We start from the raw sequence: 72,089 nt of genomic DNA on the forward strand, positions 1-72,089 counted from the left end.
AAGCTCTCGACCCGCTCCACTACAGCCCCGTTGAAATGAATGGGGGCGTGGTCGGCCCTCCTTTTCCTGTCGTCGACTATCAGCTCCTTTTGTCTTGCTCACGTTGAGGGAGAGGTTGTCCTGGCACCACACTGTCAGGTCTCTGACCTCCTCACTATAGGCTGTCTCATCGTTGTCGGTGATCAGGCCTCCCATTGTGGGGTCGTCAGCAAACTTAATGATGGTGTTAGGAGTCATGCTTGGCCACGCCGTCATGGGTGAACAGGGAGTACAGGAGGGGACTAAACACGCACCCCTGAGGGGCTCACGTATTGAAGATCAGCGTGGCAGATGTGTTGCTACCTACCCTCATCACCTGGGGGGTGGCCCGTCAGGAAGTCCAGGATCCAGTTGCAGAGGGAGGTGTTTAGTCCCATGATCCTTAGCTTAGTGATGAGCTTTGTGGACACTATGGTGTTGAAAGCTGAGCTGTAGTCAATGAATAGCATTCTCACATAGGTGTTTATTTTGTCCAGGAGGGAAAGGTGTGCAGTGTGATTGAGTCATCTGTGGATCGGTTGGGGCGGTATGCGAATTGGAGTGGGTCTAGGGTTTCCGGGATGGTGGTGTTGATGTGAGCCATGACCAGCCTTTCAAAACACTTAATGGCTACCGACGTGAGTGCTACAGGGTGGTAGTCATTTAGGCAGGTTACCTTCGTTTTCTTGGGCACAGGGACTATGGTGGTTTCCATGACACATGTAGGTACTATAGACTCGGTCAAAGAGAGGTTGAAAATGTCAGTGAAGACACTTGCCAGTTGTGCAAGGATCCTACATCATCACAGCCAGCTACATCATTCCATACAGAGGACTGACTAAACATTTCACCAATTTCTCTACCATGTACAATGGAAAGCTGTTCAAAAACATGAAAGAAGAAGTTGGCAAGTGCCTGACTGTTTCTGAGCAGAAGAAGCCATACCAGATGGGTCATTAGATGGTCTGGCGGGGATGTGGACATACTCGGTATTCATATCCCGAAAGAAAGAAATGATCTCACAACAATACCTTTTAATAGAAAGTTAGCAAAAATATATAAGATCTTGCTACTATGAAAAGGAAAATACCTGTCTATTTGTGGAAAAATCACCCTGATTAACTTAGTCATATCCCAGTTTAACTATTTGCTTATGGTCTTGCCTTAGACTTCACACTAAAGACTTCAGTCATACAAAAGTTATAATCAGAACTGGTTCTCGAGCAGATTAGTAAGAATGTCTCACCTCATCCATGTTCAAGAATGGCCTTTTCCCCTATATTCTGATTACAACCTCTCACTTTCAGTTATTTTAAAATGAAATGATCTCCAAAATATCACTATTTTTAAAACAAGCCATAGGAAGTTGGTTGCAATTTCAGTTTAGTCCACCAGAAAAGACAGAACAAATAATACAACAAAACTTGTGGTTAAACTCAAATATACTAAACGATAAAAAAAAAACAGATATATAAAATAGATATATAATATTTTTTAAATGATATCATAAATAGGACTGGTGGAGTTGTCACACATGCAGCTAACAAAAGTATATGGAAATTTCTGCTCTACCCAAAATTACAACCACTAATTGCAGCATTACAACAAAAATGGTGGAAGGGGGGAAAAGTAAGAAACTGCATTAAAGACCAAAATTGGTTAAAGAAAATTGTGAACGACACCAGATTCAAAACTTTGAATTTTAAATAATACAAAATTCTTGCAACCAATAGAATGTTCTATATATGGGAAATACAACAAACCCCTCTCTGCATATTTAGCTGTGAAGAGACAATCATTAGATCATTTGTTTCTTGTTTTTGGTCACAGGTCCAGGAATGGCTGAAGAATGGCAACATTTACCTGGAGCTAACTCTGCAGACAGCACTACTGGGTGATTTGAAAAGTCATAGTCAATTGAGCAATAATATAATAATACTTTAAGCAATTTTTAAAAATTTTTTACAATCTGTAGCAACTATGAGAATATAAAGGTCAAGAACTTTTGTGAAACAGCACAGTTAAAAATATGTGGTGAATAGAAATCAAACTGGATGGTCTTCAGAGATAGATGGGAGAGGTTTAGGGTAACTGAAGGATAGGATTAAAAACAAACTAAATATAACTATTGTAAAATACATTGTGTCCGTAAAATGTATATAGTATGTATAAGCTGGAAGTAGAAGCCTGAGTGTTGGTGTGCATTAGTGGAAAACATTTTTTTTATACATACAGTGCCTTCGGAAAGTATTCAGGTTTTTAGAAATTTTTGCAAATTATAGAAAATAAAAAGAAATACCTTATTTACATAAGTATTCAGACCCTTTGATATGAGACTTGAAATTGACCTCAGGTGCATCCTGTTTCCATTGATCATCCTTGAGATGTTTCTACAACTTGATTGGAGTCCACCTGTGGTAAATTCAATTGATTGGACATGATTTGGAAAGGCACAAACCTGTCTATATAAGGTGCCACAGTTGACAGTTCATGTAAGAGCAAAAACCAAGCCATGAGGTCGAAGGAATTGTCCGTAGAGCTAACAGACAGGATTGTGTCGAGGCACAGATCTGGGGAAGGGTGACATTATTTTTGCAGCATTGAAGGTCCCCAAGAACACAGTAGCCTCCATCATTCTTAAACGATACAGAACGGCGACCATCTCTGCAGCACTCCACCAAGCAGGCCTTTATGTTAGAGTGGCCAGACGGAAGCAACTCCTCAGTAAAAGGCTCATGACAGCCAGCTTGGAGTTTGCCAAAAGGCACATAAAGACTCTCAGACCATGAGAAATAAGGTCCTCTGGTCTGATGAAACCAGGATTGAACTCTTTGGCCTGAATGCCTAGTGTCACATCTGGAGGAAACCTGGCACCATCCCTACGGTGAAGCATGGTGGTGGCAGCATCATGCTGTGGGGATGTTTTTCAGCGGCAGGGACTGGGAGACAAGTCAGTATCGAGGCAAAGATGAACGGAGCAAAGCTCAGAGAGATCCTTGATGAAAACCTGCTAGAGAGTGCTCAGGACCTCAGGCTGGGATGAAGGTTCCCCTTCCAACAGGACAACGACCCTAAGCACACAGCCAAGACAACGCAGTAGTGGCTGTGAGAGCAAAATTACAAGATTATGTGACTTCGCAGTAGTGGCTTCGGGACAAGTTTCTGGTCTCTGAATGTCCTTGAGGCCGAGCCAGAGGCCGGACTTAAACACGATTGGACATCTCTGGAGAGACCTGAAAATAGCTGTGCAGCGATGCTCCCCAACCAACCTGACAGAGAGAATCTGCAGAGAAGAATGGGAGAAACTCCCTAACTACAAGTGTGCCAAGCTTGAGGCGTCATACCCAAGAAGACTCAATGCTGTAATCGCTGCCAAAGGTGCTTCAACAAAGTAATGAGTAAAGGGTCTGAATACTTATGTAAATGTAGTATTTCAGTTAAAAATTTTTTTATTGTTAATAAATTAGAAACAATTTCTAAAAACCTGTTTTTGCTTTGTCATTATGGGGTATTGTGATGTCATTATGGGGTATTGTGTGTAGATTGATGGGAAAAAACGATTTAATCAATTTTAGAATAAGGCTGTAACGTAACAAAATGTGGAAAAAGTCGAGGGGTCTGAATACTTCTGAAAGCACTGTATATAGCCTAATTATTTTTCCCTCAGGAAGCTCCGGAAAACAGTGGTTGTAGTACACTGCTGCCACCACCAGGCCTGAAGTGCATTTTGACTTTGTTTGTTAGCTAGCTGTGTTAGCTAGCTGTGTTAGCTAGCTGAACGGCTAAAGACGTAGCAGCTAGCTAACTGGCTACAAATCAACCTATTGTGTGTAATGAATATTCATATTGGACTGTAGCAGCTAGCTAACTGGCTACTGATCAACCTATTGTGTGTATTGAACATTCATATTGGACTGTAACAGCTAGCTAACTGGCTACTGATCAACCTATTGTGTGTATTGAACATTCATATTGGACTGTAACAGCTAGCTAACTGGCTACTGATCAACCTATTGTGTGTATTGAACATTCATATTGGACTGTAGCAGGTAGCTAACTGGCTACTGATCAACCTATTGTGTGTATTGAACATTCATATTGGACTGTACCAGCTAGCTAACTGGCTACTGATCAACCTATTGTGTGTATTGAACATTCATATTGGACTGTAGCAGCTAGCTAACTGGCTACTGATCAACCTATTGTGTGTATTGAACATTCATATTGGACAGCCTTACCTATAGAGTAGCACCACTACCCATCAGCCCATTCTCTTCTTGACGTCAAAGCTGCCGTGTATTGTTGATGTAGGAGTTTATGATAAATAATAATTCAAATTTTGAAAATAGAAGTGTATAATTTTATTTTAATTTTAATAAACTTTAAGATACTATGCAGATACTCCTTCAGTTACCCTATGTCACTACATTTACATTTACATTTAAGTCATTTAGCAGACGCTCTTATCCAGAGCGACTTACAAATTGGTGCATTCACCTTATGATATCCAGTGGAACAACCACTTTACAATAATGCATCTAAATCTTTTAAGGGGGGGGTTAGAAGGATTACTTTATCCTATCCCAGGTATTCCTTAAAGAGGTGGGGTTTCAGGTGTCTCCGGAAGGTGGTGATTGACTCCGCTGTCCTGGCGTCGTGAGGGAGCTTGTTCCACCATTGGGGTGCCAGAGCAGCAAACAGTTTTGACTGGGCTGAGCGGGAACTGTGCTTCCTCAGAGGTAGGGGGGCCAGCAGGCCAGAGGTGGATGAACGCAGTGCCCTTGTTTGGGTGTAGGGCCTGATCAGAGCCTGAAGGTATGGAGGTGCCGTTCCCTTCACAGCTCCGTAGGCAAGCACCATGGTCTTATAGCGGATGCGAGCTTCAACTGGAAGCCAGTGGAGAGAGCGGAGGAGCGGGGTGACGTGAGAGAACTTGGGAAGGTTGAACACCAGACGGGCTGCGGCGTTCTGGATAAGTTGTAGGGGTTTAATGGCACAGGCAGGGAGCCCAGCCAACAGCGAGTCAGACGTCAGACGGGAGATGACAAGTGCCTGGATTAGGACCTGCGCCGCTTCCTGTGTGAGGCAGGGTCGTACTCTGCGAATGTTGTAGAGCATGAACCTACAGGATCGGGTCACCGCCTTGATGTTAGTGGAGAACGACAGGGTGTTGTCCAGGATCACGCCAAGGTTCTTAGCACTCTGGGAGGAGGACACAAGGGAGTTGTCAACCGTGATGGCGAGATCATGGAACGGGCAGTCCTTCCCCGGGAGGAAGAGCAGCTCCGTCTTGCCGAGGTTCAGCTTGAGGTGGTGATCCGTCATCCACACTCACTATGCAGATGTAGGAGCTGAATAGGAATATACATTATCAATACTAAGCATACTGAGCCACAATATGTAAAATGTGACCACACTATTAATTTAAAGCACGCACTAAGATGTCACCATACTATTCCTTTAAAGCCCCTCTGTCAGATATAAATCATCAGAGTGGGAAACCAACTGAAATGTAAACAATGGAGCAAATGGATCACTATCAGAGGGGTGTATTATGACATCAGATAGAACTACTCAGACATTCCAAATATCACTTGATTATCAGAGGGGTGTATTATGACATCAGATAGAACTACTCAGACATTCCAAATATCACTTGATTATCAGAGGGGTGTATTATGACATCAGATAGAACTACTCAGACATTCCAAATATCACTTGATTATCAGAGGGGTTATTATGACATCAGATAGAACGACTCAGACATTCCAAATCAAGCTTCATCCAAATCATGAAGGTGGATATTGATCCAACCATTTCAAAAGTAATGACCAGGCTGATGGAAACAGGATATGCCTTTCCAATTTTATAAATGCCGACAGACGATTTGTTAGTTCGATTGACATGGTGGGATCGTTTTGTATCAGCAAAAATGTATTATGTGAGAAATGGCGGTACAAACGCCTTTATGCACAAATAGTTATATAACAACCATCATATTGAAGTTAACTTGGAGTCACGCGATGATATGTTATTGGGAAACCATGCAGTTTATTAGGCTACAGATGAAATAAGTTATGAACTTCACAGGGTGGTGAAAGTGCATGTGATGAGATTGATGCTCCTTTCCAATACATTTTGAGGGTCTTATTCTGGTGAAATGATGAATGATGCTTGGTTGCCATTTGACAAATGAAATAATATCTCTCTAATCCATAATAATCTCATCACGTAGGTAGCCTAGCCGCAGAGCACATTTGCTATTAAACAGTTTTTGTTTGGTCGCCAGGTGTACGGTGTTTCCTCCGACACATTGGTACGGCTGGCTTCTGGGTTGGATGTGCATTGTGTCAAGAAGCAGTGTGGCTCGGTTGGGTCGTGTTTCGGAGGACGCATGGCTCTCGACCTCCGCCTCTCCCGAGTCTGTACGGGAGTTGCAGCGATGAGACAAGACTGTAACTACCAATTGGATACCACGAAATTGGGGAGAATTTTAAAAAAAATCATCAGTAGAGTTGAAAATGTGATGGAAACCCATTTAACTTGTATTTCTCATTCTGTACATGGGAATTTAACAGCAAGATAATTGGAAATCACAAGGCTTGTAAATGGCCCCAGGAAAGTGGAACAAGGAACTCTTCATTGAGACAATGATAAACAGCAATCTGTGGGAGAGTTGTGTTGGATATTATAAAATAAGAATCTGCTGGAGTCCAAGTCAAACCAAGATTCTTTATTTCTGAGCTCAGAGAGAATAACAGCGCAGAGGAGACAGTCTGAATTCCTGAAGCATTGGGTGATGAGCACATATCTTTATGGTTTCCTGTTCCTGGGAGGGACTTTATTCATACAAGGACACAGGTGCAAATTGGTTTGCAACACAGGATGATACTCCCAAGAACAGGAGATTATAATAGGACAGTTTCACAAGGTTAGTCACATACTCAGTTATGTGGACACATATGCTTAAAATATTCGATTACAGAGTCTGTGAACATTTTCATTTCAATAATCACAATTAACATTTTGCATTACAGAGTCAGTAAACATTTTAATTTCATTAAATCATCAGTGGGCCAACAATGGGAATGTTGGAGCAAATGCATCACATCCAAGTATCACTTGATTATCTGTAGTGCTGGAGGAATGACACATGCATATAAACAAACACAGGCAGAGTTTAAAAAGGACCATTTAAACACATGGAATCTGATCTACTCTATATTCAAACTGACATACTCCATATTCAATTCTTAATTTCTAATAAAAGCACACAAATATATGTTTGAGTACACTTTGTAATAAGAAGTAAACACATTCTCAGTCAACAATATAAGACAACGGGAACACTGTGTCTGTTCTCTGATGAATTTTAAGTCAATGTGATGTGAAATATCAATGTACACACTAGGAGAAGTAATTAAGTCAATGTGATGTGAAATATCAATTTACACACTAGAAGTAATTCTTCTCTCCTGTGTGGACTCTCACATGACATTTAAGTGACTGTGATGAGTAATATGTCTTCCCACAGTCTGAACATTTGTAAGGCTTCTCCCCTGTGTGCAGTCTCATGTGTTCTTTCAGCATTCCTGACCCCTTAAAACTCTTTCCACACTGGGAGAAGCGGTAAGGCTTCTCCCCGTGTGTATTCGCTCATGAGCTTTCAAGTGTCCTAACTGGCTAAAACGCTTTCCACAATGGAAGCATTGGTAAGGCTTCTCCCCTGTGTGTATTCGTCCATGAGCTTTCAGGTGTACTAAGTGGGCAAAACGCTTTCCACACTGGGAGCAGTGGTAAGGCTTCTCCCCTGTGTGTATTCGCTCATGGGCTTTCAGGTGTCCTAACTGGCTAAATCGCTTTCCACAATGGGAGCAGTAGTAAGGCTTCTCCCCTGTGTGCAGTCTCATGTGTTGTTTCAGCATTCCTGACCGGTTAAAACACTTTCCACACTGGGAGCAGTGGTAAGGCTTCTCCCCTGTGTGTATTCGCTCATGAACTTTCAGGCTTCCCATCTGGCTAAAACTCGTTCCACACTGGGAGCAATGGTATGGCTTCTCCCCTGTGTGTATCCTCTCATGTCTTTTCAGGCTTTCTAACTGGTTAAAACTCTTTCCACACTGGCAGCAGAGGTGTCTTATTGCTGGTTTGGATGTCTTTGGTTCCTTCAAGTTTGGTTTTCCTCCTGCCAAAAACAGTGTTTATTTAAAGAGACCAGAATGAAATCTCCACAAAACTGCCTTGCTATGAGGTTTAATCCAAATCAGATCCCTCAATAACCTGAGGCCAGTTTTCAAACATTTCATAATTTTAAACAATCTTCGTATGATTTAAAAAATAAAATTGTAGAGCATCCAGGTAATTACTGATATGTTTACATTACTTATTCATTCCGTTTTATAAGTCAGAACACAATACAGTTCTACGACACTCAAGACACAGACATCGCTGGATTCCTATCAAGCAGGTGGTTCTAAATATACAACCTTTATAGCTGTATGATACAGAATGTGACCTACACACTTCCTTAAACCCTAAAATAAGTAAAGAAGTCATTTTGTGTGAAAGTCCAAAACTTAGAGACAGACACAAAGCACATCTACCCAGATCTCCCCGTTGTCGATTTGGGTAGATGTTCCAAAAAATATAAATACAACATGTAAAGTCTTGGTCCCATGTTTCATGAGCTGAAATAAAAAATCCCAGAATTCTTCACTTACGCACAAAATTTGGTGCACAAGTTTGTTTACATCCCTGTTAATTGAACATTTCTCCTTTGCCAAGATAATCCATCCACTTGACAGGTGTGGCATATCAAGAAGCCGATGAAACAGCATGATCATTACATCTTGTGCTGGGGAGAATAAAAGGCCACTCTAAAATGTGCAGTTTTGTCACACAACACCACAGATGTCTCAAGTTTTGAGGGAGCATGCAAATGGCATGCTGACTGCAGGTATATCCACTGGAGCTGTTGCCAGAAAATGGAATGTTAATTTCTCTACCATAAGCCGCCTCCAACATCGTTTTAGAGAATTTGGCAGTACATCCAACCTTGCTCACAACCACAGACCACATATAACAACGCCAGCCCAGGAGATCCACATCGTCTGAGACCAGCCACCTGGAAAGATGATGAAACTGAGGAGTATTTCTCTCTGTAATCAAGGTCTTTTGTGAGGAAAACTCATTCTCATTTGCTGGGCCTGGCTCCCCAGTGGGTGGGTGGGCTTATGCCCTCCCAAACCCACCCATGGCTGTGCCCCTGCCCAGTCATGTGAAGTACATAGATTAGGGCCTAATTTATTTACATTGACTGATTTCCTTATATGAACTGTAAATCGTTGAAATTGTTGCGTTTATATTTTTGTTCTGTATATGATCGAGGCCCTTGTGTTTTTTGGGACCTGCAATGCCGCAGAAATGTTTTGGTACACTTCCCCCAATCTGTGCTGTCACTCAATCCTCTCTCAAGGACAATTCCTTCGACCTCAGGGCTTGGTTTTTGCTCTGACATGTCGACTGTGGGACCTTATTCAAATCATGTCCAATCAATTCAATTTACCACAGGTGGAATCCAGTCAAGTTGTAGAAACAACATCTCAAGGATGATCAATGGAAACAGGATGCACCTCAGCTCAATTTTTCATTCACATGTCATGAATTCACTATGACATCATATTTGTATATATTTTGGCAGCAGAGTGAGGCCCGCATCCAGCAACGTCACGAGTCACGTTTTTGCAGCCGTTTCAGTACAACACTACAGGGAGAGAGAGGGGGGAGAGGTTAAACTCCACTGGACTAGTTTCATAGTATGGAATCACTTAGGAGTTCTGGATGTTGGGTAAACTTCTCCTTTAAAGCATCATTGACAAATAATGAATTGAAGTTGGACATTTGTAGACTAGAGGTTAAGAATGTTGGGCTAGTAACCGAAAGGTCGCTGGTTCGAATCCGCAAGGTGGAAAAAGCTGCCGTTCTACTCGAGCAAGGCAGTTAACCCCCAACAACTGCTCCCCGGGCGCCGATGACGTGGACGTCGATTAAGGCAGCCCCCTCACCACTCTGATTCAGAGGGGTTGGGTTCAATGCGGAAGGTACATTCCAGTTGAATGCATTCAGTTGTGACTGACTAGGTCTCCCCTTTCCATCCCAGTCCTCCTTTAAGACTCCATAATGTTTCATCATTAGATACTACAGTCCTCCTTTAAGACTCCATAATGTTTCATCATTAGATGCTACAATCCTCCTTTAAGACTCCATAATGTTTCATCACTAGATGCTACAGTCCTCCAACAATGGGTGTCATATGAATCTTTACCACATGCTCTGTAATAGGAGTAGTATTTTTCCTTGACTACCCTGTACCGGTACCCCCTGTATACAGCCTCCACATTGACTCTGTACCGGTAATACCTGTATACAGCCTCCACATTGACTCAGTACCGGTAATACCTGTATACAGCCTCCACATTGACTCAGTACCGGTAATACCTGTATACAGCCTCCACATTGACTCTGTACCGGTAATACCTGTATACAGCCTCCACATTGACTCTGTACCGGTAATACCTGTATACAGCCTTGCTACTGTTATTTTACTGCTGCTCTTTAATTATTCTTTACTTATCTATTTTTTTCTTAAAACTGCAGTGTTGGTTAAGGGCTTGTAAGTAAGCATTTCACAGTAAGGTCTACACCTGTTCTATTCAGCATTTCACAGTAAGGTTGTATTCATCGCATGTGACAAATAAAATAACATTTGATTTGTATTTTGATTTCGTTCAAACATTTCTTACAATTTATGAATATTGACAAATATAGAGATTTTGTATATATTGTTTAACATAATATACTGTAATGCCAAGTCTAAACAGGATCATCCCTCTGAGGTCTGCCATATAGCTCATATACTCTCTGATGCCAAGTCTAGACAGGATCATCCCTCTGAGGTCTGCCATGGAGCTCATATAATCTCTGATGCCAAGTCTAGACAGGATCATCCCTCAGAGGTCCCCACTCTACTCACCGTATGTGTAGTGATGTCCAGTCAGTAGAACCTCATGAAGGTATATCACCACAACATGCTGCATTACAGATCTCTTGAACAGAGATGCCTTTGAACAATGCCTATGTTGTAACCATACCTCTGGTGGATTGAGCCATCAAGCCCTCCGGAGGTGTCAGATCCTTGCTACTATAGAAACTCATGAAGGTTTGGGGGTGGAACTCATTATACGGATGTAATGGCTTAAGTAAAGCAGTTTTAAACGAGAGAAATGTAATTTTTATTCTTTCCAGCGGCTCCAGCAGTGGAAATGGCCTGAAGCACAATAGAAAATTCCCAAAATGGGACTAGCTGTTTGGGTGCTGGGCGTAGGTGACCCTTCATAAAACAACAGATCAGGGGGTGTTCCTCCACTGTATTGTTGTTGAAGGCCTAAATGGCCGCTGTTGGGGAAAAATCCAGCTCTTTTGTAATTTTCCAGTACCCATGTTGGAGAGTCTCCAGTCATCTGGTGATTTTCCAGTACCTATACTATTTCCTTTGGAAGTAGGAAGAAGAAGCAATATAAGGTTTAACATTAGACATGTGTAAGCAGAATGAAGGTGGAAACCATGTGGATGTACAGGAATGGTCCAACATAGAGTTAGAACTACTAGACATGAAGAAACAGAACTAAGAGGTATATATGTGAATAAGCTGAGCCTACAAAGACCAGACTGTTTGGGGCCACATAGAATCTAGTCAAGGTTACTAGACAGGCACAAGGGTTAATCATTTCCAAGTGACACAGACCTGAACTGGTGTGGGACAATGACTATGCATTTTTACCAACCAATACAGGGGCCAAAAGCTATGTATATGTATTGGGAAGACATGGTTGTATTAATTGGAAATGTACTTATACTGGGAACATATATGTCATAAATGTATTATTTTTTATAGTGAACCTGTGGTTGCGCCACCAATATAATCTAAACTGAGTCAGATGTTGGCGTAAACAAGCCAGAATTAAAACAGAAAGATAATGGTGGCGCACGGCCAAGGGGATTTAATCATTTACATAGAAAGGAGGGAACGTGTCTAGTGGAAATGTATAAATACTGATGTTTTGAACAAGACAAGTCAATCGTTCCATGGAATTGCTCGGCTTCTGTTACTTTTGTAATAAAGTCTATTTGAATTCACAAGCTCCGGTATCTGAGAAATATTGGATTCAATATTTCCACGACACAAATACACCTTTATAGTTGAAAAGGCTTTCCCTCGTCAGAAAGCAGAGTAGCTCTGAAAGAGAAACAAAGGGACTGATGTTTCTGATCTCACCATCTGTTAAATACACACCACTTATTGTGCTATAGTGAGTGTGTGGCTCTAGCACTCTGAATAGAGTTAATTGTCAAGGAAAGCGGTCACGTGTGTTGAGGAGCAGAGGATCACTAGTTTGAGTCCAGTATGGGGACAGTGGAGGAAACTAAACTGTTAGCAGCACACTGGCATCAGTTACACATGAAATCAATAAAGTTAGTCATTTCCAAATGAAACCATGTTCTGTAAGGTCTATATGTTGGAGTTCAGGCTTTATTTGACCTGTTAAAGTAGGAAATTAAATGAATTTTGTCCATTACAGAGACAGAGGCCAAGACCAAAAAAATAAGCCTGTTGTAAAATATATATTTGCCATTTTTAACAAGTTCTGTAGATCAGATGTTAATGAAGTAATACAGACCACATTGAAGTGTCTGGAGTTTTGTCTGCCTCTTCTAGAGTCTTGTAAAGATAGGGGTGTTGACTGAGACAGGCAATGTAACATACATCATTTGCTACCTGCCAACTTTAAGGTTTCTATTTTTTAATTACCGTTTATATTTTTCGTTTTTCCCCCCTCGCTCGACTTTTTTCATTCAACTTTTTCACTCCGGACGCTTTATCTGGACGTGGTTCTGAGGACCTCCACCAGCCGAAGCTAAGTAGTAACATTAACATTATGCCTTCTAATTACAGTCGCTGTACTCATAATATACAGGAGATCGATCGCCTTATGGTGAGGAGAGCTGTGCTGCAAGCCCAGCTTCAGACGGAGCCGTTAGGCAAGGGTCATTTCAGTGTAGGAAAGGATGAAACAGCGTCTGTGCCACCAGTAAGTACAGATAGTAACGTTAGTATAAATCCCCTCGCACGGTGCCCGCAGCCGGACAACTTTCTCATGGCTTCTGGAGGGAAATGCTGTAGGAATGCTCAACCGGTGTCGCTCATTCAGCCGATAGAAACTTTCAACCGGTTCTCCCCATTAAGCAGCGAGTCGGAGGCCGAGCCTTCTCTGGTCTCAACTCCTCCCGTTACGGGGTCTGAGACGCCGAAGCCTCCCACCGTTAGCTCTGACAAATTGAAAACCCTAGTCATTGGTGACTCCATTACCTGCAGTATTAGACTTAAAATGAATCATCCAGTGATCATACACTGTTTACCAGGGGGCAGGGCTACCGACGTTAAGGCTAATCTGAAGATGGTGCTGGCTAAAGCTAAAACTGGCGAGTGTAGAGAGTATAGGGATATTGTTATCCACATCGGCACCAACGATGTTAGGATGAAACAGTCAGAGGTCACCAAGCGCAACATAGCTTCAGCGTGTAAATCAGCTAGAAAGATATCGTCATCAAGTAATTGTCTCAGGCCCCCTCCCAGTTAGGGCGAGTGATGAGCTCTACAGCAGAGTCTCACAACTCAATCGCTGGTTGAAAACTGTTTTCTGCCCCTCCCAAAAGATAGAATTTGTAGATAATTGGCCCGCTTTCTGGGACTCACCCACAAACAGGACCAAGCCTGGCCTGTTGAGGAGTGACGGACTCCATCCTAGCTGGAGGGGTGCTCTCATCTTATCTACGAACATCGACAGGGCTCTAACTCCTCTAGCTCCACAATGAGATAGGGTGCAGGCCAGGAAGCAGGCTGTTAGCCAGCCTGCCAGCTTAGTGGAGTCTGCCACTAGCACAGTCAGTGTAGTCAGCTCAGCTATCCCTATTGAGAACGTGTCTGTGCCTCGACCTAGGTTGGGGAAAACTAAACATGGCGGTGTTCGCCTCAGCAATCTCACTAGTATAAAGACCTCCTCCATTCCTGCCATTATTGAAAGAGATTGTGATACCTCACATCTCAAAATAGGGCTACTTATTGTTAGATCCCTCACTTCCAAGGCAGTTATAGTCAATGAACTAATCCCTGATCATAATCTTGATGTGATTGGCCTGACTGAAACATGGCTTAAGCCTGATGAATTTGCTGTGTTAAATGGGGCCTCACCTGGTTACACTAGTGACCATATCCCCCATGCATCCTGCAAAGGCGGAGGTGTTGCTAACATTTATGAAAGCATATTTCAATTTACAAAAAAAATAGTTTTTTGTCTTTTGAGCTTCTAGTAATGAAATCTATGCAGCCGACTCAATCACTTTTTATAGCTACTGTTTACAGGCCTCCTGGGCCATATACAGTGTTCCTCACTGAGTTCCCTGAATTCCTAATCGGACATTGTAGTCATGGCAGATAATATTCACATTTTTGGTGACTTTAACATTCACATGGAAAAGTCCACAGACCCACTCCAAAAGGCTTTTGGAGCCATCATCGACTCAGTGGGTTTTGTCAAACATGTCTCTGGACCTACTCACTGCCACAGTCATACTCTGGACCTAGTTTTGTCCTGTGGAATAAATGTTGTGGATCTTAATGTTTTTCCTCATAATCCTGGACTATCGGACCACCATTTTATTACGTTTGCAATCACAACAAATAATCTGCTCAGACCCCAACCAAGGATCATCAAAAGTCGTGCAATAAATTCTCAGACAACCCAAAGACTGCTAGATGCCCTTCTAGACTCCCTCCGCCTACCCAAGGACGTCAGAGTACAAAAATCAGTTAACCACCTAACTGAGGAACTCAATTTAACCTTGCGCAATACTCTAGATGCAGTTGCACCCCTAAAAACTAAAAACATCTATCATAAGAAACTAGCTCCCTGGTATACAGAAAATACACGAGCTTTGAAGCAAGCTTCCAGAAAATTGTAATGGAAATGGCGCCACACCAAACTGGAAGTCTTCTCCAACTAGCTTGGAAAGACAGTACCGTGCAGGATCGAAGAGCCCTCACTGCTGCTCGATCATCCTATTTTTCCAACTTAAATTTAGGAAAATAAGAACAATCCAAAATGTATTTTTGATACTGTCGCAAAGCTAACTAAAAAGCAGCATTCCCCAAGAGAGGGTGGCTTTCACCTCAGCAGTGATAAATTAATGAACTTCTTCGAGGAAAAGATCATGATCATTAGAAAGCAAATTACGGACTCCTCTTTAAATCTGAGTATTCCTCTAAAGCTCAGTTGTCCTGAGTCTGCACAACTCTGCCAGGACCTAGGATCAAGGGAGACACTAAAGTGTTTTAGTACTATATCTCTTGACACATTGATTAAAATAATCATGGCCTCTAAACCTTCAAGCTGCATACTGGACCATATTCCAACTACTGAAAGAGCTGCTTCCTGTGCTTGGCCATCCTATGTTGAACATAATAAACGGCTCTCTATCCACCGGATGTGTACCAAACTCACTAAAAGTGGCAGTAATAAAGCCTCTCTTGAAAAAGCCAAACCCTGACGCAGAAGAAATGTAAAACTATCGACCTATATCGGATCTCCCACTCCTCTCAAAATGTTTTGAAAAAGCTGTTGCACAGCAACTCACTGCCTTCCTGTAGACAAACAATGTATACGAAATGCTTCAGTCTGGTTTTAGACCCCATCATAGCACTGAGACTGCACTTGTGAAGGTGGTAAATGACCTTTTAATGGCGTCAGACCGAGGCTCTGCATCTGTCCTCGTGCTCCTAGACCTTAGTGCTGCTTTTGATACCATCGATCACCACATTTTTTTTGAGAGATTGGAAACCCAAATTGGTCTAAGCGGACAAGTTCTGGCCTGGTTTAGATCTTATCTGTCGGAAAGATATCAGTTTGTCTCTGTGGATGGTTTGTCCTCTGACAAATCAACTGTAAATTCTGGTGATCCGTTCCGTTTAAGGACCACTATTGTTTTCTCTATATATTTTACCTCTTGGTGATGTCATTCGGAAACATAATGTTAAATTTCACTGCAATGCGGATGACACACAGCTGTACATTTCGATGAAACATGGTGAAGCCCCAAAATTGCCCTCCCTGGAAGCCTGTGTTTCAAACATAAGGAAGTGGATGGCTGCAAATGTTCTACTTTTAAACTCGGACAAAACAGAGATGCTTGTTCTAGGTCCCAAGAAACAAAGAGATCTTCTGTTGAATCTGACAATTAATCTTGATGGTTGTACAGTCGTCTCAAGTAAAACTGTGAAGAACCTCGGCGTTACTCTAGACCCTGATCTCTCTTTTGACGAACATATCAAGACTGTTTCAAGGACAGCTTTTTTCCATCTACGTAACATTGCAAAAATCAGAAGCTTTCTGTCCAAAAATGATGCAGAAAAATGAATCCATGCTTTTGTCACTTCTAGGTTAGACTACTACAATGCTCTACTTTCCGGCTACCCGGATAAAGCACCAAATAAACTTCAGTTAGTGCAAAACACGGCTGCTAGAATCTTGACTAGAACCAAAACCTTTGATCATATTACTCCAGTGCTAACCTCTCTACACTGGCTTCCTGTTAAGGCAAGGTCTGACTTCAAGGTTTTACTGCTAACCGACAAAGCATTACATGGGCTTGCTCCTACCTATCTTTTCGATTTGGTCCTGCCGTACATACCTACACGTACGCTACGGTCACAAAACGCAGGCCTCCTTACTGTCCCTAAAATTTCAAAACAAACAGCTGGAGGCAGGGCTTTCTCCTATAGAGCTCCATTTTTATGGAATCGTCTGCCTACCCATGTGAGAGACGCAGACTCGGTCTCAACTTTTAAGTCTTTATTGAAGACTCATCTCTTCAGTAGGTCATATGATTGAGTGTAGTCTGGCCCAGGAGTGTGAAGGTGAACGGAAAGGCACTGGAGCAACGAACCGCTCTTGCTGTCTCTGCCTGGCCGGTTCCCCTCTCTCCACTTGGATTCTCTGCCTCTATCCCTATTACAGGGACTGAGTCACTGGCTTACTGGTGCTCTTCCATGCCGTCCCTAGGAGGGGTGCGTCACTTGAGTGGGTTGAGTCACTGACATGATCTTCCTGTCCGGGTTGGCGCCCCCCCTTGGGTTGTGCCGTGGCGGGGATCTTTGTGGGCTATACTCTGCCTTGTCTCAGGATGGTAAGTTGGTGGTTGGAGATATCCCTCTAGCGGTGTGGGGGCTGTGCTTTGGCAAAGTGGTTGGGGTTATATCCTGCCTGTTTGGACCTGTCAGGGGGTATCGTCGGATGGGGCCACAGTGTCTCCCGATCCCTCCCGTCTCAGCCTCCAGTATTTATGCTGCGGTAGTTTGTGTCGGGGGGCTAGGGTCAGTCTGTTATATCTGGAGTATTTCTCCTGTCTTATCCGATGTCCTGTGTGAATTTATGGTCTCTCTAATTCTCTCTTTCTCTCGGAGGACCTGAGCCCTAGGACCATGCCTCAGGACTACCTGGCCTGATGACTCCTTGCTGTCCCCCAGTCCACCTGGCTGTGCTGCTGCTCCAGTGTCAACTGTTCTGCCTGCGGCTATGGAACCCTGACCTGTTCACCGGACGTGCTACCTGTCCCAGACCTGCTGTTTTCAACTCTCTAGAGACAGCAGGAGCGGTAGAGATACATTTAAGTACATTTCAGATACTCTGAATGATCGGCAATGAAAAGCCAACTGCCATTTACTCCTGAAGTGCTGACCTGTTGCACCCTCGACAACCACTGTGATTATTATTATTTGACCCTGCTGGTCATCTATGAACATTTGAACATCTTGGCCATGTTCTGTTATAATCTCCACCCAGCACAGCCAGAAGAGGACTGGCCACCCCTCATAGCCTGGTTCCTCTCTAGGTTTCTTCCTAGGTTCTGGCCTTTCTAGGGAGTTTTTCCTAGCCACCGTGCTTCTACACCTGCATTGCTTGCGGTTTGGGGTTTTAGGCTGGGTTTCTGTACAGTCGTGGCCAAAAATGTTGAGAATGACACAAATATTAATTTCCACAAAGTTTGCTGCTTCAGTGTCTTTGGATATTTTTGTCAGATGTTACTATGGAAAACTGAAGCATAATTACAAGCATTTCATAAGTGTCAAAGGCTTTTATTGACAATTACATGAAGTTGATGCAAAGAGTCAATATTTGCATTGTTGACCCTTTTTCAAAACCTACGCAATCCACCCTGGCATGCTGTCAATTAACTTCTGGGCCTCATCCTGACTGATGGCAGCCCATTCTTGCATAATCAATGCTTGGAGTTTGTCAGAATTTGTGGGTTTTCGTTTGTCCACCCGCCTCTTGAGGATTGACCACAAGTTCTCAATGGGATTAAGGTCTGGGGAGATTCCTGGCCATGGACCCAAAATATCGATGTTTTGTTCCCCGAGCCACTTAGTTATCACTTTTGCCTTATGGCAAGGTGCTCCATCATGCTGGGAAAGGCATTGTTCGTCACCAAACTGTTCCTGGATGGTTGGGAGAAGTTGCTCTCGGAGGATCTGTTGGTACCATTCTTTATTCATGGCTGTGTTCTTAGGCAAAACTGTAAGTGAGCCCACTCCCTTGGCCGAGAAGTAACCCCACACATGAATGGTCTTGGGATGCTTTACTGTTGGCATGACACAGGACTGATGGTAGCGCTCACCTTGTCTACTCCGGACAAACTTTTTTCCGGATGCTGTCGTGGAAAATTGTCTTAAGAACATAATACTCTTACAAGAACTTGTGAATTCAATATAGACTTTAATACAGAGTAACAAAGCCGAGCCCTTCCATGGAAGGACCCTATTACACACGTAACAGAGCCAAGCCCTTCCATGGAAAAGACTAAATTCTCATATTACAGAGTCCTATCTTTATAGGATTCTGTCTTTGCATAACGTATAGAGTCCCCTCCCTCTATATGAAAATAGCTTCCCTTGACCGTTCTTTACCATTATCTCTCCATATCAGTTGTTGCTTGTTAACGCCCACATCTGACAGCTGTATAGGTTATAATGCTAGCAGGGCCTCCTCATGTGGTACAAAAAAGAATGCATGCACTGCATGCTCATCCTTTCCTCTGTGCCCCTTTGTCTGGCTATCTTGAGTATTTGGGGCCCTTCTGCATAACTCAAGTCTGGTTGTCAGGTCGCTATGCCTCCCACCGTGGCCTGTTGCTCTATCAGAACCAGATGTCATCTTCTCCTCCCATAGCCAATGTATTTATGTTCTTTCTCCTTCAGCACAGCTGCTTATCTACCACAATGCCCCAAACAATCGGAAAGGGGATTCATCAGAGAAAATGACTTTACCCCAGTCCTCAGTAGTCCAATCCCTGTACCTTTTGCAGAATATCAGTCTGTCCCTGATGTTTTTCCTGGAGAGAATTGGCTTCTTTGCTGCCCTTCTTGACACCAGGCCATCCTCCAAAAGTCTTCGCCTCACCGTGCGTGCAGATGCACGGTTTTTCACAACAATTGAACCGCTCTCCTTTATGTTCTTGATGATCCGATAAATTATTGATTTAGTTGCAATCTTACTGGCAGCAATATCCTTGCCTGTGAAGGGATTCAGTTCATTTGCATGGCAAAGAGGGACGTTGCAATTGATTGCAATTCATCTGATCACTCTTCATAACATTCTGGAGTATATGCAAATTGCCATCATACAAACTGAGACAGCAAACTTTGTGAAAATTAATATTTGTGTCATTCTCAAAACTTTTGGCCACAACTGTACAGCACTTTGAGATATCAGCTGATGTAAGAAGGGCTATATAAATACATTTCATTGATTGATGTTTTTAGGAAAAGTTTTTGTAAAACATGCACCTTACATCAGATCATCTTGAAACTTTCTCCTAAAGCTAACTTTCATCAAGGTTTTATATGGTCTATTGGTTTCTCGCTTTTCATTGGCAGAATCCTTTTTCAGTGTTATGATATTCATATGATATCAATTCACACCAGTCTATCTTCATGTCAACAGAACACTGCTGGTTGTCCTGGTAACAGATACCAGTGGGCAGATCTATTTTATTTGTTCAAACTAAACTACAGCACTTACTTTGATGTGTCAAATCTGATCCTTTCTTCTCTTCTCCTCCTCTCACAGTACCACTCATCCCCGTTGTTTTCCTGCAGTCCACCAGCAGCACAGACAAACTCTTCAAACCCAGCAGTAAGGTGCTACCAGGAGAGGCACGACACGGGGACTCCAGGAGAGAGGAAGGGCTAGCGTTGTCCTGGTAACCATAAAGAGGGGACACAGACACATGTCATTATGGATGCTGATGCCACTGTTGTCATAAAGTGCTTTACAGAAACCCAGCCCAGACCCTGATAGAACAAGCTGTATGCTAGACCAGACCAAGCTGTACCATCTGGTGTTCTGATCTGGAGAGACTCTTCTCTGACTCGTCAGCATCAGGATGTTGTTGAAGCTCCCCAGAGGATCCACGATAGTCATGTCTCTCTCCTGTGTGAATGAGAACATCAAACAGATGGTAAACTTACGTCTATTACAATCATAGGGTCTTACAAGAGGCATTAATATATCTAAACAGGGCCAAATACGGGCATTTTCATCATCATGATTTCCTAAAATACTGTTTGTGTTGCAAATGTCAAGGGTTGTTCCACGAAATATGTGCCTTTTGCATGCCTTTGAAATTTTAAGTAGAAATTACACACCAATATTGAATTTTAAAAGCCTGTTATATTAGATGAGGTGAACTTTAATATAGACCATATGGAGAATTGAATAAATATATGTACTAATGGCAGACTGCATTAACAATTTATACAGTACTGAACAACATATTCAAGTGTTGTTCAGTAGAATGCCCCACAGTTCAACAACGGCATAGTTTGAGCCCGTTTTTAAGACAGTACTCACTGGTGTTAATCAGATCTTCTGTCTCCTCTTTCACTCCCAAAACGTCTTCATTCTTCACCTTTATTGAGACAGCATCCTCTTCCTCCCTAAAAGGTTCTTTCTCTTCTTTCACGAAAACATACTCCTCTTCTTCTTTCACGACAATGTTCAGCGCCAGAGCTTCTTTCTCCATACAACAGACCTCTTCTTTAGCAGGGGATGAGTAGTTTAGTGTGCTCATGGTCGGGGATGTTAACTAGCTAGTTAGCATTAGCGACAAGCCAAGCGCTAGGCTCAGTATCAATCTTTAACACGTTTGCAAATTAGGTTAAAGGTAACCAGTTGATACGTCGACAGAAATGTGTTTACAACACTGATATTAGCTATGTACATAAACATGGTCTAAAGCCTCAATCTTTCAGTTTTATGTTAGCTAGCAAGCTACCGACGTGGTTGAAAGAGTAGCCGTGTTGTTGTTCCTGAAGAAGCGTCCCGTCCAGTCCATTATACGTCACGCAAGAAGCGTCACCTGAAAGACGCACATCGCCATCTGATGGCTGGAGTGAGTAACGCAGTTTGGAAACAACAGTTATAACACTTTTAGTATTGGAAAGAACGTCATAATAATTTAACAATAAGCTGATATATTTTCTCTTACGTCTTACAAATAATACTTTACTGTACACAGACGTAGAAGCGTAATATGTATATGTAGATGATGAATAAATACGGCTATGAAGAGGTAGTGGGTAGGTATACATTTGCTCTGTTCATTTTTCACGTTCGTTTTTATCTAGATGTGACGGCACTATTCCCTTAAAGCCACGCTCTATAAGATACGAATCATCCTGTAAACAACAGAGCAAATTAATCACATACAAATAGCACTTGATTATCTGTAGTGCCATATACAGAGTATACAAAACATTAAGAACACCTGCTCCTTCCATGACATAGACTGACTAGGTGAATCCAGGTGAAAGCTTTGATCCCCTTATTGATGTCACTAGTTAAATCCACTTCAATCAGTGTAGATGAAGGGGGGGAGATGGGTTAAATAAGGATTTTTAAGCCGCGAGACAAATGAGACATGGATTGTGTATGTATGTCATTCAGAGGGTGAATAGGGAAGACAAAATATTTAAGTGCCTTTGAACGGGGTATGGTAATAGGTGCCAGGCGCACCAGTTTGTGTCAAGAACCTCAACGCTGCTGGGTTTTTCCAGCTCAACAGTTTCCCATGTGTACCAAGAATGGTCCACCGCCCTAACAGTGGTGGTCAGTGCCGTTTAAGATGAGGCAAGACAATTTGTTTTTTCATGAGCATGGCCTTATTTCTATTACAACATATTAGATGACTGTCATTCATATTCCACTCACCCTGTTCAATGTAACAGCAATAGGTTTAGGCTACTACATGATACTCAAATTTTTCCTATACCCATCATGAGGTTGTTACAACCTAGCCTATGAATGAATGTTTAGAATGTAGGTGCACACAGGTCGAGAGAAAAATTTGAGGTGACAGACAGTGACACATGGACAGACAGTGACACATTCAATACCACCTTGCATACTCTTGCGTGCATTAGCTGATATAGTGGGTAATCATTAGTACTACAGTTGCAAACGAGAGTTTCTATTGGTCAAATTCAGGTATGTTTATCCCCGTTTTGTTCCGTTTAAGAAACATTTTTCAACATCAATTGGCGGAATGAATTCACCCCTGATCACACGTGAACACAGTTCACTTTCATAACAGCCACGTTGTTTTCCTTCTCACATCTATGCAATCTCCTCCTCTGACCTTTTCCCTTTGCTTCTGGACTTCAATGCACAACACATCATCTGTATGTGCCAGGCGAAAAAACCTTTCCAGGCCAAACCATATCATAACTGCTACACACAGCCTACATCGTTGTCACCATATTAGCTAAAGTAACGTCATAGTCAACACAGCTAATAGAATTAACATGTTAATAAACCTGCTTCAATCATGCAGAAACCGTAGTGTACAATAAGCAGTTTAAGCAATTACACCAACGGGCCGGTGGCAATTAATTAGTAAAACCAAAAGCTTACCTTGACTTGGAAGAGATCCAGTGTTGTGTTGGATAGTCGTGGCCAGCTAGATAACATAGCACCCCTCTGTTTGAGCCAGGTGTTTGAGTAGGCTAAACTAGCTAGCTGCATTTGCTAGCTAAGTAAGAGAAACTGAAAGTGGAAAAAAATGACGAAATCTCTCCCTCTCACTTCTCCTTCTGTCTCTTAGATATTGTCTTTCTCTCTCTACTCAGCTACCCTACAGAGTGCTGTTGAGGCTTCTGTAGACCTTCCTTGCAAAATAGTATGTTTTAATCAATTATATGGTGACGTGATTATATTTAGTATCGTTTTATCTAAAAAGGATTAAACGTTTTAAATGTTTTAACATTTTTATTTTTCTGAAAATCACTGAGGATGATGGTTCTCCCCTTCCTCCTCTGAGGAGCCCCCACTGCACCCAAAGGACACCCAGCCAACTTGACACAATTGTGGGAAGCATTGGAGTCAACATGGGCCAGCATCCCTGTGGAATGCTTTCGACACCTTGTAGAGTCCATAACCCGATGAATTGAGGATGTTCTGAGGGGAAAAGGGGAGGGTGCAATTCCATATTAGGAAGTTGTTCTAAATGTTTGGTATAATCAGTGGATATATCTGCCGTTTAGCAGACACTTTTATCCAAAGAGATTTGCAGTCATGTGTGCAAACACTTTACATATGGGTGGTCCCAGGAATCAAACCCACAACCCTGGTTTAACAAGCACCATACTCTACCAACTGAGCTACAGGACCACAAGAAATGCTCAAGGAATGACGCAGATAAACACACACAGCCTGAGTTTGAAAAATACAATTTAATCAAAAACCGTAACATTGAAACTGACATAGTCCATATTCAGTTCAAATCAAATGTTATTTGTCACATGAATACAACAGGTGTAGTAGACCTTACTGTGAAATGCTGAATACAACAGGTGTAGACTTTACCGTGAAATGCTCACTTACAAGCCCTTAACCAACAATGCAGTTGGGAAAAATAAGTGTTAAGAAAATATTTGCTGAGTTAACTAAAGAAATAAGAAGTAACACAATGAAACACAATAAAATAACAATAACGAGGCTATATACAGGAGGCACCGGTACAGTGTCAATGTACTGAGGTACAGCTTAGGAGCAGGTGTTGAAATAATAAACATACAGCTTTATACAGTTTTCTAATTGAATAAAACAGAATTAAACTAATAAAATGTATTATGCACCTGAACAACTTCAACATGAACAATCTGGTTGGTTCTCTGCTCAACAACACTGACCGCGTCAGACTTTGCTGTGTGTCTAGGGCTGTCACTTCTGTCATCAGCTGTCATCAAACACCAGTGCTCCCACCTTTGTCCTTGAGAGACTGGATGATGGCTGCCTGCTCCCTCTTCCATAGTGAGAACAATGCTGGCTCAACACAGCCGTCACCGTCCCTGGAGTCTCTTTACTTCAATCCACAATTTGATAAATGCTGACAATTTGTTTGTTTGATTTAACTACATTTTAACTACATTTGACATTCCAAATATCACTTGATTATCAGAGAGGTGTATTATGACATCAGAACTACTCAGACATTCCAAATATCACTTGATTATCAGAGTGTATTATGACATCAGATAGAACTACTCAACATTCCATTCACTTATTATCAATTTAAACTACTCAGACATTCCAAATATCACTTGATTATCAGAGAGGTGTATTATGACATCAGATAGAACTACTCAGACATTCCAAATATCACTTGATTATCAGAGGGGTGTATTATGACATCAGATAGAACTACTCAGACATTCCAAATATCACTTGATTATTACATTTACATTTAAGTCATTTAGCTGACGCTCTTATCCAGAGCGACTTACAAATTGGTGCATTCACCTTATGATATCCAGTGGAACAACCACTTTACAATAGTGCATCTAAATATTTTAAGGGGGGGGGTTAGAAGGATTACTTTATCCTATCCTAGGTATTCCTTAAAGAGGTGGGGTTTCAGGTGTCTCCGGAAGGTGGTGATTGACTCCGCTGTCCTGGCGTCGTGAGGGAGCTTGTTCCACCATTGGGGTGCCAGAGCAGCGAACAGTTTTGACTGGGCTGAGCGGGAACTGTGCTTCCTCAGAGGTAGGGGGGCCAGCAGGCCAGAGGTGGATGAACGCAGTGCCCTTGTTTGGGTGTAAGGCCTGATCAGAGCCTGAAGGTATGGAGGTGCCGTTCCCTTCACAGCTCCGTAGGCAATCACCATGGTCTTGTAGCGGATGCGAGCTTCAACTGGAAGCCAGTGGAGAGAGCAGAGGGGTGTATTATGACATCAGATAGAACTACTCAGACATTCCAAATATCACTTGATTATCAGAGGGGTGTATTATGACATCAGATAGAACTACTCAGACATTCCAAATATCACTTGATTATCAGAGGGAGTGTATTATGACATCAGATAGAACTACTCAGACATTCCAAATATCACTTGATTATCAGAGGGGTGTATTATGACATCAGATAGAACTACTCAGACATTCCAAATATCACTTGATTATCAGAGGGGTTATTATGACATCAGATAGAACTACTCAGACATTCCAAATATCACTTGATTATCAGAGGGGTGTATTATGACATCAGATAGAACTACTCAGACATTCCAAATCAGGCTTCATCCATATCATGAAGGTGGATATTGATCCAACCATTTCAAAAGTAATGACCGGGCTGATGGAAACAGGATATGCCTTTCCAATTTTATAAATGCCGACAGACGATTTGTTAGTTTGTTTGACATAGTGGGGTCTTTTTGTGTCAGTAAAAATGTATAAGTGAGAAATGGCGGTGAAAACTCCTTTATGCGGAAATATTTATATAATAACCATCACATCTTAGTTAACTTGGAGTCACGCGATGATATGTTGTGTGGTCCTCCCACTACGACTTGGGAAACCATGCAGTTTATTAGGCTACAGATTAAATAAGTTATGAACTTCACAGGGTGGTGAAAGTGTACGTGATGAGATTGATGCTCCTTTCCAATACATTTTGAGGGTCTTATTTTGGTGACATGATGACCGATGCTTGGTTGCCATTTGACATATAAAATAATATCACTCTTATCCATAATAATCTCATCATGTAGGTAGCCTACCAGCACTGTAATGTGAGATGTTGGCTACAGTTCCATATCCGAAAATCCAAATATCATTTGATTATCTGTAGTGCTGGAGGAAAGACACCCAGATAAACACAAACACAGTGTCAGAGTTTAAAAAAGGACCATTTAAACACATGGAATCTGATCTACTCTATATTCAAACTGACATACTCCATATTCAACACGTTTTCTAATAAAAACATACACATATATGTTTGAGTATACTTTGTACAATTCATTTTCATACGGTATAAACAGGTAAACACATTCTCAGTCAACAATATAAGACAATGGGAACACTGTGTATGATCTCTGATGAATTTTAAGTCAATGTGAAGTGAAATATCAATTTACACGCTAGAAGTAATTATTCTCTCCTGTGTGGATTCTCACATGACTTTTAAGTGACTGTGATGAGTAATATGTCTTCCCACAGTCTGAGCATTTGTAAGGCTTCTCCCCTGTGTGCAGTCTCATGTGTTCTTTCAGCTTTCCTAACTGGTTAAAACGCTTTCCACGCTGGGAGTAGTGGTAAGGCTTCTCCCCGTGTGTATTCACTCATGAGCTTTCAGGTGTCCTACGTGGCTAAAAATCTTTCCACAGTGGGCGCAATGGTATGGCTTGTCCCCTGTGTGTATTCTTCTCATGAGCTTTGAGGGTTCGTAACAAGCTAAAACTCTCTCCACACTGGGAGCAATGGCTTGGCTTCTGTGTATATCCTTTCATGTCTTTTCATGTTAACTAACTGGCTAAAACTCTTTCCACAATGGGAGCAGTAGTAAGGCTTCTCCCCGTGTGTGTCCTCTAATTTCTTTTCAGGCTTACTAACTTGGTAAAACTCTTTCCAATCTGAGAGCAGAGGTGTCGTCTTGATGGTATGGACGTCTTTGGTTCGCCCAAGTTTGGATTTCCTCCTGCCAAAGACAGTTTATTTTAAGAGAGACCAGAATGAAATCTCCACAACGTTGTGAACAGAGTGCCCCATGGTGGTGGTGGTGGGGTTCAGTATGGGTAGGCTAAGCTACGGACAACAAACACAATTTGATTTTATCGTTGGCAATTTGAATGCACAGAGATACTGCGATGAGATTGATGAGATCCTGTTGCCCATTGTCGTGCCATTCATCCGCCGCCATCACCTCATATTTCAGCATGATAATGCACAGCCCCATGTCGCAACGATCTGTACACAATTCCTGGAAGCTGAAAATGTCTCAGTTCTTCCATGGCCTGCATACACACCAGACATGTCACCCATTGAGCATGTTTGGGATGCTCTGCATTGACATGTATGACAGTGTGTTCCAGTATCCGCTAATATCCAGCAACTTCGCACAGCCATTAAAGAGGAATGGGACAACATTCCACAGGCCACAATCAACAGCCTGATGAACTCGAGGCAAATGGTTGTCACATCAGATACTGACTGGTTTTCTGATCGTGCCCCTACCATTTTTTTATGGTGTCGTTGACCAACAGATACATAACTGTATTCACAGTCATGGTAAATGCATAGATTAGGGCCTAATTAATTTACATAGACTTTTCTCCTTATATGAAGTGTCACTCAGTCAAATCTTCAAAATTGTTGCATTTTGTCTTTATATTTTTGTTCAGTAAATATATATATATTTATTTACATACAAAATTATATATTTTATATGGGGTGATTAGAAATGATGCAGACAATTACATTGTTCAATTACATTGTTCAATATTAAAGCTGATCTTCCCCCTAAGACAGACATAACCCACTATAATACATGCAGTAGGGAAAACACTGGAAAGTCAAGACACATTCAGAGTCTCTGGGGACTACTGTCCCACCATGTATTGGGCCTGAACCTGTCCTATGTCCCACTGTTCAGAGGCCTTTATCTGTCCAATGTCCTACTGTTCAGCCTATATCTGTCCTATGTCCCATTGTTCAGCCTACATCTGTCCTATGTCTTACCGTTCAGCCTATATGTGTGCACTCTCCTGTGGCTTTTCAGGTGCCCTAACTGGGTAAAACTCTTTCCACATTGAGAGCAGTGGTAAGGCTTCTCCCCTGTGTGTAATCTCTCGTGTGTTTTCAGGTTACATAAGTGGGTAAAACTCTTTCCGCACTGGGAGCAATGGTAACACTTCTCCCCTGTGTGTATTCTCTCCTGTGTTTTCGGGTTACATAAATGGGTAGAAATCTTTCCACACTGGGAGCAGTGGTACAGCTTTTCTCCTGTGTGTGTTCTCTGATGTCGTTTCAGGTCCCCTAACTGGTTACAACCCTTTCCACACTGGGAGCAGTGGTAAGGCTTCTCCCCTGTGTGTAATCTCGCATGCGTTTTCAGATTACATAAATGGGTAAAATTCTTTCCGCACTGGGAGCAGTGGTAAGGCTTCTCCCCTGTGTGTATTCTCTCATGTTTTTTCAGGTAGCTTTTTTGGTTAAAACTCTTTCCACACTGGGAGCAGTGGTAAGGCTTCTCCCCTGTGTGTATCCTCTCATGTTGGTTCAGGTGGCCTTTCTGGTTAAAACTCTTTCCACACTGGGAGCAGTGGTAAGGCTTCTCCCCTGTGTGGATTCTCTCATGTTGTTTCAGGTCCCATAACTGGTTACAACCCTTTCCACAGTGGGAGCACTGGTGTCGTCTTGCTGGTTTGGACGTCTCTGGCTCTGGTTCCTCGGAGTCTGGTTTTTCTCCTGCCAAAGACAGTGTTGATTTAAATAGAGACCTGAACGAAACCTCCACATGATAAAACGGCCTTGCTATGAGGTTTAATCCAAATCAGATCCCTCAATAACCTGAGGCCAGTTTTAACAATCTTGGTGTGATTTTAAAACAAATGTTGTAGAGCTTCCTGGTAATTACTGTTATGTTTACATTACTTTGTTTACAAGTCAGAACACAAAAAACTAAACAGTTCTAGGACAATCAAGACACAGACGTCACTGGATTCCAATCGAGCAGGTGGTTCTAAATATATAATGTATATCATAGCTATATGATACAGAATGTGACCTAAAATAAGTAAAGAACATAACATCTCCCCGTTGTTGAAAGGGTTCGACACGCTATTTAAAAATGGCCCAGTTTGTTATTTAGACGTTGACAAATTTTCAACATTTTGACCATCACTGATGTCATGGCAGTTTGGGTAAAGTAAAAAATACAGTGAGATATTTTGGGTAGACGTTCCTAAAACTGATAGTAACTATATATAGTAAGTTTATATACAGCCATATTATAAAGTCTGAAAAGGCTTGTTCATTCGCATGTGATGAATTCCATATGACATCATATGTTCCTAAAACTGATAGTAACTACACTGAACAAAAATATAAACGCAACATGTAGTGTTGGTTCCATGTTTCATTAGTTGAAATAAAAGAATGCAGAATTTTTCCATGTGAACAAAAAGCTTATTTCTCTCAAATTGTGCACAATTCTTCACATCCCTGTTCGTGAACATTTATCCTTTGCCAAGATAATCCATCCATCTGACAGGTGTGGTATATCAAGAAGCTGATTAAACAGCATTATCATTACACGGATGCACCTTGTGCTGGGGACAATAAAAGGCCGCTAAAATGTGCAGTTTTGTCACACAACAGTGCCACAGATGTCTCAGAGGGAGCGTGCAATTTGCCTGCTGACTGCAGGAATGTCCACTGGAGCTGTTTCCAGGGAATTGAATTACAGTACCAGTCAAAAGTTTGGGCTCACCTACTCATTCAAGGGTTTTTCTTCATTTTTACTATTTCTACATTGTAGAATAATAGTGAAGACATCAAAACTATGAAAAAACACATGGAATCATGTAGTAATCAAAAAAGGGTTACATCAAAATATATATTAGATTCTTCAAAGTAGCCACCCTTTGCCTTGACAGCTTTGCACACTCTTGGCATTCTCTCAATCAGCAGTCTTGAAGGAGATCCCACATATGCTGAGAACTTGTTGGCTGCTTTTCCTTCACTCTGTGTTCCAGCTCATCCCAAACCATCTCAATTGGGTTGAGGTCGGGGGATTGTGAAGGCCAGGTCATCTGATGCAGCACCCCATCACCCTCCTTTTTGGTCAATTAGCCCTTACACCACCTGGAGGTGTGTTGGGTCATTGTCCTGTTGAAAAACAAATGATAGTCCCACCAAGCACAAACCAGATGGGATGGCGTATCGCTGCAGAATGCTGTGGTAGACATGCTGGTTAAGTGTGCCAAAGCACCCACACACCATCACACCTCCTCCTCCATGCTTCATGGTGGGAACCACACATGCGGAGATCATCCGTTCACCTACTTTGTGTTTGAAACCAAAGACCGCAAATTTGGACTCATCAGACCAAAGGACAGATGTCCACCAGTCTAATGTACCTTGATCGTGTTTCTTGGCCCAAGCAAGTCTCTTCTTATTATTGGTGTCCTTTAGTAGTGATTTCTTTGCAGAAAGTAAACCATGAAGGCCGGATTCACGCAGTCTCCTCTGAACAGTTGATGTTGAGATGTGTCTGTTACTTGAACTCTGTGAAGCATTTATTTGGGCTGGTAACTCTAATGAACTCTGCAGCAGAAGTAACTCTGGGCCTTCCATTCCTGTGGTGGTCCTTAAAGTAATGATGGACTGTTGTTTCTCTTTGCTTATTTGAGCTGTTCTTGACATAATATGGACTTGGTCTTTTACCAAATAGGGCTATCTTCTGTATACCACCCCTACCTTGTCACAACACAACTGATTGGCTCAAACGCATTAAGGAAAGAAATTCCGCAACTTAACTTCTAACAAGGCACACATGTTAATTGAAATGCATTCCAGGTGACTGCCTCATGAAGCTGGTTGAGAGAATGCCAAGACTGTGTAAAGCTGTTTTTAGGGTGGCTACCTTAAGATTTTTAAAGTATATTTTGATTTGTTTAACACTTTTTTGGTTACTACATGATTCCATATGTGTTATTTCATAGTTGATGTCTTCATTATTATTCTACAATGTAGAAAATAGTTTTTAAAAAAAGAAAAAGAGACCCTGGAATGTCAATTCCTGACTGGTACTGTAAATTCCTCTACCATAAGCCGCCTCCAACATCGTTTTAGAGAATTTGGCAGTACGTCCAATCGGCCTCACAACTGCAGACCACATGTAACCACGCCAGCCCAGTACATCCGGCTTCTTCACCTATGAGAACATGAGACCAGCCAACTGGACAGCTGATGAAACTGAGGAGTATGTCGCTCTGTAATAAAGCCCTTTTGTGGCCAGGATCCCCAGTGGGTGGGTCTATGCCCTCCCAGGCCCACCAATGGCTGCGCCCCTGCCCAGTCATGTGAAGTCCATAGATTACGGCCTAGTGAATTTATTTACATTGACCGATTTCCTTATATGAACTGTAAATCGTTGAAATTGTTGCATTAAATATAAATGCAACAATTTCAACGATTTACAGTTCATATAAGGAAATCGGTCAATGTAAATAAATTCACTAGGCCGTAATCTATGGACTTCACATGACTGGGCAGGGGCGCAGCCATTGGGCAGGGGCGCAGCCATATATATATATATATATAAACTGTATATTATAAAACATGAAAATACTTATTTATTCAGATGTCATGAATTCACTATGACATCATATTTGGATATGATTTATGGGTTGACTATGGGTTGACTATAATATTTGAAGAATCTAGGCATTTCCTTTTTTTAAGTTGTGTAGATCAGATGTTAATGAAGCAATACAGACCACATTGAAGTGTCTGGAGTTTAGTTCTAGAGTCTTGTAAAGATAGGGGTGTTGACTGGGACAGGCAATGTAACATCCATAATGTTTTTAGGAGCAGTTTTTGTTAAACATGCACCTTAACCAGATCATCTTGAAACTTTCTCTCCAAAGCTAACGTTCATTAACCTGTTAGGGCTAGGGGGCAGTATTTGCACGGCTGGATAAAAAAAATGTACCCGATTTAATCTGGTTACTAATCCTACCCAGTAACTAGAATATGCATATACTTATTATATATGGATAGAAAACACTCTAAAGTTTCTAAAACTGTTTGAATGGTGTCTGTGAGTATAACAGAACTCATTTGGCAGGCAAAACCCTGCGACATTTTCTGACAGGAAGTGGATACCTGATGTGTTGTATTACCTTTAAACCTATGCCATTGAAAAACACAGGGGCTGAGGAATATTTTGGCACTTCCTATTGCTTCCACTAGATGTCACCAGCCTTTACAAAGTGTTTTGAGTCTTCTGGAGGGAGATCTGACCGAACAAGAGCCATGGAACGATGATGTCCCATTAGACACCTTGCGCGCGAGTTCATGTTGGGTACCCTCGTTCCAATACGTTATAAAAGAGAATGCATTCGTCCACCTTGAATATTATTCATGTTCTGGTTAAAAAAGGCCCTAATGATTTATGCTATACAACATTTGACATGTTTGAACGAACGTAAATATATTTTTTCCCCTCGTTCATGAAGTGAAGTCCGGCGGGCTTAGATCATGTGCTAACAAGACGGAGATTTTTGGACATAAATGATGAGCTTTTTTGAACAAAACTACATTCGTTATGGACCTGTGATACCTGGAAGTGACATCTGATGAAGACAATCAAAGGTAATGGATTATTTACATAGTATTTTCGATTTTAGATCTCCCCAACATGACGACTAGTCTGTATCGCAACGCGTATTTTTCTGGGCGCAGTGCTCAGATTATTGCAAAGTGTGATTTCCCAGTAAGGTTATTTTTAAATCTGGCAAGTTGATTGAGTTCAAGAGATGTAAATCTATAATTCTTTAAAATGACAATATAATATTTTACCAATGTTTTCTAATTTTAATTATTTAATTTGTGGTGTTGACTTGACTGCCGGTTATTGGAGGGAAACGATTTCCTCAACATCAATGCCATAGTAAAACGCTGTTTTTGGATATAAATATGAACTTGATAGAACTAAAAATGCATGCATTGTCTAACATAATGTCCTAGGAGTGTCATCTGATGGAGATTGTAAAAGGTTAGTGCATCATTTTAGCTGGTTTTATGGTTTTGGTGACCCTGTCTTTGAATTGACAAAACATTACACACAACTCTTGTAAATGTACTGTCCTAACATACTCTAAATTTATGCTTTCGCCGTAAAACCTTTTTGAAATCGTAAAACGTGGTTAGATTAAGGAGATGTTTATCTTTCAAAGGGTGTAAAAATTTGAATTTTGACATTTATTTGGATTCAAATTTGCCGCTCTTGAAATGCACCTGCTGTTGATGGAGTGCACCACGGGTGGGACGCCTGCGTCCCACCTAGCCCATAGAGGTTAAGGTTTTATATGGTCTATTGGTTTCTCTCTTTTCATTGACAACTCTGCTGGTTGTCCTGGTAACAGATACCAGTGGGCAGATCTATTTTATTTGTTCAAACTAAACTATAGCACTTACTTTGATGAGTCAAATCTGATCCTTTCTTCTCTTCTCCTCCTCTCACAGTTCCACTCAGCCCCGTTGTTTTCCTGCAGTCCACCAGCAGTACAGACAACCTCTTCATACCCAGCAGTAAGGCACTACCGGAAGAGGCATGACACAGGGACTCCGGGAGGGTGGAAGGGCTAGCGTTGTCCTGGTAACCATAAAGAGGGGACACAGACACATATCATTATGGATGCTGATGTCACTGTTGACATGAACTGCTTTACAGAAACCCAGCCCAGACCCTGATAGAGCAAGCTGTATGCTAGACCACACCAGTGGTAGGCTTGATTACCAACAACGACGAGACGGCCTACAGGGAGGAGGTGAGGGCCCTCGGAGTGTGGTGTCAGGAAAATAACCTCACAATCAATGTCAACAAAACAAAGGAGATGATCGTGGACTTCAGGAAACAGCAGAGGGAGCAGCCCCCTATCTACATCGACGGGACAGTAGTGGAGAGGGTGGAGAGTTTTAAGTTCTTCTGCGTACAAATCACAGACAAACTGAAATGGTCCACCCACACAGACAGCGTTGTGAAGAAGGCGCAGCAGCGCCTCTTCAACCTCAGGAGGCTGAAGAAATTTGCCTTGTCACCAAAAAAACTCTAACTTTTACAGATGCACAATCGAGAGCATCCTGTCGGGCTGTATCACCGCCTGGTATGGCAGTTGCTCCGCCCATAACCAGAAGGCTCTCCAGAGGGTAGTGAGGTCTGCACAACGCATCACCGGGTGCAAACTACCTGCGCTCCAGGACACCTACACCACCCGATGTCACAGGAAGGCCAAAAAAATCATCAAGGACAACAACCACCCGAGCCACTGCCTGTTCACCCCGCTATCATCCAGAAGGCGAGGTCAGTACAGGTGCATCAAAGCGGGGACCGAGAGACTGAAAAACAGCTTCTATCTCAAGGCCATCAGACTGTTAAACAGCCATCACTAACATTGAGTGGCTGCTGCCAACATATTGACTCAACTCCAGCCACTTTAATAATGGAAAAATGTATGTAATGAATTTATCACTAGCCACTTTATAATATATAATGTTTACTTACCCTACATTACTCATCTCATATGTATATACTGTACCATCTACTGCATCTTGCCATCTGATGTAATTAAATGTATCACTAGCCACTTTAAACAATGCCGCTTTATATGTTTTCATAACCTACATTACTCATCTCACATGTATATACTGTACTCTATACCATCTACTGCATTTTGCCTATGCCGTTCGGCCATCACTCATGTATATATTTTTATGTACATATTCGTATTCATTCCTTTACACTTGTGTGTATAAGGTAGTTGTTGTGAAATTGTTAGGTTATATTACTTGTTAGATATTACTGCATGGTCAGAACTAGAAGCACAAGCATTTCGCTACACTCGCATTAACACCTGCTAACCATGTGTATGTGACAAATACATTTGATTTGACCAAGCTGTACCATCTGGTGTTCTGATCTGGAGAGACTCTTCTCTGATTCGTCAGCATCAGGATGTTGTTGAGGCTCCCCAGAGGATCCACAATAGTCATGTCTCTCTCCTGTGTGAATGAGAACATCAAACAGATGGTAAACTTATGATCTTCTATTGCAATCACAGAGTCTTACAAGAGGCATGAATATGTCTAAAATGGCCACTTTCATCATGATTTTGTAAAATATTGTTTGTGATGTAAAATTATATTGCAATAAACGAAACGGGTGCCTTTTGCGTCCCTTTGATATTTTAAGTAGAAATTATGCACCTATATTGAATTTTAAAAGCCTGTTATATTAGATGACGTGCACTTTAATGTAGACCACATGGATAATTCAATAAATATAATTTAAAAGTCCCAAAAATATATGTACCAATGACGGATTGCACCTTTAACAATTTATACAGTATTTTACAACATATTAAAGTGAAGAACTTCAGTAGAATGCCCCTTTAAAACCTTTAGTTAAAGAAATGCATAGTTTGTGCCCGTTTTTAAGATAGTACTCACTGGTCTTAATCGGATCTTCAGTCTCCTCCTCCTTTTTCACTCCCAAAACGTCTTCCTCCTCCTCTTTAATTGAGATAGCCTCCTCTTCCTCTTTTACTCCAAAGGGTTCTTCCTCTTCTTTCACTACATTCTCTTCTTTCAATGTTATGGCATCTTCCTCCATTTTGATTCTGAAAGCTTCTACCTCCTCCTCTTCCACTCTGACAACTTCTTTCCCATCTTCCTCTTTCACTGTACTATCATCCTCGTCTTCTTTCAATGTGATAGCCTCCTCTTCCTCCTTTTCCATTCTGAAAGCTTCTTCCTCTCCTTTCACCAGAGCTTCTGTCTGTCTAGCTTAATGGCCTCAAGGTCCGGGCGATTAGCCTAGTACATTATCAATTTAACACATTTGCTAATTTAACAAGCAAATTACGTTTAAATGAACTAGTAGATAGGTAAACATAATTATGTTCAAAACACTAAGATTAATATACACAACATTGGTCTAAAGCCCTTCAATATTTTGGGTTTAAATTCACTTGCAAGCTTCTGCGTGGTTGAATCAATAGTCTTTTGTCGCTGTTGAAGAAGCCTCCCGTTCCGCCCACTAGATTATACGTCACGCAAGAAGCATCACCTGTAATACTCACATCGCCATCTGCTGACTGGAGTGGGTAACGTAGAATGGGAAAGTATTTATTACATTGTTTAATCTGGCAAACAATGTCATAAGAAGTAATTTAAAAACAACCAGATGTTGTTTTCTCTTACTTCTTACAGCCAATACTTTACTCCAGGGCTGGCCTGCCCATTAGGCAGGATTAGGTGACAGATTGAAGAGGGTGGCATATCCCGAGCTAAATTGACCAAGGCTCATCACTAACAACACATAATAACACCTGCTAATGCTGCCCAAATACAATGAAAACTTATCCCACCCAGTGGCATATGGACTATTTAGGTGAGGGTTGTTGTTGCCACATGAAGCAGTGCCCACTTTGTTAAAGGCTACATGGACAGATAGGGCTCTACCTGTGTTGAACACATGCCCCTTTTTCCATTCCTGTCTCTGAAGTGGCCTTTTGGGTGGTGGTATAATTTGTATTCATTTTTTGTCATCGTTATTCTGAACCCACTGCCTGCAAGTCGTCGTTAAATTAGCATCAGTGATTTGTATTTTCCCTCAACTTTCTGAAGAGGAAACAGCCAGGAAATGTCCCTGTCTGAGTGCATTTGTCTACCACTATGTGTAGCTGTTAGCGATGATGCTAATGACAACCATCTTCTGGTTGATAGAAAAGCTTTCCCAAAAACCTTGTCAATTAAATGTTAACTACAAAGTAGTCTATGTTCACCTGGCAGAATGATATCATGATTATTTGCGTCAATCCAGTTGTGATTTGTTCAGCAAACTCTGCAGTCACATGTGTGCTACAGAGACACCACTAACCAAGCAAGGCTCTTGCTGGTGCCACTTGAATTAAAGGGTATCTACACTCATCCTCTCCGGATGTTCTCACCATATGTAGTGTGTGATTATGTAACTTCGTAGTGCAGCTGTTTCTTTGTAGTAAAACACGTTTGAAGTAAATAGTAATGTATTTAATATTACATAGTACACTTTAATAATTGTAGTATGTATGTTTAAATGTCTGTACTAAAGTTTTTGAAGAAAATAAAAGGTTTGAAAGAAAATGTAATTTACCTTTAATGAAATAAATCTCTCTCCCTCTCTCTCTCTTCCTCTGTCTCTCCCCTTGGCTGGGAATGTTAAGGGTGAAGAAGTTGTGAATCTAAGGGGGCTCTTGCACACAGGGGAACTATATGTACACAAAATAATTAACAACCTGGACCCCCAGGTGTCTTTGAAAACATATGTTTTACTAACGACCTAAACAGATCATTTTCACCCTTTTAAAAATAGTCCGGGGGATGTCTGTCTTTGAAAGGGTCATTGTAATATGTAAGATGTCCCCTTTACTGATGACCTAAACAGATACATTTTACCCCCCATAAAAGAGTGTCCGATGGATGTCTCAGTCAACCCCCCCCCCAAAAAATCAGCCCCAGAGGCCTCACACCATCCTCTTTGAAAGGTTCATTGTACTCTTTAACTATGCTTCCTTTACTGACGACCTAAACAGATCACTTTACCCTTTAAAAATAGTTGTCAGCTATCCAGATGTAATGGTCAAGAGGTTGGGAACCTATCAGGGGCCCTTGCAGACATGTTGTGTTTAGATACACATATGCTTTCTGTTTATGAACGAATAAATGATTGAGAGGACATATTATATTTTTTAAGGATGTGCCCTTTACTAATGACTTAAACAGATCATTTTACCCCATGAATAACCTTTTACTGCAGGAGACTAAATTAGGGGCCTTCAATGCTGCAGAAATGTTTTGGTACCCTTCCCCAGATCTGTGCCTCAACACAATCCTGTCTCTGAGCTCTACGGACAATTCCTTCAACCTCATGGTTAGGTTTTTGCTCTGACATGCACTGTGAACTGTGGGACCTTATATAGACAGGTGTGTGCCTTTCCAAATCATGTCTAATCAATTGAATTTACCACAGGTGGACTCCAATCAAGTTGTAGAAACATCTCAAGGATGATCAATGGAAAAAGGATGCACCTGAGCTCAATTTTGAGTCTCATAGCAAAGGGTCTGAATACTTATGTAAATAAGGTACTTCTTTTTTTTGTTTTTAATAAATTTGCCAAAAATTCTAAAAAGATTGTTTTCGCTTTGTCATTAAGGAATATTATGTGTAGATTGCTGAGGAAATAGTTTTATTTAATCCATTTTAGAATAAGATGTAACATAACAAAATGTTTAAAAAGTCAAGGGGTCTGAATACTTTCCAAAGGCACTGTAAGTGATTGAGGAGAGAGCATCATTGCTATATTCTAATTAAAATCATTGACACATAAGAGAACACATGACCAGAGCAAGGCGTGGCCCATATAGAATTAAAACAACATTATTCTTAATGAGAAATAGAATCTAATAAACAAATGTTTGCATAATCAAAGACATGAAAACATTGTATTTAGCTAGGCTTTCATATGGCCAGGAAGGTCATTGAGAATAACAGTAGACAATAGTTATTGTTGCTAGTTCAGGGATGAAGATAGTGAAGGTTCATGAATGTTAAAGATGTGTTCACAGTGTGGATGTTGACAGAGGGGGATTAGAACCCCAAAGTAATAGTGGTATAAAAAATCATAAAGGTTATTTAACATTCTGGTTTAGGGGGGTAATAACTTTATGTAAACCACTATTCACACTATGTACAGACATAGAAAACCATCACATCAAGGAGGTGTAACAGTGATGAATGTCTATTCAATGTGCAACAGTAGTCTTCTGTAACAAGTAATACCTGGTAAATATGTTTACATACATCCATGACTGAATGGTTTCATGAACTCCTTTAAAGGTTTTGTAAGTAAGTTGTAACATGTCCTCACTCAGCAGTCTGAATTAACCTAGAGGCACCAAAACATCAATGTTTAGATACGTTTGGAGATGATTTCACAAGTAAGGTGCAAAGAGCTGATTTACCTAACTCTGATCAGACCAAAGGAATTCCCAGAGCTAGCCATCCCTGAGACTGTGTATGATAACGCCAACTCTTACCTCTAATGGTTATTGTAGTTGTTAGCTACAGAGGGAGTTACTGTCAAAGAGCTTTATACAGTGCCTTGCGAAAGTATTCGGCCCCCTTGAACTTTTCGACCTTTTGCCACATTTCAGGCTTCAAACATAAAGATATAAAACTGTAATTTTTTGTGAAGAATCAACAACAAGTGGGACACAATCATGAAGTGGAAGAAATTTATTGGATATTTCAAACTTTTTTAACAAATAAAAAACTGAAAAATTGGGCGTGCAAAATTATTCAGCCCCCTTAAGTTAATACTTTGTAGCGCCACCTTTTGCTGCGATTACAGCTGTAAGTCGCTTGGGGTATGTCTCTATCAGTTTTGCTCATCGAGAGACTGACATTTTTGCCCATTCCTCCTTGCAAAACAGCTCGAGCTCAGTGAGGTTGGATGGAGAGCGTTTGTGAACAGCAGTTTTCAGTTCTTTCCACAGATTCTCGATTGGATTCAGGTCTGGACTTTGACTTGGCCATTCTAACACCTGGATATGTTTATTTGTGAACCATTCCATTGTAGATTTTGCTTAATATTTTGGATCATTGTCTTGTTGGAAGACAAATCTCCATCCCAGTCTCAGGTCTTTTGCAGACTCCATCAGGGTTTCTTCCAGAATGGTCCTGTATTTGGCTCCATCCATCTTCCCATCAATTTTAACCATCTTCCCTGCCCCTGCTGAAGAAAAGCAGGCCCAAACCATGATGCTGCCACCACCATGTTTGACAGTGGGGATGGTGTATTCAGGGTGATGAGCTGTGTTGCTTTTATGCCAAATATAACGTTTTGCATTGTTGCCAAAAAGTTCGATTTTGGTTTCATCTGACCAGAGCACCTTCTTCCACATGTTTGGTGTGTCTCCCAGGTGGCTAGTGGCAAACTTTAAACGACACTTTTTATGGATATCTTTAAGAAATGGCTTTCTTCTTGCCACTCTTCCATAAAGGCCAGATTTGTGCAGTATACGACTGATTGTTGTCCTATGGACAGAGTCTCCCACCTCAGCTGTAGATCTCTGCAGTTCATCCAGAGTGATCATGGGCCTCTTGGCTGCATCTCTGATCAGTCTTCTCCTTGTATGAGCTGAAAGTTTAGAGGGACGGCCGGGTCTTTGTAGATTTGTAGTGGTCTGATACTCCTTCCATTTCAATATTATCGCTTGCACAGTGCTCCTTGGGATGTTTAAAGCTTGGGAAATCTTTTTGTATCCAAATCCGGCTTTAAACTTCTCCACAACAGTATCTCGGACCTGCCTGGTGTGTTCCTTGTTCTTCATGATGCTCTCTGCGCTTTAAACGGACCTCTGAGACTATCACAGAGCAGGTGCATTTATACGGAGACTTGATTACACACAGGTGGATTCTATTTATCATCATTAGTCATTTAGGTCAACATTGGATCATTCAGAGATCCTCACTGAACTTCTGGAGAGAGTTTGCTGCACTGAAAGTAAAGGGGCTGAATAATTTTGCACGCCCAATTTTTCAGTTTTTTATTTGTTAAAAAAGTTTGAAATATCCAATAAATTTCATTCCATTTCATAATTGTGTCCCACTTGTTGTTGATTCTTCACAAAAAATTACAGTTTTATATCTTTATGTTTGAAGCCTGAAATGTGGCAAAAGGTCGAAAAGTTCAAGGGGGCCGAATACTTTCGCAAGGCACTGTAAATGCAAAGAGAGCAATGAATGGAACTACGTGACAACGAAGAGGGTCAGCCTACTTCCTGATGGAGAATGCAGGGATGTGTACTGAACCTGTACCCATAATAAAACAAAGTGCATTATGGTCAAATGCATCTAATGGCTTTAATGAAGTGGCAGCTGCATTCATATAGATGATGTCGCTATAGTCTAGGACCAGTAAGAACATCGATTGAATGATCTGCTTTGTACTATTAAGCAAAAGGCCTGACCTATTTCTATAGAAGAAGACCCTTTTAATACTCAGCATCTTAATTAACTAACTCATCAATATGTTGTTTAAAAGACAGCTTAATGTCTATACAGAAACCCAGCCTAAAACCCCGACTCAGCATCTTAATTAACTAACTCATCAATATGTTTTTAAAGACAGCTTAACGTCTATACAGAAACCCAGCCTAAAACCCCAACTCAGCATCTTAATTAACTAACTCATCAATATGTTTTTAAAGACAGCTTAACGTCTATACAGAAACCCAGCCTAAAACCCCAACTCAGCATCTTAATTAACTAACTCATCAATATGTTTTTAAAGACAGCTTAATGTCTATACAGAAACCCAGCCTAAAACCCCAACTCAGCATCTTAATTAACTAACTCATCAATATGTTTTTAAAAGACAGCTCAACGTCAGATACACCATACAAGGTACATTCACTTTAATCATTGGAATCATTTTTGTTCACTCTAGAAAACAACTTAGTTTTACACAGATTCAATAATAATTTAAGGTCAGTAAAGGTTTTCTGTAAAATAATGACAGCATACTGTAGTTCAGATAGAGCCTGATCAGCAGGGCGGGCAATATAGTACACAACTGTATCGTCTACATACAGATGCAGGTAACAGTTTATTATGACAAAACAATATTGTTAATGTATACAATATAGTTGTTTATTAGACATTCTAACATATAACCCAATGCCTAGGTACTAAAGATTTTATATGCATGATTTAAACAACATTTTTGTAGCAACAATACTGTCACGACATCCGCCGAAGTCGGTCCCTCTCCTTGTTCGGGCGGTGTTCGGTGGTCGACGTCACCGACCTTCTAGCCATCGCTGATCCCTTTTTCATTTTCCATTGGTTTTGTCTTGTTTTACATCACACCTGGTTCCAATCTCAACAATTACATGTTGTGTATTTAACCCTCTGTTTCCCCTCATGTCCTTGTGATTGTTTGTTTGTATGTGATGTGCAAGTTATGTTCTGGTGCGCGACGGATTTTGTACCCACTTTTATTATTTTGTATATTTTGGTTTTCGGAGTTTTGGGAGCACTTATTAAACGACTCCGTTTATACCAAGTTCGTTCTCCTGCCACCAGCACGCAACCATTACAAATACAAAACAATACATGCAAATCCCCACAAGGATGAAGAAATATAGAAATTGTAGAACGAGCAATGCCAGAGTATGGAATATAAATATATACAGTTTGTTTACAATATATATGATGGTGTGTAAAGACAGGGCAGGGTACTGGGCGGAGGCCGGCTAGTGGTGACTATTTAACAGTTTGATGACCTGGAGATAGACCACACATTAACCACACAATAAGTATTGTGGTGGCAGCATCATGTTATGGGAATGCTTGTCACTGGCAGAGATTGGGGAGTTTGTCAGGATCAAAATAAATATGAAAGGAGCAAAGCCCAGGTAAAAAGTTTGAGGAAAACCCACCTCAGTCTTCTGAAAACCTGTTTCCATCACATCTGTCTTTAGTTTTTTTTATACGGTATGACTTTACTCAAATAAAAACTTTGGATGGAAACGTGGTTAATCAATCTTTATACAGACAAATTATTTTCCCCTCAGGAAGCTCCGGTAAACAGTGGTAAACTGCTGCCACAACCAGGCCTGGAGGGCTGGGATAGGGTTTGTTTTTTCTGCAATCACACAATTATTTTCTGCAAAAGACACACCAGAATGGCTTTCCAAGACTTGTTGAGTGTTCCTAAGTGGTCTGATCTCAGTCCTGACTTAAATGTACTGAAAAAACCATCTGGTTTAAATATCGCTGTCCACCAATGAGCAGTTTTGACAAAAAATATGGATTTATTTTGCACAAAGTCGGTAGAATCTTAATGAAACTGTAATGGCTTCCACCAAGTATTAACTTGGATGGGGGACGGACTTATCCAATTATGATATAAAACCCCCAAAATTGGTGAACATGTTCTATAAAATCTAATTTAATCCCTGTTTAGTTTTAATTTTAAGGCAGCAAAATGTGAAAAAAAAGTTAAAGGGGGTGTAGATGTTCTATAGTCACTGTTCAGCTTTAACTATGGAGTTGACTGTGCCTTTAAAACAGCTTGGAAAATTCCAGAAAATGATGTCATGGCTTTAGAAGCTTCGGAGAGGCTAATTGACATCATTTGAGTCAATTGGAGGTCTACCTGTGGATGTATTTCAATGCCTACCTTCAAACTCAGTGCCTCTTTGCTTGACATCATGGGAAAATCAAAAGAAATCAGCCAAGACCTCAGAAAAAAAATTGTAGACCTGCACAAGTCTGGTTCATCCTTGGGAGCAATTTCCAAACGCCTGAAGGTACCACGTTTATCTGTACAAACAATAGTACACAAGTACAAACACCATGGGACCACACAGCCGTCATATCGCTCAGGAAGGAGACGTATTCTGTCTCCTAGAGATGAACATACTTTGGTGCGAAAATTGCAAATCAATCCCAGAAAAACAGCAAAGGACCTTGTGAAGATGTCCCATATTGACATTACCTGAAAGGCCGCTCAGCAAGGAAGAAGCCACTGCTCCAAAACCACCATAAAAAAGCCAGACTACGGTTTGCAACTGCACATGGGGACAAAGATTGTACTTTTTGGAGAAATGTCCTCTGGTCTGATGAAACAAAAATAGAACTGTTTGGCCATAATGGCCGTCATTATGTTTGGAGAAAAAAGGGGGAGGCTTGCAAGCCAAAGAACACCATCCCAACCATGAAGCACAGGGGTGGCACCATCATGTTGTGGGGGTGCTTTGCTGCGGGAGGGACTGGTGCACTTCACAAAATAGATGGCATCATGAGGGAGTAACATTATGTGGATATATTGAAGCAACATCTCAAGACATCAGTCAGGAAGTTAAAGCTTGGTCGCAAATGGGTCTTCCAAATGGACGATGACCCCAAGGATACTTCCAAGGTTGTGGCAAAATGGCTTAAGGACAACAAAGTCAAGGTACTGGAGTGGCCATCACAAAGCCCTAACCTCAATCCTATAGAAAATTTGTGAGCAGCACTGAAAGTGTGTGTGAGCAAGGAGGCCTACAAACCTAACTCAGTTACACCAGCTCTGTCAGGAGGAATGGGCCAAAATTCACCCAACTTATGATGCTGCCAACCCCGTGCTTCACGGTTGGGATGGTGTTCTTTGGGGGAGGCTTGCGAGGCCTCCCCCTTTTTCCTCCAAACTTAACAATGGTCATTATGGCCAAACAGTTACATTTTTGTTTCATCAGACCAGAGGACATTTCTCCAAAAAGTAATCTGTCTGTAAACAATTGTTGGAAAAATTACTTGTGTCATGCACAAGGTAGATGTCCTAACCCACTTGCCAAAACTATAGTTTGTTAACAAGAAATTTGTGGAGTGGTTGAAAAACGAGTTAATGACTCCAACCTAAGTTTATGTTAACTTCTGACTTCAACTGTAGGTAGCCTACCAGCACTGTATCTGTGAGCTGTTGGCTACAGTGCACGTGCCAAGAGCATATTTGCTATATAACGCAACAGTTTTTAAAACCATAAGTAGAGTTGAAAATGCAAACCCATTTAACTTGTATTTTTCATTCGGTACATGGGAATTTAACAGTAAAAGTGTATTTGTGCACTACATCATAACGCAAAGCCTTTTATCCGCAATAAGCCTATTTGATGGAAATATTTCTGGTGGGAAAATGCATATATAGTTTTATGCAGATTTTAAAATATTCACATGAAAATCTGTGGCAAATTGCATGGAAACTTAGCTACTAAGGTGGATATTGATCCAACACCTGCTGCTTATTCAAACCAGCCCACTGGGCACAGACGTCAGTTCAACATCTAGTTTCTATTTACATTTCTTTGATTTGTCAACTAAAGTGAATTCAATATGAAATAAACACAAAATGTCACCTGTCATTGGATTTAGGTTGCCAGTTGGGTGAAAAATAAAAATACCTGATTTTGATGGCTTTTTACAAATCCAATCAGCTTTCTACATTGATCTAACATCATCACATGGATTTATTTGGTTGAAATGTGGAAACAACGTTTATTCAACCAGGGGGAGGTTTGTAAATGCCCCCAGGAAAGTGGACCGAGGAACTCTTCATTGAGACAATGATAAACAGCAATACGTGGGAGAGTTGTGGTGGATATTATAATATAAGGATCTGCTTGAGTCCAAGTGAAACCAAGATTCTTTATTTATTTTATTTAATCCGTGGGTGAGTCAGTGAACATTTTCATTTCATTAAATCATCAGTGGGAAAACAATGCAAATGTGAAACAATGGAGCAAATGCATCACATCCAAATATCACTTGATTATCTGTAGTGCTGGAGGAATGACACAAGCAGATAAACACACACATAGTCAGAGTTTAAAAAAAGGAGCATTGGACAAATGGAATCTGATCTACTCTATATTCAAACTGACACTCCATATTCAATTCATATTTTCTAACAAAGATATACAAATATATTTTAGAGTATACTTTGTAGAATTCAATTTCATATGGTATAAACAGGTAAACACATTATCGGTCAACAATATAAGACAACGGGAGCACTGTGTATGTTCTCTGATGAATTTAAAGTCAATGTGATGTGAAATATCAGTTTACACACTAGAAGTTATTTTTCTCTCCTATGTGGATTCTCACATGCCTTTTAAGTGACATTTGTAAGGCTTCTCCCTGTGTGTATTTGCTCATGAGCTTTCAGCTTTCCTAACTGCATAAAACTTTTTCCACACTGAGCTTCTCCCCCGTGTGTATTTCGCTCATGATATTTCATGTTTCCTAACTGGTTAAAACTCTTTCCACAATGGGTGCAATGGTATGGCTTCTCCCCTGTGTGAATTCGCTCATGAGATTGTAGATTTCCTAACAAGCTAAAACTCTTTCCACACTGGGCGCAATGGAAAGGCTTCTCCCCTGTGTGTATTCTCTCATGTCTTTTCAGGTTTCCTAAATGGTTAAAACTCGTTCCACACAGGGCGCAATGGAAAGGCTTCGCTTCGGTGTGTGTCCTCTCATGTCTTTTCAGGCTTCCTAACTTGGTAAACTTAGTTCCACACTGGGAGCAGTGGTAAGGCTTATCCCCTGTGTGTATTTGCTCATGAGATTTCATGTTATCTAACTTGTTAAAACTCTTTCCACACTGGTCGCAATGGTATGGTTTCTCTCCTGTGTGTATTCGCTCATGAGCAATTAGGCTTCCTAACCGGTTAAAACGCTTTCCACAATGTGAGCAGTGGTAAGGCTTCTCCCCTGTGTGTATTCGGCCATGAGCTTTCAGGCTTCCTAACTGGCTAAAACTCTTTCCACAATGGGAGCAATGGTAAGGCTTCTCCCCGGTGTGTATTCGCTCATGAGCTTTCAGGCTTCCTAACTTACTAAAACTCTTTCCACACTGAGAACAGAGGTGTCGTCTTGCTGGTTTGGACATCTCTGGTTCCTCCGAGTTTGGTTTTTCTCCTGCCGAAGACAGTGTTTATTTAAAGAGAGACCTGAATGAAACCTTCACATGATAAAACCGCCTTGCTATGAGGTTTAATCCAAATCAGATCCCTCAATAACCTGAGGCCAGTTTTGAAACATTTCATAATTTAAAACAATCTTTGTTTGATTTTAAATCAAATGATGTTGTGGAGCTTCCTGGTAATATGTTAACATTAATTATTCATTCTGTTTTAGAAGTCAGAACACAAAACACTAGACATTTCTATCACACTCAAGACACAGACATCGCTGGATTCCTATCAAGCAGGTGGTTCTAAATATATAACCTTCATAGCTGTATGATACAGAATGTGACCAACTCACTTCCTTAAACCTAAAATAAGTAAAAGAAGTAATTTTGTGTTGAAGTCAAACACTTGTTTTTTACATTGGAGACAGACACAAAGCACCTCAGTAACTTTTTGAATAACCACTAATGTCATGATATTTTGGGCAAAGTAAAAATATTGAAATATTTGGGGCAGATTTAACCCCTTTTTCTCCCCAATTTTCGTCAATTGGTAGTTACAGTCTTGTCTCATCGCTGCAATTCCCGTACGGAGTCGGGAGAGGCGAACGTCAAGAGCCAACCCAGAAGCCAGCCGCACCAACGTGTCGGAGGAAACACTGTACATCTGGCAACTGTGTCAGCATGCATGCGTCCAGCCCGCCACAGGAGTCACTAGAGCGCGATGGGACAAGGACATCCCGACCGGCCACCTCCCCCAACTCAGATGACGCTGGGACAATTGTGCGTCGCCTCATGGCTCTCCCAGGCGTGGCCGGCTGCGACACAGCTGGGTATCGAACCAGAATCGGTAGTAACGCAGCTTAGAACACTGCACCACTCGGGAGGCTGCATTTATATTTCTGTTCAGTCAAACATTTTAGAACACCTACTCATTCAAGGGTTTTTCTTTATTTTTGCTATTTTCCACATTGTAGAATAATAGATGAAGACATCAAAACCATGAAATAACACGTATAGAATCATGTAGAAACCAAAAAAGTGTGAAATAAATCAAAATACATTTTATATTTGAGATTCTTCAAAGTAGCCACCCTTTGCCTTGATGACAGCTTTGCACGCTCTTGGCATTCTGTCAACCAGCTTCACCTGAAATGCTTTTTTCAACAGTCTTGAAGGAGTTCCAACATATGTTGAGCACTTATTGGTTGCTTTCTTTCACTCTGTGGTCCAACTCATCCCAAACCATCTCAATTGGGTTGAGGTCGGGTGATTGTGGAGGCCAGGTCATCTGATGCAGCATTCAATCACTCTCCTTGGTCAAATAGCCCTTACACAGGCCTGGAGGTGTGTTTTGGGTCATTGTCCTGTTTAAAAACAAATGATAGTCCCACTAAGCCCAAACCAGATGGGATGGCGTATCACTGCAGAATGCTGTGGTAGCCAACCTGGTTAAGTGTGCCTTGAATTTTAAATAAATCACTGACAGTGTCACCAGCAAAGCACCATCGCACCTCCTCCTCCATGCTTCACGTGGGAACCACACATGCGGAGATCCTCTAATTCACCTACTCTGCGTCTCACAAAGTCACGGCGGTTGGAACCAAAAATGTCAAATTTGGATTCATCAGACCAAAGGACAGATTTCCACCGGTCTAATGTTCATAGCTCGTGTTTCTTGGCCCAAGCAAGTCTCTTGTTATTACTATTGGTGTCCTTTAGGAAGTGGTTTCTTTGCATCAATTCCAACATGAAGGCCTGATTCACACAGTCTCCTCTGAACAGTTGATGTTGAGGTGTGTCTGTGAAGCATTTATTTGGGCTGCATTTCTGAGGCTGGTAACTCTAATGAACTTATTAGCAGCAGAGATAACTCTGGGTCTTCCTTTCCTGTGGCGGTCCTCATGAGAGCCAGTTTCATCATAGCGCTTGATGGTTTTTGCGACTGCACTTGAAGAAACTTTAAAAGTTCTTGACATTTTCCGGATTGACTGACCTTCGTGTCTTAAAGTTATGATGGACTGTCGTTTCTCTTTGCTTATTTGAGCTGTTCTTGCCATAATATGGACTTGGTATTTTACAACATAGGGCTATCTTCTGTATACCACCCCTACCTTGTAACAACACAACTGATTGGCTCAAACGCATAAGGAAGGAAATAAATTCCACAAATTAACTTTTAACAGGGCACATACGTTAATTGAAATGCATTCCAAGTGACTTCCCCATGAAGCTGGTTGAGAGAATGCCAAGAGTGTGCAAGGCAAAGGGTGGCTACTTTGAATAATTTGTTTAACACTTTTTTGGCTACTATATGATTCCATATGTGATATTTCATAGTTTTGATGTCTTCACCATTATTCTACAATGTAGAAAATAGTAAAATAAAGAAAAACCCTTGAATGAGTAGTTGTGTCCTAACTTTTGACTGGTACTGTATATGGTTGATTCCGTGGGAAAGTCAACCTGAGCATGTGTAACGGAGGTAAGAACGTGCCGTAAGATCACTCCACAGCTAGCTTGAAACGTCACAGATGGAGCTATCCAACTGGTACCTTCTGTATAGCTCAATCGGTTTATTGTCAAGGAAAGCGGTCACGCATGTTGAGAAGCAGAGGATCACTAGTTTGAGTCCAGTATGGGGACAGTGGAGGAAACTAAACTGTTAGCAGCACACTGGCATCAGTTACACATGAAATTAATCAAGTTAGTAATTTCCAAATGAAACCATGTTCTGTAAGGTCTATATGTTGGAGTTCAGGCTTTATTTGACCTGTTAAAGTAGGAAATTAAATGAATTTTGTCCATTACAGAGACGGAGGCCAAGTCTCACAATAAATGCTTTTCATTCAATCATATTGCATAGCTTTTAGAAAAGGCTTACGGATCTTGTTTTAAATATATATATTTGACATTTTTAACAAGATGTTAATGAAGCAATACAGACCACATTGAAGTGTCTGGAATTTAGTTTGCCTGTTCTAGAGTCTTGTGAAGATAGGGGGGGTTGACAGGCAGTATTTAGACTGTCCACTTTGAAGTGCTTAGACAGAATGACTATATAAGGAATGGAACATATAGGACCAGGCCCTGCTACCATTATAACCTATACAGCTGTCAGGTGTGGGCGTTAACAAGTAAGAACTGAGATGGAAAGATAATGGTAAAGAAAGGTCAAGAGGAGTTATTTTCATAGGGGATTCCATACGTTAAGTAGAGACAGTATACTATAAAGGCAGGGCTCCGGGATTAGAGAATTTAGCTGTTCCATGGAATTGCTTCGCTTTGTTATGATTGTGATAAAGTCTAATTGAATCTACAAGTTCCGGTATCTGTGCAATTAATTGACTCAATGTTTTTCCACAACACCAATAAACTTCAAACATCCTTAAATCATGTCACGGAGGGAGAGAGAGGAAGGCAGGACGTGTAAATACTGTCAGAACATGTTATTGTTAGACATCAGGGATCCTATGGAAAGGAGGGGTGGGACACAGACTGGTACGATTCAACAGGACAGCTCTGAGTTAGGGAGGATTAAGGAATTCGGGCTGAGGTCAGATGAAGTGAGAAAGAACAGTCATCATTACAGTTCTGCCTAGCAACAGAGCGGTATTGTCTGACCAGGAGGAGACTCCGCCTAGGAAGAGTTAAATACCAGTGCTGGTGTGAATATGTTTCTTGTCTCGTGCAGCTGTATGACCCAATGGGTGAATAAACTTGATTTAACCTTTACTAATCGTCCCTGAGTTTTTTTACTCTGTTTACTTAGAACCTAACACAACTAACATAACTGTCTACTGTGGTGGAAATATACCAGTCTATCTTCATGTCAACTAACAGAACTCTGCTGGTTGTCCTGGGAACAGATACCAGTGGGCAGATCTATTGTATTTGTTCAAACTAAACTACAGCACTCACTTTGATGAGTCAAATCTGATCCTTTCTTCTCTTCTCCTCCTCTTACAGTTCCACTCAGCCCTGTTGTTTTCCTGCAGTCCACCAGCAGCACAGACAACCTCTTCATACCCAGCAGTAAAGTGCTACCGGGAGAGGCACGACACGGGGACTCCGGGAGAGAGGAAGGGCTAGCGTTGTCCTGGTAACCATAAAGAGGGGACACAGACATAACATTATGAATGCTGATGTCACTGTTGTCATAAAGTGCTTTACAGAAACCCAGCCCAGACCCCGATAGAGCAAGCTGTATGCTAGACCAGACCAAGCTGTACCATCTGGTGTTCTGATCTGGAGAGACTCTTCTCTGTCTCGTCAGCATCAGGATGTTGTTGAGGCTCCCCAGAGGATCCACCATAGTCATGTCTCTCTCCTGTGTGAACGAGAACAGCAAACAGATGGTAAACTTAGACCGTCTATTACAATCATAGGCATTCATATTTAAAAATGCCTCTAAAATGAAAATGTAAAAGGGTCGTTCCACGAAATGGGTGCCTTTTACGTCCCTTTGATATTTTAAGTAGAAATGATGCACCAATATTGAATTTTAAAAGCCTGTTGACGCAGGTAGCCTAGTGGTTAGAGCATTGGAGTAGTAACCGAAAGGTTGCAAGATCGAATCCCCGAGCTGACAAGGTAAAAATCTGTTGTTTTGCCCCTCAACAAGGCAGTTAACCCACTGTTCCTAGGCCGTCATTGAAAATAAGAATTTGTTCTTAACTGACTTGCCTGGTAAAATAAAAGGTAAAATAAAATAAAAGATGAGGGAACTTTAATGTAGACCACATGTAGAATTCAATACATCTCATTTAAAAGTCCCAAAAAATATGTACCAATGGCGGATTGACCCTTTAACAATTCCTACAGTACTGAACAACATATTCAAGTGTAGAACTTCAGTAGAATGCCCCTTTAAAACCCCACATTAGTTCAACAACTGCAGAGTTTGTGTCCCTGTTTTTAAGACAGTACTCACGGGTGGTAATCGGATCTTCTGTCTCCTCCTCTTTCACTCTCAAAACGTCTTCCTCCTTCACCTTTACTGAGATAGAATCTTTTAGAGAGGAAGAGGATGCTTTCTCTTCTTTTACTTTAACAGCCCCCTCTTCTTCTTCCACGAAAATGTTCATTCCCAGACCTTCTTTCTCCATACAGCAGATCTCCTCTCTCTTCACCGTTATTGAGATAGCATCCTCTTCCTCTCTGAAAGATTCTTTCTCTTCTTTCACCATAACAGCCTCCTCTTCCTCCTTCACTATAACAACCTCTTCTCCCTCATTTTTCATTCTGAAAGTTTCTTTCTCTCCTTTCACTATAACACCCAGCTCTTCTTCTTCCAAGACAATGTTCAGCGCCAGAGCTTCTTTCTCCATACATCAGACCTCTTCTTTACCAGGGTAGGAGTAGTTTAGTGAGCTCATGGTCAGGAATGTTAGCTAGCTAGTTAGCATTAGTGACTAGCCCAGTGCTAACCTCAGTATATTTAACACGTTTGCAAAATGAACAAGCAAATTAGGTTAAAGTTAACCAGTTGATACGTCAACAGAAAAGTGTTTAAAACACTGAGATTAGCTAATGTACACAAACATGGTCTAAAGCATCAATCTTTCAGTTTTATGTTGGCTAGCAAGCTACCGACGTGGTAGAAAGAGTAGCCGTGTTGTTGTTCCTGAAGAAGCGTCCCGTCCAGTCCATTACACGTCACGCAAGAAGCATCACCTGAAAGACGCACATCGTCATCGGATGACTGGAGTGAGTAACGCAGTTTGGAAACAACAGTTATAACACTTTTAGTATTGGAAAGAACGTCATAATAATTTAACAATAAGCTGATATATTTTCTCTTACGTCTTACAAGTAATACTTTCCTGTACACAGACGTAGAAGCTTAATATGAATATGTGGATGATCAATAAATACCTCTATGAATATGTAGTGTGTTAATACACATTTGCTCTGTTCATTTTTCACGTTCGTTTTTATCTAGATGTGACCATACTATTCCCTTAAAGCCACGCTCTATAAGATACGAATCATCCTGTAAACAATAGAGCAAATGCATCACATGCAAATAGCACTTGATTATCTGTAGTGGTATACACTGAGTAGACAAAACATTAAGAACACCTGCTCCTTCCATGACGTAAACTGACTAGGTGAATCCAGATGAAAGCTATGATCCCTTATTGATGTCACTAGTTAAATCCAATTCAATCAGTGTAGATGAAGGGGGGAAGACAGGTTAAATAAGGATTTTTAAGCCTCGAGACAATTGAGGCATGGATTGTGTATGTGTGCCATTCAGAGGGTAAATAGGGAAGACAAAATATGTAAGTGTTTTTGAACGAGGTATGGTAGTAGGTGCCAGGCGCACCAGTTTGTGTCAAGAACTGCAACAGTGCTGGGTCTTTTAGCTCAACAGTTTCCCATGTGTTCCAAGAATGGTCCACCACCCAAACAGTGGCGGTCAGTGCTATTTAATATCAGGGAGGACCATTTTGTTTTTCATGAGCATGGCCTTATTTCTACTACAGCATGTTGGATGACTGTCATTCATATTCCATTCACCCTGTTCAATGTGTGAACATAGTCATGGTAGGATACATGAATCAAATCAAATCAAATTTTATTTGTCACATACACATGGTTGTGTAGTGAAATGCTTGTGTTTCTAGTTCCGACCATGCAGTAATATCTAACAAGTAATCTAACCTAACAATTTCACACCAACTACCTTATACACACAAGTGTAAAGGAATGAATAAGAATATGTACATAAAAATATATGAATGAGCGATGGCCGAACGGCATAGGCAAGATGCAGTAGATGGTATAGAGTACAGTATATACATATGAGATGAGTAATGTAGTATGTAAACATTATATAAAGTGGCATTGTTTAAAGTGACTAGTGATACATTTATTACATACATTTTTCCATTATTAAAGTGGCTAGAGTTGAGTCAGTATGTTGGCAGCAGCCACTCAATGTTAGTGAGGACTGTTTAAAACCTCTTAGGGATAGGGGCAGTATTTTCACGGCCGGATGAAAAACGTACGCAAATTAAACTGGTTACTACTCTTGCCCAGAAAGTAGAATATGCATATTATTAGTAGATTTGGATAGAAAACACTCTGAAGTTTCTAAAACTGTTTGAATGGTGTCTGTGAGTATAACAGAACTCATATGGCAGGCAAAAACCTGAGAAAATTTCAACCAGGAAGTGGAAGGTCTGAGAATTGTAGTTCTTCTTTTGAATGCCTATCGAAACTACAGTGTCGGTGGGGTCACGTTGCACTTCCTAAGGCTTCCATTGGCTGTCAAAAGCCTTCAGAAAGTTGTTTCATATGTATCCAGTAACCGGGCAGAATATAGGAGCTCAGTCACTGAGTGGACTGCCTGGAGACAAAGGGATTGGATATGCGCGGTCCCGCGAGTGCGCCTTTCCTTATTTTTCTTCTGGAATGACGCTATTGTCCGGTTGGAATATTATCGCATTTCTACGTTAAAAATACCATAAAGATTGATCGTAAACAACGTTTGACATGCTTCTAAGAACGGTAATGGAACATTTTGACTTTTTGTGTCTCAAATTACGCTTGCGCGTTATGCATTTGGATAGCGACCTGAACACACGAACAAAATGGAGGTATTTGGACATAAATATGGATTATTTTGAACAAAAACAACATTTCTTGTGGAAGTAGCAGTCCTGGGAGTGCATTCTGACGAATATCAGCAAAGGTAAGAGAATATTTATAATACTAATTCTGAGTTTAGGTGACCCCAGAACTTGGCGGGTGTCTGTATAGCTTGCTTTGATGGCGAGCTATATACTCAGAATATTGAAATATGTGCTTTCGCCGAAAAGCTATTTTAAAATTTGACACAGCAGTTGCATAAAGGAGTACTGTATCTATAATTCTTTAAAAAATTGTTATGTATTTTGTCAACGTTTATGATGAGTATTTCTGTCATATGTGTGCTCATTGTGCTGATTCACCGGAAGTTTTGGAGGCTAAACATTTTCTGAACATCACGCGCCAATGTAAAATGCTGTTTTTGGATATAAATATGAACTTTATCGAACAAAACATACATGTATTGTGTAACATGATGTCCTAGGAGTGTCATCTGATGAAGATCGTCAAAGGTTAGTGCTTCATTTAGCTGTGTTTTGGGTTTTTGTGACATATCTCCTTGCTTGGAAAATGGCTGTGTGGTTATTTTTGTCTATGTACTCTCCTAACATAATCTAATGTTTTGCTTTCGCTGTAAAGCCTTTTTGAAATCGGACAATGTGGTTACATTAAGGAGAAGTGTATCTTTAAAATGGTGTAAAATAGTCGTATGTTTGAGAAATTTTAATTATGATATTTTTGCTGTTTTGAATTTCGCGCCATGCTATTTTGTCAAACGATCCCGTTAACGGGATCCTGTCTCGAAGGGGTCACTAAGAGGTTAACAGTCTGATGGCCTTGAGATAGAAGCTGTTTTTCAGTCTCTCGGCTCCAGCTTTGATGCACCTGTACTGACGTCGCCTTCTGGATGATAGCGGGGTGAACAGGCAGTGGCTCGGGTGGTTGTTGTCCTTAATTATCTTTTTGGCCTTCCTGTGACATCGGTGGTGTAGGTGTCCTAGAGGGCAGGTAGTTTGCCCCCGGTGATGCGCTGTGCAGACCTCCCTACCCTCTGGAGAGCCTTACGGTTATGGGCGGAACAGTTGCCGTACCAGGTGGTGACACAGCCCGACAGGATGCTCTCGATTGTGCATCTGTAAAGGTTTGTGAGTGTTTTTGGTGACAAGCCGAATTTCTTCAGCCTCCTGAGGTTGAAGAGGCGCTGTTGCGCCTTCTTCACCACGCTGTCTGTGTGGGTGGACCATTTCAGTTTGTCCGTGGTGTGTACGCCGAGGAACTTAAAACTTTCCACCTTCTCGACTACTGTCCCGTCGATGTGGATAGGGGGGTGCTCCCTCTGCTGTTTCCTGAAGTCCACGATCATCTCCTTTGTTTTGTTGACATTGATTGTGAGGTTATTTTCCTGACACCACACTCCGAGGGCCTTCACCTCCTCCCTGTAGGCCGTCTCGTCGTTGTTGGTAATCAAGCCTACCACTCTAGTGTAGTCTGCAAACTTGATGATTGAGTTGGAGACGTGCATGGAGTCATGGGTGAACAGGGAGTACAGAAGTGGGCTGAGAACGCACCCTTGTGGGGTCCCAGTGTTGAGGATCAGCGGGGTGGAGATGTTGTTTCCTACCCTCACCACCTGGGGGCGGCCCGTCAGAAAGTCCAGGACCCAGTTGCACAGGGCGGGGTCGAGATGCAGGGTCTCGAGTTTAATGACGAGTTTGGAGGGTACTATGGTGTTAAATGCTGAGCTGTAATCAATGAACAGCATTCTTACATAGGTATTCCTCTTGTCCAGATGGGTTAGGGCAGTGTGATTGTGATGGCGTCGTCTATGGACCTATTGGGGCGGTAAGCAAATTGGAGTGGGTCTAGGGTGTCAGGTAGGGTGGTGTCCTTTTGGGTGGTAGTGTAAATTGTATTCATTTTTTGTCATAGTTATTCTGAACCCACGGCCTGCAAGTCGTCGTTAAATTCGCCTAAGTGATTTGTATTTTCCTTCAACCTTCTGAAGAGGAAACAGCCCGGAAATGCCCCTGTCTGAGTGCATTTGTCTGCCACTATGTGTAGCTGTTAGCGATGATGCTAATGACAACCATCTTCTGGTTGATAGAAAAGCTTTCCCAAAAACCTTGTCAATTAAATGTTAACTACAAAGTAGTCTATGCCTGCCGGGCAGAATGATATCATGATTATTTGCATCAATCCAGTTGTGATTTGTTCAGCAAACTCTGCAATCACATGTGTGCTGCAGAGACACCACTAACGAAGCAAGGCTCTTGCTGGTGCCACTTGAATTAAAGGGTATCTACACCCAAAAAATTTACATTTCTTAGATTTTTCTCAGACTTCAAAAGTCGTCTCTTGATGTGGTTGAAGTATTGTTCAGGACCAGTGGTGGAACAAGCCCAGCTCAGCTAATCCCTACCATTGGGACGCAGCATAGTCATAATGCTTCAGCAAATGTACATTACACCAGGGGTGTCGGTAGACAATATATGTAACCTAATGTATGTCCCTCTAACTGCTATGAATGCCTCTACTGATCCTACAGATATTGTATGTAGTAATCATGTGCCTACGAACCCGATTTATACTGTTAGCACTGAGCCGGTGTGCCCTAGGAGGAAGTCCACTGTGTGCAGCTCACCCTGTACTAGTATAAATAACATGAGCTTGTCTACTGCTAAGCTTCCCAATAAAGCAATAAAAACATGTAAGCATTCCAGAAGAAAAGTGCGCAAAATAGCCCACGTTAACATATATAGCTTAAGAAACTAGGTTCACGAAATCAATTATTTGCTCGTAACAGATGACATTCATATTCTGAAACTCACTTAGATAATACCTTTGATGATACAGTGGTAGGAATACAAGGTTATAACATTAACAGATTAGATAGGATTTCATGTTAAATACTGTTAAAGTAATATGGCTGCAGGTTCATCTGCCTCACCAAAAGCCCATTCTGGTGGGAAGCCGCTATAGACCACCAAGTGCTAACAGTCAGTATCTGGATAGCGTGTGTGAAATGCTTGTTAATGTATGTTATGTCAATAGAGAGGTTTACTTTCTGGGTGATTTACAAATTGACAGGCTTTCATCAGGCTGCCCACTCAAGAGAAATCTTCAAACTGTAATTAGTGCCTGCAACCTGGTTGAGGTTATCAATCAACCTACCAGGGTATTTACAAACAGTACAGGAAAGAAATCATCAACATGTATTGATCATATCTTTACTAATGCTGCAGAGATTTGTTTGAAAGCAGTGTCCAAATACATTGGATGTATTGATCGCAATATAGTAGCCATATCTAGGAAAACCAAAGTTCCAAAAGCTGGGTCTGATATTGTATAAGAGGTCATACAATAAGTTTTGTAGTGATTCCTATTTTATTTTTATTTATTTTTATTTAACTTTTATTTAACTAGGCAAGTCAGTTAAGAACAAATTCTTATTTACAATGATGGCCTACCAAAAGGCAAAAGGCCTCCTGCGGGGACGGGGGCCTGGGATTCAAAAAATAAAATAGATACAATATAAATATAGGACAAAACACACATCACAACAAGAGAGACAACACAACACTACATAAAGAGAGACCTAAGACAACAACATAGCAAGGCAGCAACACATGACAACACAACATGGTAGCAGCACAAAACATGGTACAAACATTATTGGGCACAGTCAACAGCACAAAGATCAAGAAGGTAGAGACAACAATACATCGCACAAAGCAGCCACGACTGTCAGTAAGAGTGTCCATGATTGAGTCTTTGAATGAAGAGATTGAGATAAAACTGTCCAGTTTGAGTGTTTGTAGCAGCTCATTCCAGTCGCTAGCTGCAGTGAACTGAAAAGAGGAGTGACCCAGGGATGTGTGTGCTTTGGGGACATTTAACAGAATGTGACTGTCAGAACGGGTGTTGTATGTGGAGGATGAGGGCTGCAGTAGATATCTCAGATAAGGGGGAGTGAGGCCTAAGAGGGTTTTATAAATAAGCATCAACCAGTGGGTCTTGCGACGGGTATACAGAGATGAGTATAGAGTGCAGCGACGTGTCCTATAAGGAGCATTGGTGGCAAATCTGATGGCCGAATGGTAAAGAACGTCTAGCCGCTTGAGAGCACCCTTACCTGCCGATCTATAAATTATGTCTCCATAATCTAGTATGGGTAGGATGGTCATCTGAATCAGGGTTAGTTTGGCAGCAGGGTGAAAGAGGAACGATTACGATAGAGGAAACCAAGTCGAGATTTAACTTTAGCCTGCAGCTTTGATATGTGCTGAGAGAAGGACAGTGCACCGTCTAGCCATACTCCCAAGTACTTGTATGAGGTGACTACCTCAAGCTCTAAACCCTCACAGGTAGTAATAACACCTGTGGGAAGAGAGACATTCTTCCTACCAACCCACATGACCTTTGTTTTGGAGGTGTTCAGAACAAGGTTAATGGCAGAGAAAGCTTGTTGGACACTAAGAAAGCTTTGTAGTAGAGCATTTAGCACAAAATAATAATTCTACATTGTAGAATAATAGGGAAGACATCAAAACCACACATAAACTAAAAAGCGTTAAACAAATCAAAATATATTCTAGATTCTTCAAAGTAGCCACCCTTTGCCTTGATGACAGCAAGCGTGTGTGTAAAAATACAGTTGAAGTTGGAAGTTTACATACACCTTAGCCAAATACATTTAAACTCAGTTTTTCACAATTCCTGACATTTAATCCTAGTAAGAATCCCCTGTCTTAGGTCAGGTAGGATCACCACTTTATTTTAAGAATGTGAAATGTCAGAATAATAGTAGAGAGAATTATTTATTTCAGCTTTTATTTCTTTCATCACATTGCCAGTCGGTCAGAAGTTTACATACACTCAATTCGTATTTCGTAGCATTGCCTTTAAATTGCTGAACTTGGGTCAAACATTTCGTGTAGCCTTCCACAAGCTTCCCACAATAAGTTGGGTGAATTTTGTCCCATTCCTCCTGACAGAGCTGGTGTAACTGAGTCAGGTTTGTAGGCCTCCTTGCTCGCACACACTTTTTCAGTTCTGCCCACAAATCTTCTATAGGATTGAGGTCAGGGCTTTGTGGTGGTCACTCCAATACCTTGACTTTGTTGTCCTTAAGCCATTTTGTCACAACTTTGGAAGTATGCTTGGGGTCATTGTCCATTTGGAAGACCCATTTGCGACCAAGCTTTAACTTCCTGACTGATGTCTTGATGTTACTTCAATATATCCACATAATTTTCCTCCCTCATGATGCCATCTATTTTGTGAAGTGCATCAGTCCCTCCTGCAGCAAAGCACCCCCACAACATGATGCTGCCACCCCCGTGCTTCATGGTTGGAATGGTGTTCTTCGGCTTGCAAGCCTCCCCCTTTTTCCTCCAAACATAACGATGGACATTATGGCCAAACAGTTTCATCAGACCAGAGGACATTTCTCCAAAAAGTACAATCTTTGTCCCCATGTCCAGTTGCAAACCGTAGTGTGGCTTTTTTATGGCGGTTTTGGAGCAGTGGCTTCTTCCTTGCTGAGCGGCCTTTCAGGTAAGGTCAATATAGGACTCGTTTTACTGTGGATATAAATACTTTTGTACCTGTTTCCTCCAGCATCTTCACAAGGTCCTTTGCTGTTGTTCTGGGATTGATTTAAACTTTTTGCACCAAAGTACGTTCATCTCTAGGAGACAGAACTGATCTCCTTCCTGAGCGGTATGATGGCTGCATGGTCCCATGGTGTTTATACTTGTGTACTATTGTTTGTACAGATGAACGTAGTACCTTAAGGCGTTTGGAAATTGCTCCCAAGGATGAACCAGACTTGTGGAAGTCTACCATTTTTTTTCCTTTAGGTCTTGGCTGATTTTCCCATGATGTCAAGCAAAGAGGCATTGAGTTTGAAGGTAGGCCTTGAAATACATCCACAGGTACACCTCCATTTGACTCAAATTATGTCAATTAGCCTATCAGAAGCTTCTAAAGCCATGACATCATTTTCTGGAATTTTCCAAGCTGTTTAAAGGGACAGTCAATTCAGTGTATGTAAACTTCTGACTCATTGGAATTGTGATACAGTGAATTATAAGTGAAATAATCTGTCTGTAAACAATTGTTGTAAAAATTACTTGTGTCATGCAGAAAGTAGATATCCTAACCGACTTGCCAAAACTATAGTTTGTTCATTATATACATCTACATTATGATTTGTTACACCATGTAGGAGCAGTATAGATATCTCTGCTTATTGTGATATCTGTTTGTTTGACTGATTTCCAAAATCTGTAATATTGTTTAATTATTTATTTAACTTTGCAAGTCAGTTAAGAACAAATTCTTGTTTTACAATGACAGCCTACCCCAGCCAAACCCTGCCCTGACCTGGGACAATTGTGCGCCACCCTATGGGACTCCTGATCATGGCCGGTTGTGATACAGCCAGGGATCGAACCAGGAACTAGAGACGCCTCTAGCACTGAGATGCAATGCAGTGCATTAGACCGCTGCGCCACTCCGTAGCCCTCACTCAATATATGCACCTATTAACACATGCTTCTGTTTGTACGCGTCCATTTAACATTACTCTTTAATTAAATAAATGACAAATAAACTTTTGGTCTGAAAATAAAATGCATCGTATTTTCCTAAACTGCGTTACCCATTCTAGTCAGCAGATGGCGAATGACGTATTTCAGGCAATGCTCCCATTGTGACGTATAATCTAATGGACGGGAAGTTTATTCAACAACCACAACTGCGACCTCGGTAGCTTTGCTAGCCAACGTAGCAGGAATATGTGAGCTCTTTATACGCTTTCGGTGATTATTAGCCACTGTTTTAAACACACTTCTGTCGTATCTACTAGTTACCCCTGTTCATATCAAATGTACGTAAGCTAGCTGTCTGGTTAAGGTAGCAGTAGCTATAGGTTAGTCGCTAATGCTAACATCCCCGACAATGACTTCAAAAAGCTTCCACCCCTCTGCTGAAGAGGAGGACTGCTGGACGGAGAGAATTGCTCTCGTGAAAGAGGAGAGGGAAGAGGAGGCTGTCACAGTTAAACAAGAAGTAAAGGACGAGGCTGTTACAGTGAAAGAGGAAGACGTTTCAGTGAAAGAGGAGGCAGAAGTATAAACAAGAGAGTGCAGTTTTTACATTGAAAGAGGAGACGACTGTCACGGTGAAAGAGGAGGAAGACGTTTTCGGAGTGGAGGAGGGGGAGATTACGGTCACATTGGAGGAGGAAGAAGAGCAGAATGGAGATCTGATTAACACCAGTGAGTACTGTCTTTTAAAGGTGCACAAACTCTGGAGTTGTTGAACTGATGTCCCTGAATATCTCTTTCTGTTGAACTGATGTTATTTTAAAGGGTCATTCTACTGAAGTTATGGGCGATTCCAGCGTTATGGACAATACATTTGCACGCAAAGTCACTGATTTTGGCAATGAGGCCCTTTATCTACTTTCCCAGAGTCAGATGAACTCGTTGCTATAATTTGTATGTCTCTGCGAGTAGTTTGAAGGAAGTTGCTAACCAGCAGGAATAAAATGACCGGAAGTCTGAGAACCAATAAAATAGGCCTAATTGACCCCACGTATCTATTGTCAGATTTTGGCTCGGCTAATTTGAAGCAAAGTAAGACAGCCTTCATTATATGAAGTAAAACGTTCGGGTTTCAAACCATTTTCAAAATGCATACGTTTTCAAAATGCATACTGCCTCCAGCTCACATTGCAAGTCTGCCTACCGTTGGCTATGCACTTACATGGCGAATGGGAAGTGCGCTTCAAATTACCAGTTGAGAAAAACAAATTGAAGATCCTTTTTAATTATTATTATACATTTAGAATTGTTGAGCAGTTTCTTCTTGTTTTTAGTTGATCGGACGGAACCCAGTGTGATTGTCTTCTGCAATAGGATTGACCAGTTGTGCATTCTGAGATGCCGTTTTTTGTCGCCCGCACGATTCTTGCCGTTCTCCTTTGACCTCATCAACGAGGCAAGTCAGTTAAGAACAAACTCTTATTTACAATGACGGCCTACCGGGGCCGTTAACTGCCTTGTTCAGGGGCAGAATGACAGATTTTTACCTTGTCGCCTCGGGGATTCGATCTTGCAACCTTTCGGTTACTAGTCCAACGCTCTAACCACTAGGCTACCTGCCGCCCACTTACACCTGGGTTACTAGTCTAACGCGCTAACCACAAGGCTACCTGCCGCCCACTTACACCTGGGTTACTAGTCCAACGCTCTAACCACTAGGCTACCTGCCGCCCACTTACACCTGGGTTACTAGTCCAACGCTCTAACCACTAGGCTACCTGCCGCCCACTTACACCTGGGTTACTAGTCCAACGCTCTAACCACTAGGCTACTTGCCGCCCTTTGACCTCATCAACGAGCTCTTTTCGCCCACAAAGGACTGCCACTGACTGGATTTTGTTTTTGTTTGTAAACCCTAGATACTGTCATGCGTGAAAAACCCAGGAGGGCGGCTGTTTCTGATACACTGGATCCGGCCCGCCTGGCACTGACGACCATACCACTGTCAGTTTCTTAGGTCATTCGTTATCCCATCCTAACGTTCAATCGAACAATAACTGAATTCATCGATGCCTGTCTGCCTGCTTTATATAGCAAGCCACGGCCACGTGACACACTGTCTGTAGGAGCGATCCATTTTCGTGAACAAGGTGATGTACCTAATAAACTTGCCAATGACTGGATATAATAAAACACCCATAAGTTAAATGTTTTTTTAACGTGATTTTTAGGCCATATAGCCCAGCCCTACCTGTAATTATGCAAACCTATGGTACTACTACTTAACATTCCAAATGTAAACAAATGTGTTATGATAGATTTTAATCAAGAAATATTTAAGATCTGAATGTCCGTCCGTCTGTAATGTCCATAACGAAGGGCGTAGCGTCCATAACGAAGGGCGTAGCGTCCATAACGAAGAGCGTAGCGTCCATAACGAAGGGCGTAGCGTGCATAACGAAGGGCGTAGCGTCCATAACGAAGGGCGTAGCGTCCATAACGAAGGCGTGGCGTGCGCGCATAACGGGCGTGCGAGCGTGCGCATAACGGCGAGGCGTGGCGTCCATAACGAAGAGCGTGGCGTGCATAACGGCGAAGGCGTGAGCGTGCATAACGGCGAGGCGTAGCGTGCATAACGAAGGGCGTAGCGTCCATAACGAATGGCGTAGCGTGCATAACGAAGGGCGTAGCGTGCATAACGAAGGGCGTAGCGTGCATAACGAAGGGCGTAGCGTGCATAACGAAGGGCGTAGCGTGCATAACGAAGGGCGTAGCGTCCATAACGGTTTTCCTCTCTGAATTAATAATGGAAATCACAATCTTAAAAAATGTATAGTTTTTGTGTTCAACCAAGCCTTTCCTTCGATATGCCTATCCATGTTATAACTAACACTGGGGGATAGCTGTGAGTGGAGAAACAAGATCTGAGAGCTCTTTCAAATAGACATGAAATATGATTGACTGAAAAGCCTTTTCTGAGACTTTCCCTCCTACTCTGTAATGGCCAAAATACATGTAATTTCCGACTTAAACTTTAAAAATTTACCCTGAATTCCAATATATATACCTTAAGGATAATTGTGAACGTGGCATTGTTTCAGTTAGGAAAATGTGGCGCCGGACAACGTGACCGGGAATATTTTTAACTTACTGGTCATTTGAGAAATTTTGCTGACCCATATGCATTGGGTGGTGTAACCAATTAGAGCATCCACCCACGATGCTCAGAATGACAGAAATCCTATTTAGATTAGGATTATGGTAATTCACATTAACAGAACATGCAACTCCTGTAATGAAGCAGCCAATAAAAGGTTATTTTCAAACATTTGCTAAAATGCAATTCGCGGGAAAACACCATTTTAAACGGCTCACTTGATGTTAGCGGTTCTAAATGTGACAGATATTTTTTTAATCTCCGTCAGGATCTTAGAAAGAGAGGGAAATCTAAAGATGCATGGGTTGCTAATATGATTAGGATTGTGCCTTTGGCTTCTGGACAACGAAAGACAGTAGAACAGGAGACAAATGCTGACCAATGAGAACCAATACAATAGGCCTAATTGACCCCACGTATCTATTGTCGGATTTTGGCTCGGCTAATTTGAAGCAAAGTAAGACAGCCTTCATTATATGAAGTAAAAAGTTTGTGTTTCAAACAATTAGGTATATGTTTTCAAAATGCATACTGCCTCCAGCTCACATTGCAAGTCTGCCTACCGTTGGCTATGCACTTAAATGGTGAATGGGAGCTGCGCTTCAATTACCAGTTGAGAAATACAAATTGTAGATATTTTTAATTATTATAATTGTTTTTACATGTGATTGCATTTAGAATTGTTGCACAGTGTCTGGGCTTATTGAAGCAGATGGTTCACTCTAGCAGCAACAAGGTGTTTAAAGAGCTGAAGCAGGCTCTTCTGTCAGGCTCTCAGCAGGTGATATTCCGTTCATAGGCTCTGTATGCTGTGCGCGTGTGATAAGATACATGACGACTAAAGAAAATACACACGCTGCAATTTCATTCCGCTAAATTATGCAAATTTACCTATAGACTGACAGGTTGAATGCATTAACATTGACAGGTATTTCCATTAATTAATAAAAGCATTATTTTGCTATGTTTAAAAAAAATACATATATAACGTTCAATTTGGCTGGCGGCAATTATATTTATTACCTCGAGGCTGCGACTGTTTTGAGCAAAATAAGTATTGAGACACTTGTATCCCAACTGCCACTTGTCAATATTCTAAAATTCTAAACCCATTCGTGACCATTATGTGTCCGGCTGCCTGTTTTGTAAAATTGTTCGCAATGAAACACTGCCAGACAGACTCTCACTCTGGTAATAGTGAGAGAGTGAGAAAGTTGTAAATAACTAAATGTGTCTGAAGCCAGTGACTTGATAAGCTGATTGTGGCATGGCTGCTCAATGTGTCTACCTACTTTCTAGCTTCATTTACAAACAACATTGGAATTTAGCTAGGTAGCAAGGCACTGATAAACAGTGGATTTAGCTAGGTAGCAAGGCACTGATAAACAGTGAATTTAGCTAGCTAGCAAGGCACTGATAAACAGTGAATTTAGCTAGCTAGCAAGGCACTGATAAACAGTGAATTTAGCTAGCTAGCAAGGCACTGATAAACAGTGAATTTAGCTAGCTAGCAAGGCACTGATAAACAGTGAATTTAGCTAGCTAGCAAGGCACTGATAAACAGTGAATTTAGCTAGCTAGCAAGGCACTGATAAACAGTGAATTTAGCTAGCTAGCAAGGCACTGATAAACAGTGAATTTAGCTAGCTAGCAAGGCACTGATAAACAGTGAATTTAGCTAGCTAGCAAGGCACTGATAAACAGTGAATTTAGCTAGCTAGCAAGGCACTGAAACAGTGAATTTAGCTAGCTAGCAAGGCACTGAAACAGTGAATTTAGCTAGCTAGCAAGGCACTGAAACAGTGAATTTAGCTAGCTAGCAAGGCACTGAAAAAGTGAATTTAGCTAGCTAGCAAGGCACTGAAACAGTGAATTTAGCTAGCTAGCAAGGCACTGAAACAGTGAATTTAGCTAGCTAGCAAGGCACTGAAACAGTGAATTTAGCTAGCTAGCAAGGCACTGAAAAACAGTGAATTTAGCTAGCAAGGCACTGAAAAACAGTGAATTTAGCTAGCTAGCAAGGCACTGAAAAACAGTGAATTTAGCTAGCTAGCAAGGCACTGAAAAACAGTGAATTTAGCTAGCTAGCAAGGCACTGAAAAACAGTGAATTTAGCTAGCTAGCAAGGCACTGAAAAACAGTGAATTTAGCTAGCTAGCAAGGCACTGATAAACAGAGTGTAGCAGCTTGTGCTTTATTAACAGTAGTTTGACAGCTTGCAGGTGATGATGTAATAAACGTGTTCTAAGAAATCAGTCCGCAGCTGACTCGATACTTACTGTATGCACTGCACTGACTAGTTTTCCATGCACATTTTTTTTAACATGAGAAATACTGCACCAAACACCTTAGCTGGATGTAAAATTACGTGACGAAGACCTTAGCAAAAACGTCAAAATGAATGACAGATTTCTTGATCTAGCTTAGATTCATTCTGACTAGCCTATTTTGAGAAAGTGGTAGTGGCCATCTTGTTGCTATGGTGAATTTGGAGCAATAAACAACAGTAACTGCCAACTGCCTGTGGCTCAGTAACTGCTTCCCTGTGGCTCAGTTGGTAGAGCATGGTGTTTGCAACGCCAGCATGGTGTTTGCAACGCCAGCATGGTGTTTGCAACGCCAAGGTTGTGGGTTTGATTCCCATGGGGGGCCAGTACGGGAAAAATAAAATTAAAAATTAAAAAAAAGGCATGAAATGTATGCATTCACTACTGTAAGTCCGCTAAATGACTAAAATCTAAATGTATGATATGCAACATAACACTCCCACATTGAAACCACATCCCCAAGACCCAAATCACATTTTTCATAATGAGCACCAGAAAACACATGTGGAATCGCTGCGTTCATTCCTCCTTTAACTGCTATGGGGACACACTATTCAACAGCCATTGAAATAGCATGGCGCAAAATACAAAACAGCAAAAATCTCATAATTTCATTTTCTCAAACAATCAACTATTTTACACCATTTTAAAGATAAACTTCTTGTTAATCTAACCACATTGTCCGATTTCAAAAAGGCTTTACGGCGAAAGCATAAAATTAGATTATGTTAGGACATAAACTTCACAAGAAAAACCACACAGCCATTTTCCAAGCAAGGACATGCATCACAAAAACCAAAAATACAGCTAAAATATTCACTAACCTTTGATGATCTTCATCAGATGGCACTCATAGGACTTCATGTTACACAATACATGTATGTTTTGCTCGATAAAGTTCATATTTATATCCAAAAATCCCATTTTACATTGGCGCGTGATGTTCAGAAAATGTATTCCCACCAAAATGTCCGGTGAATGTGCACATCAATTTACAAAAATACTCATCATAAACGTTGATAAAATGTACAACAGTTATTGAAAGAATTATAGATATACTTCTCCTTAATGCAACCGCTGTGTCAGATTTTAAAATAGCTTTACGGAGAAAGCACATTTTTCAATATTCTGAGTACATAGCTCAACCATCAAAGCAAGCTATACAGATACCCGCCTAGTTCTGGGGTCAAATAAATGTTGTCTTACCTTTGCTGATCTTCGTCAGAATGCACTCCCAGGACTCCTACTTCCACAAGAATTGTTTTTGTTCGAAATACTCCATATTTATGTCCAAATACCTCTGTTTTGTTCGTGCGTTCAGATCACTATCCAAAGACATAACACGCGAGCGTAAATCCAGACACGAAAAGTCAAATAGTTCCATTACCGTTCGTAGAAACATGTCAAACGTTGTTTACAATCAATCCTTAGGGTCTTTTTAACCTGTTATGGCTAGCGGGCAGTATTTTCACGGCTGGATAAAAAACGTACCCGATTTAATCTGGTTACCACTCCTACCCAGTAACTAGAATATGCATATACTTATTACATATGGATAGAAAACACCCTAAAGTTTCTAAAACTGTTTGAATGGTGTCTGTGAGTATAACAGAACTCATTTGGCAGGCAAAAACCTGACAAGGTTTCATGCAGGAAGTGGCCTGTCTGACAAGGTGTCGTTCTTCTTGTCTCTGTTTATTGAAGAGTGAGGATCTTAGCTGTCCCGTGACACTTCCTACGGCTGCCATAGGGTCTCAGAAGGCGTTAAAAAGCTGAATCGTGGCTTTGCAGGCTCTGGCTGAAAAAAAGTAGCGCGTTTGGGTAGTGGCTGGTTACAGTACTGTGAGACTCAGGCTCGTGCCCGCGTCGACCGAAAGCATTGTTTACTTTCCTCTGTTTAGCTAAATGGACATTCCCGGTCGGAATATTATCGCTTTTTTTACGAGAAAAATGGCATTTTAAACAGCGGTTGACATGCTTCGAAGTACGGTAATGGAATATTTAGATTTTTTTTGTCATGAATTGCGCCATGCGTGCGACCCTTATTTACCCTTTCAGATAGTGTCTGGAACGCACGAACAAAACGCCGCAATTTGGATATAACGATGGATTATTTTGGACCAAACCAACATTTGTTATTGAAGTCGCAGTCCTGGGAGTGCATTCTGACGAAGACAACAAAAGGTAATCAAACTTTTATAATAGTAAACCTGATATTGGTGAGTGCTAAACTTGCCGGGTGTCTAAATAGCTAGCCCTGTGATGCCGGGCTATGTACTTAGAATATTGCAAAATGTGCTTTCACCAAAAAGCTATTTTAAAATCGGACATATCGAGTGCATAGAGGAGTTCTGTATCTATAATTCTTAAAATAATTGTTATGCTTTTTGTGAACGTTTATCCTGAGTAATTTAGTAAATTCTTAGCAAATTCCTCCGGAAGTTTGCGGGGGGTATGCTAGTTCTGAACGTCACATGCTAATGTAAAAAGCTGTTTTTTGATATAAATATGAACTTGATTGAACAAAACATGCATGTATTGTATAACATAATGTCCTAGGTGTGTCATCTGATGAAGATCATCAAAGGTTAGTGCTGCATTTAGCTGTCTTCTGGGTTTTTGTGACATTATATGCTAGCTTGAAAAATGGGTGTCTGATTATTTCTGGCTTGGTACTCTGCTGACATAATCTAATGTTTTGCTTTCGCTGTAAATCGGACAGTGTGGTTAGATAAAGGAGAGTCTTGTCTTTAAAATGCTGTGAAATAGTCATATGTTTGAAAAATTGAAGTTTTTGTATTTTTGAGGAATTTGTAATTCGCGCCACGCCTATCATTGGATATTGGAGCAGGTGTTCCGCTTGCGGAACGTCTAGATGTAAGAGGTTAACATAAAACGTCCTTAATATTCCAACCGGACAATGGCGTATTCATTACAGAGGAAAAAGGAGGGGCGCGCTGGCGGGCTCGCGCATCACCAAGTCCTTTGTCCTCAGGCAGTCCACTCATTGACTGAGCTCCTATGTTTTGCAATGGAAAGCAGAAACAAGCGTTTCTTATTGGACAAGTTCCGCTAGTTGTCCCTCCCCATTTCGGCCTGTTTGCTTGCGTTTAGTTTCTAGTGAATACGACCCTGATCTCTCTGTTAAAATAAACACTCTGTCTTTGGCAGGAGAGAGACCAGACTCAGAGGAACCAGAGACGTCTGAACCAGCAAGACGACACCACTGCTCCCAGTGTGGAAAAAGTTTTACCCAATTACGGACACTGAAGGTGCATGAAAGAATACACACTGGAGAGAGGCCCTACCAATGTTCCCAATGTGGAAAGAGTTTTGCCCTGTTAGAGAGCCTGAAAATACATAATAGAATACACACAGGAGAGAAGCCTTACCAATGCTCCCAGTGTGGAAAGAGATTTTCACAGTTAAGTTGCCTGAAATCACATGAGATAATACACACAGGAGATAAGCCTCACAAATGCACTCTATGTGGTAATACTTTTAAGCGTTTAAGTAACTTGAAGGACCATCAAAGAGTACACACAGGCGAAAAGCCTTACCACTGTTTCCATTGTGAAGAGAGTTTTAGCTGGTCAAGGCAACTGAAAGCGCATGAGAGAACACACACCGGAGAGAAGCCCTACCAATGTTCCCAGTGTGGAAAGAGTTTTACCCAGCTAGGGAGCTTGAAAATACATAATAGAATACACACAGGAGAAAAGCCTTACCAGTGCTCCCAGTGTGGAAAGAGATGTAAACGGTTAAGTTGCCTGAAATCACATGAGATAATACACACAGGAGATAAGCCTCACAAATGCCCTCAATGTGGTAATACTTTTAAGCGGCGAAGTAACCTGAAGGAACATGAAAGAGTACACAGAGGGGAAAAGCCTTACCACTGTTTCCATTGTGAAAAGAATTTCAGCACATTAAGGCAACTGAAAGAGCATGAGAGAACACACACCGGAGAGAAGCCCTACCAATGTTCCCAGTGTGGAAAGCGTTTTAACCGCTTAAGTAACCTGAAATCACATGAGTGGACACACAGGAGGAAAGCCACATCACTGATCTGTGTGGAAATAGTTTAACCTCATCAGGCTTCCTGAAGATTCATGAGCAAAGACATACACGGGAAAAGCCTTTCTACTGCTCCCAGTGTGGAATGACATTTACCTGGTTAAGGCAACTGAAATCACATGAAAGAATCCACACGAGAGAAATGTTATGAAGTGTAGAAATATATTTACCCAGTTTAGGCACCTGAAAAACCGAGGTTACACACACGGGGAGAAGCCTTACCCATGCTCCCAGTGCGGAGAGCGATATTTCACATACTTACAATTCATGATGTAACACACACATTTCTCCCACACTTGTCTCATATTTTTGACTGAAAATTGGTGTTTTGTCATTTTGTTAATGCCCTTATTTCATATGAAATCAAATTGGAGAAAACCTACTCAAAAATACATTTGTTTTGTTTTTTAAAATCCAGAGACATGAAATGAATATGGTATGTAGCAGTTTTTATGTAGATTATGTACACACACTGTGATTAAATAGTCTTTATTTTTTTACTCTGTGTTTTTTGTGTTTTTTTAATCGAGTGCTATGTTGTTAATGGAGCGCTATATGTTGTTAATGGAGTGCTATATGTTGTTAAGCATGATCTGTTGTTTACATATGTGATGGATATGCATCTTAGAGAATGTGGCTTTAAAGCCCCCATGCGGTCTTTGTGTTTATTTTTTAATATATCTCAAATGTATTTTTAATTATACATTTTCCTGAGAGACAAAGAACTTTGGGACTTGTAGGGACAGCTCAGGACTTCGTTCCATCTTCTATCCCTCTTCTCTGTTTCTGGATCAGGTCTTGTAGGGACAGCTCGGGACTTCGTTCCATCTTCTATCCCTCTTCTCTGTTTCTGGATCAGGTCTTGTAGGGACAGCTCAGGACTGTGTTCCCTCTTCTCTGTTTCTGGATCAGGTGTTGTAGGGACAGCTCAGGGCTTTGTTCCGTCTTCTCTGTTTCTGGATCAGGTTTGGGGTTGGACAAGGGTGAGGGGCATTGTAGTTCACCATTTTTTGTCGTCCTCGGCTTGACTTAATTAAAATATACTTTATTTGCTTTGAAACATGTAAAGAAGATAATACAAATAAAGCGGAGGTAGGGTTGGGTACAGGATATGAACCCGGGGTTGGATTGGGTACAGGATATGAACCTGGTTTAGGGGTAGGGTTGGATACAGGATATGAACCTGGTTTACGGGGTAGGGTTGGGTACAGGATATGAACCCGGTTTAGGGGTAGGGTTGGGTACAGGATATGAACCCGGTTTAGGGGTAGGGTTGGGTAAAGGATATGAACCCGGTTTAGGGGATAGGGTTGGATACAGGATATGAACCCGGTTTAGGGGTAGGGTTGGCTACAGGATATGAACCCGGTTTAGGGGTAGGGTTGGGTACAGGATATGAACCCGAGGTGGGGTTGGGTACAGGATATGAACCCGGTTTAGGGGTAGGATTGGGTACAGGATATGAACCTGGTTTAGGGGTAGGTTTGGGTACAGGATATGAACCCGGGGTTGGATTGGGTACAGGATATGAACCCGGTTTAGGGGTAGGGTTGGGTACAGGATATGAACCCTGGGTTGGATTGGGTACAGGATATGAACCTGGTTTAGGGGTAGGGTTGG

General features: G+C 41.3%; 2 protein-coding genes and 1 pseudogene across 3 annotated transcripts; 1 reads left to right on the forward strand and 2 right to left on the reverse strand.

Annotated features, from left to right (window-relative positions):
• Positions 1 to 6,736: 6,736 nt before the first annotated feature.
• LOC106590735 (zinc finger protein with KRAB and SCAN domains 8-like) lies at positions 6,737 to 36,276 on the reverse strand (annotated as a pseudogene).
• On the reverse strand, positions 27,924 to 52,424 carry LOC106590736 (zinc finger protein 239-like). Of its 2 annotated transcripts, none has more exons than XM_045690596.1 (4): positions 51,692 to 52,424; positions 35,160 to 35,257; positions 33,674 to 33,851; positions 27,924 to 28,936 (listed from the first exon to the last, which is right to left on the reverse strand). In XM_045690596.1, the coding sequence occupies exons 1-4, from the start codon at positions 52,086 to 52,088 to the stop codon at positions 28,197 to 28,199; spliced, it is 1,413 nt and encodes a 470-aa protein (XP_045546552.1). In that variant the 5' UTR covers positions 52,089 to 52,424; the 3' UTR covers positions 27,924 to 28,196. The 2 variants fall into 2 exon arrangements, with proteins under 2 accessions (XP_045546552.1, XP_045546551.1); XM_045690595.1 differs by lacking the exons at positions 27,924 to 28,936; positions 33,674 to 33,851; positions 35,160 to 35,257 and adding exons at positions 45,475 to 46,766; positions 50,680 to 50,857; positions 50,991 to 51,088 and having other exon boundaries at positions 51,692 to 52,417.
• A 12,801-nt stretch (positions 52,425 to 65,225) lies between these two features.
• On the forward strand, positions 65,226 to 70,969 carry LOC106564059 (zinc finger protein 239-like). Its single transcript, XM_045692045.1, has 2 exons — positions 65,226 to 65,256; positions 69,564 to 70,969. The coding sequence occupies exons 1-2, from the start codon at positions 65,226 to 65,228 to the stop codon at positions 70,478 to 70,480; spliced, it is 948 nt and encodes a 315-aa protein (XP_045548001.1). The 3' UTR covers positions 70,481 to 70,969.
• Positions 70,970 to 72,089: the final 1,120 nt, after the last annotated feature.

The sequence above is a fragment of the Salmo salar genome, chromosome ssa12, assembly GCF_905237065.1.
Source record: "Salmo salar chromosome ssa12, Ssal_v3.1, whole genome shotgun sequence".
NCBI lineage: Eukaryota > Metazoa > Chordata > Actinopteri > Salmoniformes > Salmonidae > Salmo > Salmo salar.

Bases quoted from the DNA above. Each gene is read 5' to 3' on its own strand.
- LOC106564059 (XM_045692045.1), top strand. From the start codon at position 65,226: ATGAAACACTGCCAGACAGACTCTCACTCTG. The intron at 65,257-69,563 runs GTAATAGTGAGA...TGTCTTTGGCAG, and splicing joins CCAGACAGACTCTCACTCTG to GAGAGAGACCAGACTCAGAG.
- LOC106590736 (XM_045690595.1), bottom strand. From the start codon at position 52,088: ATGGAGAAAGAAGCTCTGGCGCTGAACATTGTCTTGGAAGAAGAAGAG. The intron at 51,089-51,691 runs GTGAGTACTGTC...TCGTTCACACAG, and splicing joins AGAAGATCCGATTACCACCC to GAGAGAGACATGACTATGGT. The intron at 50,858-50,990 runs GTACAGCTTGGT...TATGGTTACCAG, and splicing joins CCAGATCAGAACACCAGATG to GACAACGCTAGCCCTTCCTC.